This window comes from Pelophylax lessonae (assembly GCF_965119305.1).
Source record: "Pelophylax lessonae genome assembly, chromosome: 2".
Lineage (NCBI taxonomy): Eukaryota > Metazoa > Chordata > Amphibia > Anura > Ranidae > Pelophylax > Pelophylax lessonae.
In genome coordinates, this window is record NC_138769.1 from 722,921,392 (window position 1) to 722,993,480 (window position 72,089).

At 46.1% G+C, this 72,089-nt stretch overlaps 1 protein-coding gene across 1 annotated transcript; it reads right to left on the reverse strand.

Annotated features, from left to right (window-relative positions):
* Positions 1 to 10,928: 10,928 nt before the first annotated feature.
* Positions 10,929 to 40,450, reverse strand: PLEKHB1 (pleckstrin homology domain containing B1). The gene is made up of 6 exons (XM_082247242.1): positions 40,354 to 40,450; positions 26,930 to 27,082; positions 24,678 to 24,780; positions 18,804 to 18,843; positions 13,197 to 13,293; positions 10,929 to 11,137 (listed from the first exon to the last, which is right to left on the reverse strand). Exons 1-6 carry the CDS (start codon positions 40,388 to 40,390, stop codon positions 11,004 to 11,006), a joined length of 564 nt encoding a protein of 187 aa, XP_082103368.1. The 5' UTR covers positions 40,391 to 40,450; the 3' UTR covers positions 10,929 to 11,003.
* Between the last annotated feature and the right edge of the window lie 31,639 nt (positions 40,451 to 72,089).

Genomic DNA, 72,089 nt, shown 5'->3' on the forward strand with positions numbered 1-72,089 from the left:
GCTCAGATCCAGGCTATCTGGGGATGGGTTGAATGTAGGGGTTCTGTTCAGTAGACTGGGAGTTATGCATTTTTGTGTCCTTTTGTGTTTCTTTAAACATGTGGCTAATGGAGCCTTGCCTCTCCTGGAAGCTAAAACGTATTCCTGTAAACTGTAAGGAACAGGAAGCCAACTCCTAATATGGGCATTACAGGAAGTTCTGAGGAGACGGGCGGTCTATTGACACTCAGAGTGATGTGTATTGAGGGCTCGCTAGGGAACCATTGTTCTGTGTCTGACTGTTGTGTGCATTGATTGCCCCCTGGGGCTTCTGTCTCCTTGCATTGGTCAAAGCTATCTGACCAATCACTATTGACTCATTTTCAAGCCCTCATTTGCATGGGCTGGAGAGGACCTTGGTGAGGACTGCAAGTGCTTTGCAATTGACCAATGGGAAGGTGGTTGTTGGGGGAGGGATGTTCCAATTTCTGTATAAAAGTGTGCTCTGTTCTTCCAATAAATGTTGTTCCTGTTTTACCCTCATCTCGGAGCTTTGTCTCGTTATTGGGGGAATCTGCTCCAGGGATTGCTATGGTCTTCCATACTCCCTTAGAGAATCACTAAGCTCTTTTAAGAGCTTGTATAAGAGCTTGTTCCTGCTTCACTCTCTGGGGAAAGAGAGGTTCACCCACAGGAACCTGGGGCCTTGTCGTTGGTCCAGGGTGGGTAGGAGATGCCAAGACCCTAACCAAGCTGCGGCGGTTCGTGGAGTCTGAAGTGCTTACGGTGTCTGGTGGAGTCCTTGGAGCCCTCGGGAAGCACTAGGAGCATCTGTCAACGGAGGTACCTGCTCAGGGGTGCCCTGTTCCGTAACAATTGGTGGCAAGCGGCGTGATCGTTCCCACAGCCACAAGGACAGCTACAGGAGACACCATTCCGTGGATTTACAAGTTGGGGACAACGCATGTCTCAGTACAGCAACCCTTAAAGCAACAGGATGGAACCAGCAGTGGAGTACAGATATTCTCTGAAAGAATATGACCGTATGGTGTGGTTACGGCTGAACTTCTTCGGACCCAATCCACTGGAGAGATCCAAGCGGTTCGTGAAGAACTTAGTGTTCGGGACTCTGCTAGACAGGGCAGAGAGAGAGGGCCAGCTGGCACTTTGGGAGGAACTCCAGCGGCAGGTACAGTTAAGGGAAGAGGAGAACCCAGTCTCCATTCCCCAGCGGCAGCCTGATTTATTGGGAATTGGGAGCCCAGTCTCCATTCTCCAGCGGCAGGCTGAGTTACAGGGGGCAGAGGTAGTTGTTCCTGCCCCCCAGCAGCAGAGTTATATGCCGGGAAGGCAGTGTGAAGTACAGGGAGAGGAGAGCAGTGTCCTCCCTCCCCAGCGGCAGCGTGATTTTTTGGGAATTGGAGCCCAGTCTCCATTCCCCAGCGGCAGTGTGATGTGCCGGGAATTGGGAGCCCAGTCTCCATTCCCCAGCGGGAGATACAGCAGGGAATTGGGAGCCCAGTCTCCATTCCCCAGCGGCAGAGTATCCTACAGGGAATAGAGAGCCCAGTCTCCTTTCCCCAGCAACAGGACACTGTATTGGGAGCAGAGACAGTCGGTCTCCCTCCCCAGGGGCTGGAAGTATATTTGGGAGAGGAGCTTGTTACCCCCTCTCCCCATTGGCAGAGTGATATCCAGGGAATTGGGAGCGCAGTCTCCATCCCTCAGCGGCAGATTGAGTTACAGGGGGCAGACACAGTTGGTCCTGTCCCCCAGCGGCAGATTGAGCTATTGGGAATTGGGAGCCCAGTCTCCATCTCACAGCAGCAGCTTAACATACCAGGGGGAGACAGTAAGCCCCCCAACAGTGCAGATGGGACCGTGGTCTCTGCACTCACAGCACAGGGGGTAGGGACAGTCGGTCCTGACCCCCAGCAACAGGGCTGTTTAGCCAAAGGGGAGACAGTCGGTCTCCCCCTCCAACAACCCGTCTCCAACCAGGCTACTTCTGTGGTAGCGCTGGCACCAGGGCAGAGTACCGCTGGTCTCTGCCCACTCAGCAACCCACCAAGGCAGTCTGTCAGTCTCCCACACAGCCAAGGTGAGGCACCTGGACATAAACAAATTTCTCTTCTACCCAGGTGTAGTAGCCAGTTCTTTTGGGTGGGCTGTACTGCTGTTTCTGTTTTGTGGGTGGGCTGCTGGACTAACAAGGGCACTGACCGGCAGAAGGTCAGGCACCCTGTTAGTCTTTTTGGAAAGGGGGAGAGATGTGACGAGACCAGTCTCGCCACATTGCATTGGAGGAGCCTGGTTGCCCGCCTGCTGCCTTTGGACTATGGACCAGACTTTAAAAGACTTTGGCTCCATAGCGATTTGACTGTTTGTGGCATCTGAGCGCTGTTTGGATATGTTGAGCGCTCAGATCCAGGCTATCTGGGGATGGGTTGAATGTAGGGGTTCTGTTCAGTAGACTGGGAGTTATGCATTTTTGTGTCCTTTTGTGTTTCTTTAAACATGTGGCTAATGGAGCCTTGCCTCTCCTGGAAGCTAAAACGTATTCCTGTAAACTGTAAGGAACAGGAAGCCAACTCCTAATATGGGCATTACATGAAGTTCTGAGGAGACGGGCGGTCTATTGACACTCAGAGTGATGTGTATTGAGGGCTCGCTAGGGAACCATTGTTCTGTGTCTGACTGTTGTGTGCATTGATTGCCCCCTGGGGCTTCTGTCTCCTTGCATTGGTCAAAGCTATCTGACCAATCACTATTGACTCATTTTCAAGCCCTCATTTGCATGGGCTGGAGAGGACCTTGGTGAGGACTGCAAGTGCTTTGCAATTGACCAATGGGAAGGTGGTTGTTGGGGGAGGGATGTTCCAATTTCTGTATAAAAGTGTGCTCTGTTCTTCCAATAAATGTTGTTCCTGTTTTACCCTCATCTCGGAGCTTTGTCTCGTTATTGGGGGAATCTGCTGCAGGGATTGCTATGGTCTTCCATACTCCCTTAGAGAATCACTAAGCTCTTTTAAGAGCTTGTATAAGAGCTTGTTCCTGCTGCACTCTCTGGGGAAAGAGAGGTTCACCCACAGGAACCTGGGGCCTTGTCGTTGGTCCAGGGTGGGTAGGAGATGCCAAGACCCCAACCAAGCTGCGGCGGTTCGTGGAGTCTGAAGTGCTTACGGTGTCTGGTGGAGTCCTTGGAGCCCTCGGGAAGCACTAAGAGCATCTGTCAACGGAGGTACCTGCTCAGGGGTGCCCTGTTCCGTAACAATTTATAATATAATATGCATGCATAGCTGACCCATGTAATAAACGTCAAAGGAGAAATCTCACTTTAAACAGGTTTCAATATCTGTCTCGGTAACCAACGGCCATTGTCCCCCAGGTGCCCCTATGGTAAATCCAGGTTGGATTAAGATCACACAGGCATTGACTCTTCAGATACAATCTATAATATAATATGCATAGAGTAAACTAGCTGATCCATGTGATAAAAATCATTGGGGAATATCACTTTAGACAGGTGTCAATATTTGTCCTGGTAACAATGGCCATCGGCCCCCAGGTGTCTTATTGTAAATCAAGGTCTGGCTCAGATCACACAGGCAATGAGTCTTCATATACAATTTATAATTTCATATGCATGCATAGCTGACCCAAAAGTCAAAGGAGAAATCTCACTTTAAACAGGTTTCAATATCTGTCCCGGTAACAAAGGGCATTGGCCCCCAGGTGCCTTATAGTAAATCCAGGTTGGATTCAGATCACACAGGCATTGAGTCTTCATATACAATATATAATATGCATGCAGTAAACTGAGTGACCCATGTGATAAAAATCATTGGGGAATCTTACTTTAGACAAGTTTCAATATTTGTCCTGGTAACAATGGCCATCGGCCCCCAGGTGCCTTATTGTAAATCTAGGTCTGGCCCAGATTAGAAAGGCAACGAGTCTCCTTATAGTATATATAATATAATATGCATACATTAAAATATCTGACCCATGTGATAAAAATCAAAGGAGAAATCTCACTTTAGACAGGTGACGATATCTGTCCCTGTAACAACGGCCATTGGCCCCCAGGTGCCTTATGGTAAATCCAGATTGGATTCAGATCACACAAGGTCCAAGTCTCCATATGGATGCATTTCTAGATCAGATCACACAAATAGCAGGTACAGTAGATTTATTTTTAGCGGATTGCTGTTGCAGGACAGGATGGAGGAGCACAGTGAGAAATAATTGGAAGCCCCCTGGGGAAATGGCCGACATTTGGCACTTTGATTTATTACACATATACAGTGTTCTCCGATACTGACGTCATAGGCCAGCTGTCTTCTCTACCTGAACCGCCTGCTGGGAATTCTGGGAGCCCCCACAACGCAGCTGTCCGATGTCTCTGCAAACACATTCCTTTTATTTAAAATGATTTTGTTAAAGTGAACCTGTCATAAACCCTGATGAGTCAATCTTAACGCAGGACAAGAAAACACATACGTTAACTTCAGTGAAAAACCCACATCCATCCAATATATATGGAAACAAAGGGCACCTGAAGTTTTATGACAATCCTATCTTTTCCATTGTGAGTGCTACTCTTGGTCACAGCTCCACCCACGTCCCGAACCTCCCTGTTGGTGTTGCGTGACTTCTTTGACCAAAAGGAAGGCTCAGGAGGCAGGAAGTACAGGGCATATTTGGCTTTCATAGGAACAATATATAATCCAAAAGCACCCACGCCAAATACTGACACCTAATTTAAAACTAACTGGTGTGTCCAGGGGCTGACTGGCAACTTTCAGCCCAGGGGGCAAGTACAAACCAGAGGCCCATGGTGCAGCAACTCGCCCCCCCTCCCACTCTCCCTCTTCCTGGCCTCCTCCTGACCCCCATTCCAGGCTAAAGCTCCGCTCCAGGTACTCTCTACTCACCCGCCAAATCCGAGTTCCTGACCTGGCCAGCAGGAGGCAGTTGGGGCGAGCTGGGACAGCTCAGTCGGGGCTGCCTGGGGGAGGAGAGTCTCCACTGGGGCATGGAACCGGCCTCCGCTCAGACACAGTTTACACCATCCATGCTGGGAGGAGGCCTGTGCTCTGTTCTTGTCTTTATCCCGCACTCAGTAGGTCAGCGGCAGGGACTTTTTACTTCTCTTCACCAGGAATCCTTTAGCATGTTTGTGGCAGAAGTGGTGCAGCCTTTTTATGGGGCATCAGAGCGGCCCAGGGGGGCAAGTGCCCCTTGGCCCAGTCCTCCCCTGGGTGTGTCTTAAACAATAATCCAGTGTTCTAACAGTTTGTACATATATATTCATAGCGCTGTACTGTATTGACAGAAACAATCATGAATGTCAACTAAATATCAAATACATGTAAGCATGCCAAAATATTAAATAATGTCCGACATAAGTGCTACAGTATAGAAGAAAGAAAATGTCCAGTGCTTCAATCACAAAGTGCACAGTCCTATGTCTCTTCAATTCTCTTGTGCAAAATTCTCTTTTGAGAATTAATGAAATATATTCTCAGTGCTCCACACCACCCATGATCCTCCACCTTCACATCCGAGAACTCACCGGAATTCCATGACCCCTATTTTACCAGTGGGTCATTCAGGGTCATGTACCCCCCCCCCCCCCCATGGAAAGATTGTCCAGGACCACCTCCTCTATATTAATTCTCCAATCATCTCATACAGGGGTACTAAATTAAAATTTACAGAGGTCTGATCAGTCAAATTTTCTTCCAGCAGAGTTCTGAATCGCATTTTTGACTGATGACTCGGGTCTTTCACATCACAGCCCCCCTCTCCTCATATTATAATACTGTACTTACATCAATGTCCTCAGCCCCCCCCCCCCACACACACACACATCACAGTCCCCCACTTCACATCAGAGTTTCTCCTTCAGAGTAGTGTTCTCAGGCTCCCTTCATATCACCCCCCACCCTCTTCACAGTAGTGTACTGAACCCCCTTCATATCACACCCCACCCTTTATTCACATCAGTGTCCTCAACCCCCCTTTAAATCATACCCCCCCCCCACTGTACTGTCAACTGCCCCTTCACATCATCCCCCCCCCCTTACATCACCATCTACAGCACTGCCCCCCTTTCACATCACAGATCCCAGCATAGTAGTGTGCTCTGCCCTCTTTACATCACCCCCCCCCACTCCCACAGCACTGCCTTCCACCTTTATATCACCCCCCACAGCAATGCCCCCTTTACATAAATCCCCCACAGCGCTGCCCTCCGCCTTAATATCACCCCCCCCCCCACACAGCACTGCATTCCACCTTCCCCCCCCCCCACACAGCACTGCCTTCCCCCTTTACTTTACATCACCCCCCCCCCCCATCACACACACACAGCACTGCATTCCACCTTTATATCCCCCCCACAGCACTGCCTTCCCCCTTTACATCCACCCCCCACAGTACTGCCTTCCACCTTTACTTTACACCCCCCCCCCCCCCACACACACAAACAGCACTGCATTCCACCTTTATATCCCCCCCCCCCCCCACAGCACTGCCTTACCCCTTTACATCCACCCCCCACAGTACTGCCTTCCACCTTTACTTTACACCCCCCCCCCCCCCCACACACACACACACAGCACTGCCTCCTTCACATCCATCCCCTACAGCACTGCCTCCCACCTTTACATCACCCCCCCCCCCTTCCTGCACTACCACCTCACATCCCAAATCTCTCCCGCCAAAGTAGTGTGCTCTGCACTCTTCATATCACCCCCACCCCCCAAATCAGGAGTGACACAGAGTTCAGGAGTAAGTGAAGCAGGGTTCAGGGGTCAGGAATAAGCAAAGTAGAGTTCAGCGGTCAAGAGTGCCCCAGCGTTCAATGTTTAGGAGTAAAAGACAGAGGTAGAGTGTGGCAGAGGTCAGTAGTGAGGCAGAGTTCAGGGGTAAGGAGTGAATTTAGAGGTCAGTAGTAAGTGGCGCAGACTTACACTACAATACAATCACGCTGGATCCAAACACTCCAATGTTCAGCATGAGACCAAGGAATTGATTTTCCCTTAACTTAATGAATGAGGTGAAGCTCTGCTGACTTCCATCATCCAATCACATGCAGGCACAAATATATACATTTTTTTTTCCTAGCATGTGATTGGTTGTTCATTACAAATTTGATTTTCCCCACATTCATTAAGCCAAGGGAAAAATGTCCTTGCAAAGTGAACTGCCTTTAGCAAATCAACCTCAGAGCCGGCCAGGACTCCTGGCACCCATGGAGCTGACAGTATGGAATGGAATTGTAGCTGTACAAAAGATTTATGGAGACAAGGAGACTCTCAGACACTGGCAGTGCTTACATTTTATTTAGGAAGAAAGATCCATAAAAATGGCTTTAAAAATACATTTTATCACTGCCCTGTAAAACCAACTGTAAGCTTCTATAGAGTAAAACAAACACAAAAAAGGTACAAACTATCTAGAACGAAAACAACCAAAATATGAATGATTAGAAATAAATGAGATCAGAGACACTTTGTATAAAGTGAGATGACTTGTATTAGAGAGTAGAACAGATTATGGTGTACCTGGAATAAAAGGGATTGGACACCGACATATAAAAGTTGCATGCTCTCCAATTTTCCTTCATTGCACCCTGGAAGCTCAGAGACCGGGGGCACTTTAATATGCAAATTCTGACTTTATCTCCGAGACATGGATCTCTAGGCCACACCCCTCCCTCCGGGAAATGGATCTCTAGGCCACACCCCCTCCCACCCCTCTCCAGGACATGGATATCTAGGCCACGCCCCCTCCCTATTGGTCAGTGTGGCTGTTCTTTAGTCAATAGCATGAATTGATGATAGAGAGTAGTATGTGTATGGGGACGCATGCTGGACTGTGTACTACACAACACGATTTATTTGAGGTCTAATATCATGGAACATTAGAGTGTAAGCTCCTCTGGTGCAGAGACTGATGTGACTGGCTCAAAGTTCTCTGTACTGTAAAATGGAATGTCAGAGCTATATAAAAAAGGTATAATAATAATTATTTTTATTATTATGTGTGTGACAAGGTGGGGGGGGGGGGGGGAACGACATTAGAGTGCAAGTTCCTTCGGTGCAGAACCTGATGTGACTGTTTGTACAGCACTATGGTATATGTAACCACTATATAAATGCATAATAGTATATGACTGTGGGGTGACAGAGTGTAAGCTCCTTTGATGCAGAGACAGAAGTGACTGGCTGTACAGCACTGCAGTATATGTCACAGCTATATAAATATATAATAGTGTGTGACCTGGAGGGAAGGGGGGGGGGGGGAGATATGCGAGTGTAAGCTTCTGTGGTGGGAAAGCTGCGACTGGCTCAGTACTCTCTGTATAGCACTGTGGTATATGTCACAGCTATATAAATATATAATAGTGTGTGACTGTGGGGGGAATATTAGAGTGCAAGCTTCTCTGGTGGGAAAGATGCGACTGGCTCAGTATTCTCTGTACAGCACTGTGGTATGTTAGAGCTATACATCATCATAATAATAATAATAATAATAATAATAATAATAATAAATGGGACTATGGTATAACATTAGAGTGTAAGCTCTTCTGGTGCAGATACTGATGTGACTGAAGTGTTCTCTGTACTTTACTATGAAATATGCCAGAACTAAATGTAGAATGATACAAATAGTGTGTGACTGTGGGGGTGACAGAGTGTAAGCTCCTTTGATGCAGAGACTGGTGTGACTGGCTGTACTGCACTGTAGCATAGGTCACAGGTATATAAATATATAATGGTGTGTGTGTGTGTGTGTGTGTGTGTGTGTGTGTGTGTGTGTGGGGGGGGGGGGGGGGGTATTTGAAAGGAAGCTTCTCTGGTGGGAAAGATGTGATTGGCTCAGTATTCTCTGTACAGCACTGTGGTATATGTCAGATATACAAATAATAGTGTGACAGAGTGTAAGCTCCTCTGGTGCAGACACTGATGCAACTGAAGTGTTCTCTGTGATGCACCATGAAAATATGCCAGAGCTATATAAATGTATAATAATACAAATAGTGTGTGACTGTGGGGGTGACAGAGTGTAAGCTCCTTTGATGCAGAGACTGGTGTGACTGGCTGTACAACACTGCAGTATATGTCACAGCTATATAAATATATAAAATTGTGTGTGACTGTGTGCGTTATACAAATAATAGTGTGACTGTGATGTGACAGAGTGCAAGCTCTTCTGGTGCAGATACTGATGTGACTGGCTCAGTGATCTCTGTACTTCACTATGAAATATGCCAGAGCTATATAAATGTATAATAATAATAATAGAGATAGCGTGTGACTGTGGGGTGACAGAGTGTAAGCTCCTTTGATGCAGAGACTAATGTGACTGGCTGCACAGCACTGCAGTATAGGTCACTGCTATATAAATTTGTGTGTGAGTGAGATTAGGGTGGGGGTATTAGAGTGTAAGCTCCTCTGGTGGGAAAGATGCGAACAGCTCAGTGATCTCTGTACAGCACTGTGGTATATCTCAGAGCTATACACATAATAGTATGACTGGTGTAACAGAGTGTAAGCTCTTCTGGGGCGGATACTGATGCGACTGAGGTGTTCTCTGTACTTCACTATGAAATATGTCAGAGTGTAAGCTCCTCTGGTGCTGAGACTGGTGTGACTGTTTCTCTGTATAGCACTGATATATGTCATAGCTATATAAATATATAATAGTGTGTGACTGTGGGGGGGGGGGGGGGGGGGCAGAGTGTAAGCTCCTCTGGTGCTGAAACTGGTGTGACTGTTTGTCTAGCACGGTTATAGGTCATAGCTATATAAATATATAATAGTGTGAGATTGTGGTGTAAGCTCCTCTGGTACTGATGTGATCGGCTCAGTGATCTCTGAACAGCACTGCAGTATATGTCAGAGCTATATAAAACGTAAAATAGTGTGCAACAGTGGGGGGGGGGGGGGGGGTGACATTAAAGTGTAAGCTCATCTGGTGCAGAAATTGATGTGACCGGCTCCGTGTTCTCTGTACAGCACTGCAGTATATGTCATATATATATAAAAAGGATAATAGTGTGTGACTGTGGGGTGACATTAAAGTGTAAGCTCATCTGGTGCAAAAATTCATGTGACTGGCTCAGTGTTCTCTGTACAGCACTGTGGAATAAATCAGAGTTATACAAACCTACATTATGGATAATGATATTTTTTCTTTGTTTTAACTTTTATCGGATAGATTATTAGCAGATTATTGGTCTCCATCAACCGAGGTGACCCATAAACATTGCTATCTGAACCCTACTAGTATGGCCAGTTTGTTGGGCTTCCTGCTTTGGGCAAATGCTCTCGGGGCTCAGCTACATCTACTATTTGTGGTCAGTTGGTGACATTAGATTACCTACAAGTTGCTAGTCACCTCAACCACAATAAACCAAAATCAACATTCCAAGGCATTTGTCAAATGTATCACCAACTATATAGAACATCAGTATATCGGAGCTTCTCTCCTGTGTTTAGGAGGACACGGGTCTGGACCCAGGCATCCCTTTAGACATTTAGCCAAATACCTCCCCAGTGGTGACACTCCTAGTACATTAAACCCACCGCCATTGCCGGGGATGCCATATGCATAAAAATGGGCTCCTTGCACTTTGGCAGGAGAACAGCCAACACAAATAGACGTGGGAATCCAAATCACCATTTAAGTCATGTATAGGATGCATGGGAGAGAAATTGACAATTTACATTAAAATTACAGATAGACTCATGAAGCATGGACACGCACTGACTCTTAAAATGGAAGAGTTTTAAACATTTACATATATAAAAAGATATTTTAAAAAAGGAGACGGCTGCTGGTGCCGGATTTCAGAAGCTTGTTGAGTAATGTAAGAGAAGTGCAATAAATAACATTGGAAGGTCTAACCTAGTATTACGAAGGTTACAGCAGGTAGGTGGTCTGATTATTACACAAGACGTATGGGACGCTCCTTTGAAAGTTTGCCGTCACGTTCTGCTGGAGACTCCTCAGAACCAGCATGGCAGCCACATGAAGGAGCTGAGGGCCGAGGAGGTGAGAGCGCCGGCGAGCAGGCCCAGGGCCATCTGTTCCCCAAACGAGTCACGCTCATCTCTGATAACGACATGAGTCATACCGGGAGCTGGGGGAGAAAAAGCAACACGTGATTAAGAAAGCTAGATAACATTTTAAGTAAAGTGTATAAAAAGTTTTTTTTTTTTTTGGGGGGGTGGGGGTTGGATGGAGTGGGAAAGCGTTAGAACCCTCTGGTCAGGTTTTTATTGAGGTCTGTATCCCTGCTGGGGAGATTTACTCTATTGGTTAGATGACAACTTATCACTTCCTGTTGTACCTCCAGCAGAACAGGAAGTAAAAAGGGAAAATTTCAGAAAGAGAAAAAAAGAGAAAAAAGAGAAAAAAAGAGAAAAAAAGAGAAAAAAAGAGAGAAAAAGAGAAAAAGAGAAAAAGAGAAAAAGAGAAAAAGAGAAAAAAGAGAAAAAGAGAGAAAGAGAAAGAGAGAGAAAGAGAGAGAAGGAGAAAAGAGAGAGAAAGAGAGAGAAAAGAGAGAGAAAGAGAGAGAAAGAGAGAGAGAAAGAGAGAGAAAGAGAGAGAAAGAGAGAGAAAGAGAGAGAAAGAGAGAGAAAGAGAGAGAAAGAGAGAGAAAGAGAGAGAAAGAGAGAGAAAGAGAGAGAAAGAGAGAGAGAGAGAGAGAAAGAGAGAGAAAGAGAGAGAAAGAGAGAGAAAGAGAGAGAAAGAGAAAGAAAGAAAGAGAGAAAGAGAAAGAGAAAGAGAAAGAGAAAGAGAAAGAGAAAGAGAAAGAGAAAGAGAAAGAGAGAGAGAGAGAGAGAGAGAGAAAGAGAGAGAAAGAGAGAAAGAGAGAGAGAAAGAGAGAGAGAGAAAAAGAGAGGGAAAGAAAGTTTTGGGCACAGTGGGGAAAGGTTAGACCTCTAAAGATCTAGGACTTCCTTTGGGAAAATTTTTACCTTTAACCTTCTGCCCCATATCGAGGGGGGTCAAAGGGAATGATGAGACGGGACATCTCTCCAATGAAGCAGCAAAAGTGAGGAAGGGGTATAACACCTACAAGGTTTTAATTTGTTTGCGTCCCAACCCCATCACTCCTTTTCCCCATTTCTTTGTCCTTCATTTTTACAGGGAGAATTCTTGGAGGTTGGAATTATGGAGTCTGGAGAAGTTGGTAATAAAGTCTAAAGTTCAGGTTCCCCAGCTATACATTTTGCACCAAGCAGTTACAATTTTAGACTTTGACCAGTAGGTGGCAGTATACACCAACAACTAGGATACAATGTAACAAGTTAGTCTGCACATATTAGAGAGTATACTACCTATGAAAGAAAAATGTGTCTTTTAGGATCAATCCACACATTAGGAAATCAATTCTCTTAGAGCAAATTACAAGAAAGATGGTCCTAATTGGCTCATCTAAAAACAGGCCCAGTTTTTTTTTTTGTTTTTTTTTGTAAAGTGCTCAAAATTGGGAGTTTGCAGTCAAAACTGTGGAGACTGCTGCTGACACCAAGGGGTGCATTTAGGCTCGGTTGACACCTAATCAGTCCCTTGGGGCCACATTTGCCTGAGCACAGCAGTGTATTCATTTGAATGAGCTGCTGTACCTGCGGGAAATGTAGGGAAAAGGTCCTGGAACCTTTTTTAAAACCACAGGCATAGAGAAACCGCATGGTGCCATCCATTTCCGCACACAGGAAAATGGACCGTTTTCTCCACTGCATGGGGGTGCCACTAAAAATGAATGGCACCCTCACACGTCTGCTAAACAGCAGATGTGGGAACGAGTGCGATTTATATGCAGTCCCACACCTAGCCTTATAAAAAAATAATACGTATAGCTAGTCGCCCAGTGAAAGTGAATGCACACATTTGTTGTGTGTACATAGGGAAGGGGATGAAGGTTCTTTTTACTGTGCAGGTCAAATATTTTTCTTTGAGAAAAAAATAAAATACCTCTTTTTGCCACTACCTAGGGATTTCCAGTGATACTTAGCACCATCTAGTGGCCAAACTCAAACTTTTCCCATCTCAGATGAAAAAAAAAAAAAAAAAAAAAAAAAAAACCCCCACACATTCTTACAGTGCAGGCAGTCTACATATAAAACTATATTTTAGGGAGCCCCATGAAAGTCCGATGACCACAAAAAAAAAACAAAAAACACAGCACCTACCGTAACCGTGGCCACAGTATCCGTGGTTGACATAGACAGCATGGTGAGCATTCATGGGAACGGTCTGGTAATCATCATAAGGATTGTAGATGTACACCTAGAAGATAGGACAAAAAAAAAAAAAAATGACCATTATCACCAGCGTTTAAAATCATGTATGCCCATTAAAATACTCAAAGTGTCCATTAAATGCTAAAATAACTTTAAAAGTTATAAGAGCAGACCCTCAAAAAAAAGAGATCTCTTTATTTGTGGTGGTGTCAGCAGAGTTTATTGGGGTCCCTTCTTTTGCCAGAATCCCTGGTGGGGAGAGGACAGGCTGAACTTGGCTTCCTAGCGGACTTCAATGCTGACCCTAGTTACCCCTCTATACAATTCCTTTCTGAGTCCACTAGAGGGAGCCAAAATACCAAGTTACTGTATACATCTCCTGTATACTGTGAAGGCGCACAAGCCAGTGGTAACTATAGTTTTAAGTTGATGAAGAAGGTGTGGGATATGTACTGTCAGTTAAAAGGTTTAGCAGAAGCATGAACCGAGTCTTAATACACGTTTTTTTTTTTATGACCAGTTTATGCACCTTACATCCATAAAATATACCAATATTATATCTCATATTCATACATTTGCATTGTTTTACACACATGTAGCCCCCTCCTAGGTAGGTGCTAGTGAGAGAGTATAGTTTTGAGCTCTGTCTGCTTACCATAGGGGCTGCAGGTAAATCTATATTGTTCTCTGCCTACCAGAGAGCAGGATCTGTTAGTGAGGTCTGCTCATTGTGCTCAGTATGCAATTTATTCAGTCTAGAGAGTGTTTCACACTGGTCCAATACGGAGGCATGTTGGACTTTGGGAGGAAACCTGACGAATGGGTGCATAGGCTTTTGCTACAGTCCTGATGATTGGCAGAGAGCAGGTCGCCTTGGTGCATGCTGGGATACTGTATAAAAGCCAGGAGCACATTTGCTTGGGGTCTTTCATTGGAGAGCGGAGTCCCGGAGGGAGGGGGCGGCTGCCTCCTCCTCTGTAGAGGTGCCATGCGGTCGCAGGAGGTCGTCATGAGGGCCAGAGGAGCAGTTGAGAGGAGCTGAACCCAGAGGTCCAGGGAAGCTGACTGAGAGGGGAGACACTGGAGACCCTATTTCTGCAGTATCCCAAGTACAGGAACTTGTGTCAAGGGGCCTGACCTGAGGGGGCCACCCCTGTTACTAGGATAGGTCAGTGGACGGGTGTCAGCTGAAAGGGGATGCTAGCAAGAGTGTCCTGAAGATAAGATAAGGTTCACCAAGTCCTCTTTGGAAAAAAAAAAAAAAGAGAAGAAAGCCTCATCTACGTGAATAGTTCAATTGGAGTATCCCACTATTCCCTTCTCCTATCCCAATTACCAGAAAACAACAAAAACCCAACACCCCTAGACTGTTTTATTTCTGGGAGAAGCCAACAGGAGCAAGGAGGGAATCCAGGATCTGTATCTGCTTATAACCGTGTGTTGGTAACCAGGGGAGCCCATAGAGTTAATACCCAGCAGTCCCTGTGGAGGGGGGGGGGGGGGGGCAGTGCTACACAGTTATTATAAGAAGGTGCTTAGGCACTTTTTGATGTACAAGAATGGGATGTGGACTCTTGATCCATACTCTATGGGCCCTGGTGGATGGCTTTGAAAACCCATGCAGACACATCAACTAATGGCTCTTCTACCTCGGAGTGTGGTACCCATAAATGTGACATACAATGGAGTTCATCTGGCATCTCGGGTTTGCCCAATTTGTAACTTTGGTTTTTGGGGGTTCCACGCGGCCGTGGAGACCACGGTCCATACAGATTGTGATCTCATAGGATTAGATATGATGGTAACAATATATACAGTTCACATGTACTCCGGAGTGTTTAAAACAAGTTTTTTTCAGGTGGACCCTGCCATCTTATAACTACTATGTACAACTAATATATGAGCTATACCATTGGTACGTTGTATGGATGCAAGATGTTTAAACTGGTCATAATGCATGTTTTTTGTCTATATTTAATAAAAGATTTTTTTAACTGCACTTTTTTTTTAAACCACAATTTCTAACGTATGAGCCCTAAAAAGTCCTTGCGAGTCTGTCTAGTCTTTGGATTTTTGGTTGTGGGCACATTAAATAGAACTTTCTTCTATCATATGGAGTTTGACAACATTAAATGTCACAGATATATAAAAATGAAAAAGTATAAAATAGAACACACCTAATATAGGAGAGTCTTGTACTAAATACATCCAGCTATCAGTAAAACACAGGACATGCGTGCTACATCTGATGACCAGAAGGGGGCAGGTCAGTGTAACCGAACCGCCGACCCACACTGTACTTGTGGTCTTCCGTCAGTATACGGCTTCCTTCGAGTCCTGAACTCCGATATCAAATCCTAGCCGCCCCATACAAAACTAGCCCACAACTTAGCTTGTACTGGAAATCACTTATTGAACAGTCACAGAATTTTACATACAACATGGACCTCCTCCTCCTGATCAAATTACCACACACACACAGGTCAGGGGGGTACCTGATTACATTATCATAGGTAGATGAAATTGTATACAGAAATTAACCTGAATTAATTATCTAGCTGTCTGGACAGAATACACATCCCACCTCATTACAAACACATTAGGGAGAGCCTGTCTGACATTGAAGTACAATACACATTAGCATAAGTGTAAATACAGATCCCATTTGAAGTAATCCAAACCATTATGCGTCGGTCTTTCACTCCCAGTTACGGTGAGTACCGTCACAGTCAGTAACTTGGAATAGCCAGAATTCTGCAGATTTATTGAACTCCCATTGCACCCAGTGATATTCATTAACTTCATACAGGCATCTATACAACAATTTACACACTGTACATTGTTGTGTAGGCTCTTCTGATCTATAACCTCTCTCATACCCTATAAGACTGTAAGTTCCTCTACTTTTTGTATCCTTCATGAAACCCTAAATGGATTGTAAGAATTTCCAACTTTCCTTATATCCCAATAGGCGCTTAGCTCTTCCACCTTCTGTATCTTCCCTTATACCCTAATAGACGGGTTATATACTAATAGACGGGTAAGTTGTTTGAAATTCTGTACCCTCCCTTATACCATAATAGATTGGAACCCCTTTCACTTTACGTTTTCTTATCTACATCCTCCATTATACCCTAATAGACTGCAAGCTCTTTCACCTTCTGTAATCTATTTTATATCCTAATAAAGTATAAGCTCTTCTACCGTGTATATCCTCCCTTATACTGTAACATATTGTAAACTCTTCAACCCTCTATATCATCCTTTATACCATAATAGAGTGTAACCCCTTTCACCTTCTGTATTCTCTCCAGGGCCGTAGATAAGGGGGTACCACTAGCCCTCCTGTATGGGGCCCGGGTCAGCAGGGGGGCCCAGGGAGCAAGGTGAATTCAGTGTAGGTAGGGAGGTTGATCTGCGTGCCGGGGGGGGGGTAATTAGTGAAACTGATCCCTGTATGACTAGTTCCAGTAATTGCACCCCCCCGGCCACACTGATCAAACTCCCTGTGCACCATAAGTTTTAACCTGCCAGCCCCCCCACGTGCTTTCCCCTACCCCGGCAGTGCTGCCATGTTCCCTCCTCTCCTTACTGCCGGCAGGTGCAAGTACACAATAGGATTCTTCAGGATGGAGAGTGGGGGAGGAGTCCAGTAAATATGTCATTTACCAACCCCTTCCTTTCCTGAATGAACACAATGTGTGATGGTACCGATCACTCACTGGGCTCATTCCTAACTGAAGCATAGCAAACTGTATTTGGGTGGGGGCCCTTGTCAGGTTGGCTGTATGGGACCCTGTGGTTTCTTACAGCATCCCTGCCTACATCCTCATTGTACCCAAATAGATTGTAAGCGCTGGTTTTATCAGGTCCGGTGACTCCCAGTGATGTGATAGGCTCCAGTTTGGTTTAGTACAGGGACTCTTCCAGCAATGTGATCAGCTCCAGTTCAGTCTAGTTCAGGGGTCTCTAAACTTTCTAAACAAAAAAGGGCCAGTTTTTTGTCCTTCAGACTTTAGGGGGGCCGGACTGTGGCCAGCGGAAATTTTCCTAGCATCAGTGGGAGTAAACATTACATTTGGTATTAGGTGGAGGAATAGTGCCCCATTCTTGGCCTCATTGCGAGGAATAGTGCCTCATTCTTGGTCTCATTGCGAGGAATAGGGTCTTGTATCAGTGGGAGGAATAGTGCCCCATTGTTGGGGTCAGTTGGCAGAATAGGGTCTTGTATCAGTGGGAGGAATAGTGCCCCATTGTTGGGGTCAGTTGGCAGAATAGTGTCTTTATCAGTGGCAGGAATAGTGCCCCATTGTTGGGGTCAGTTGGCAGAATAGGTTCTTGCATCAGTGGGAGGAATAGTGCCCCATTGTTGGGGTCAGTTGGCAGAATAGGTTCTTGTATCAGTGGGAGGAATAGTGCCCCATTGTTGGGGTCAGTTGGCAGAATAGGGTCTTGTATCAGTGGGAGGAATAGTGCCCCATTGTTGGGGTCAGTTGGCAGAATAGTGTCTTTATCAGTGGCAGGAATAGTGCCCCATTGTTGGGGTCAGTTGGCAGAATAGGTTCTTGCATCAGTGGGAGGAATAGTGCCCCATTGTTGGGGTCAGTTGGCAGAATAGGTTCTTGTATCAGTGGGAGGAATAGTGCCCCATTGTTGGGGTCAGTTGGCAGAATAGGGTCTTGTATCAGTGGGAGGAATAGTGCCCCATTGTTGGGGTCAGTTGGCAGAATAGGGTCTTTATCAGTGGCAGGAATAGTGCCCCATTGTTGGGGTCAGTTGGCAGAATAGGTTCTTGCATCAGTGGGAGGAATAGTGCCCCATTGTTGGGGTCAGTTGGCAGAATAGTGTCTTGTATCAGTGGGAGGAATAGTGCCCCATTGTTGGGGTCAGTTGGCAGAATAGTGTCTTTATCAGTGGCAGGAATAGTGCCCCATTGTTGGGGTCAGTTGGCAGAATAGGTTCTTGCATCAGTGGGAGGAATAGTGCCCCATTGTTGGGGTCAGTTGGCAGAATAGGTTCTTGCATCAGTGGGAGGAATAGTGCCCCGTTGTTGGGGTCAGTTGGCAGAATAGTGTCTTGTATCAGTGGGAGGAATAGTGCCCCATTGTTGGTGGTCAGTTGGCAGAATAGGTTCTTGTATCAGTGGGAGGCCCCAAGGGCTGGATAAAGGCAAGCAAAAAGCCGCAGTTTGGAGACCACTGGTCTAGTTAAAGGACTATCTCCAGTTTGGTCTAGTTCAAGGACTACCAGCGATGCGATTGTCCCCAGTTTGGTCTGATCCTGCGAATATTAGAATCCTCTAAATCCAATGCTGCTAAAGTCTCTCCCTTATCTCATCACTTTTTCAGTAAAACAAACAATCACTATAGGGCTTGCTGTAGAGGTTCCTGTCCTACACTGAAGAGCTTAAAATCAGAACAGAACCCATTTGTATAAACTGTTTTTGGGTCGTACACAACATTCTCAGCAGTGTACAGGGATACAAATCAGAAGAAGCCTGATCAATCATAATCCTAGCACAGAAAAAAAAAAAAAAAACCACACACGTCAACTTACCGGATGGGATCTCATGTCCTCAAGAGCCATTTTCCAAGCTCTGTATGGAGGGAGTGCAAACAGTCAGAACAGATAATATAAAGGGTAGGGTGTAACTACACCTTTATCCTACTACAATTTCACTGTAAATAACCAATTTAATCAGATTAGTTTTTAAAAACTAAAGTTTTGTAACAATTGTCCTGTCGAAATTAAGTTTAGAATCTTCAGCAACAATTACAACCCTGGATGAGCACATGGTGACACTTTAAATATGTCAAAAGGATATAGGAAGGAAAAGAGAAAAAAAAAAAAAAAAAAAAGAGAAAGAAAGAGAGAAAGAGAAAAAGAGAAAGAGAAAAAAAGAGAGAAAGAGAAAAAAGAGAGAGGAGAGAGAAAAAAAAAAAGGAGAAAGAAAAAAAGAGAAAGAGATATAGTTTTATCTGCCAAAGGATTTGCAACTCTGTGCAGCTAGCTTTGTGATCCAAGTACCCCTGTCAGACAGCACAGCCAGGTCTCTAAACGCCACTGCAGGATCAGCAGCTCAGCTTGGTTAAGGACACATCCCTGGACAGGCGATTGGAAAGGGAAGGAATTCTACCACAATAAAAGGGATTGCCTTTGGTATGTATATTGGGAGGCAGGAAGGCCACCTGGTGATCTTGCCATCAAACAAAATTACAGCCATAGCGATGACCATCTAGCCTAAAAGGCTGAAGGTTAGGCATGGTTATTTTTGCATAGGTACATTGTTACAGCTTAAACCAAAGTAAAGCCACACGCACAGATTGTTGGCCAACCAATCGGCCGTCTTTTGTCCAGTGTTTGTTGGTTGAAATGTGCTCTAGACTTGCAATGGACTTTTGTTGGCCAACAAAAACCAACTTCAGAAGTGATGTCATGTGATGGTTGATTTTCCGTGTGTTTTTTCTTCTCTGAGCATGCCCAGTCTTGCTCATCTGATTTTTGTCTGCCGAAATCTGTACTGACTGAGGAACAAATCGGCCGTTCTGTTGTTGGCCAACAAAAATTTTATAGCATACACACCAGATTTTTTATCGGCCGAAAATTCGCAGTTGGTTGTCGGAAGCATCATACTAACAAGCCTACAATCGGCAGATCGGACGTTGGCCGACAATTTACGGCCAACAATCTGTGTGTGTGTGTGTGTGTGTGTGTGTGTGTGTGTACGGGGCTTTAGTGTCATACCTGGCCAATTCCCATGAAAGCTGGAAATCCCTGCAGTAGGCAATGCTTCTGGGCTGCCCTGCTGCATTGTGAACACAGAAGGTTCCTTGCTCGGGATGGTCACCATTCAAACAACATTTCTAGGTGAATGCAAGGCTTTCTCCAATTGGAGGTAGGGGGGGGGGGGGGTCATGACATCACCACCCTGCCTCTCCACCTTATCCAATCAAATATATTTTTGTGTTCATTGAGAAAGTGTGAAGAGTTTTATGAACAGTGCCCATGCCAAATGGCCAACTTCCTTTGTTCAAGTAGCAAGCAGCCACTCAGAAGGACCCGGAAGCAAGCAGAGACCACTGGAGTAGCGGTGCCTATTACAGTGATTGCACAAGGATCCCACAGGTATGGCACATATATAGTTAGATTGGTCCAATGTAACTATGCAAATATTTCCATACCCAAACTCCAGCTTTAAAATCAGACTTTGTAGTAAAATATGAGGTCTGCTTATAATGGCCAGGCCTTCTCCCCTGTGAAAATTTCTGGCTGATATAAATGTTCAAAGCTCACCTGGAAAAAAAAAAAATAAAAAAAAAAAAATTCAACTTTCAACAATTCCACACTTTCCAGATATTTATATGTAAAAATTTTTTTTAAACCATTTACTCATTTTCCTTCCACTTCACAATTATGTGCCACTTGGTGTCAGGCTATCACATAAAATCCCAATAAAATACATTTACGTTTTTGGTTGTTACATGACAAAATGTTGAAAATTTCAAGGGGTATGAATACTTTCAATGAACTGTATGCAGCTTCTTTACAAAAATGTTATGTGTAACACGTTTATTTCTTAGCAAAATGTATATTTTATATATCCAACCTGTATATTTCATATCAAATTTTATATGTACTCAATTCATATTTATTAGAAACATTTAGTTAAATGTAACTCACATATTTATTTAATGTATAACTTGTATATTTCTTATTGACTATCATATGCAACTCTCATATTGATCATCATTTATAGGTGCAAGGGTCTGTTTGGACTCACGTTGCTCTTTAAAGAGCGATCTGCATATACAAGCCCAGGGAGCCAGGGTCTTAAATAGACTCTGGTTTACCCAAGATGGCCGGAATCGCTCTTCAGAGCGGGCATAGAAGAGGTGGTGAGGAGGAGTTGCTCTGCATCCTCCCCACCTGCTTTAACCACTTGAAACCCGCACTAGTGTGCCACAACTGCGTGCATCATCGGCAGTTGCGCGGGGCGGGGGGGCACCCCCATACAGTTACATTCATTGGGTAGTACCACCAGCTGAAAGCGACTGTTGATAACTTTTGCTGCGCCGCAAATTATCGCGTATCTCGGCATATGTACTCTCCCCTCCATTGCCTTAGTTTCCAGGCAGTTAGGGGGGCAGTAAAACCAGTTTGTAAGCATGGTATTACCACTCCCCAACTACTAGTGTAAATTAGACTATATTCTTATTTTCAAATGTATTCTATATTTTTTTATCAAATTCATTAATATCTATCTATCTATCTATCTATCTATCTATCTATCTATCCCAAATGGAATGGTCATTTTTGGCCAAGATGAAACTCCCAACATACACAAGTTGTCAGTCCTGGGCAGCGGGTCCGCTTGGGTCAGGCGGCACAGGTCGAGGTGATGTTCTATCACAGTTTGTGCCAAGAACTGAGAGATTCTCCATAATCTCCACTACGGCCAACTGGCAGGATCTACCCATAATCCTCCTGTCCTAATTTACTGCATGCTGACTAAGACGAGCTGCGCCCGCAATAAAGCGCCACTATCCCATTGCAGAAAAACAAGATCTCTAAATTGGACTTATCATGGAAGCCTTGGAGATCAGGGATTTTTTTTTTATAGCAGCCCTTGTCAGAGGATTTTCAGGTCGTAAAAAAAAAAAAAAAAAGGGAGGAGGAAGAAGGAAAAATAAATGTTTGTGATCTTCTGATCGAATGCTGCCATTGGTTCAAGCGAGGGGGCAAGGTTTACATTTCTCCTGTATACTGGAGAAATTATCTTGTAAATAAAGTCAGCTCTATCTAGTGCCAATTGGGATATTGGCTTTAAAAGCAGAGTTCCACTCATTTTTAATACAGTAATTAGCCTCATTGTAATGTCCACCTTTAGTGCTGTAATGTTCGGATAGTTATGGGTCTTGAAATTTCTAAAGCGATATATAGATATACATACATACATACACACACACACTGTATCTCACAAAAGTGAGTACACCCCTCACATTTTTGTAAATCTTTTATTCTATCTTTTCATGTGACAACACTGAAGAAATGACACTTTGTTACAATGTAAAGTAGTGAGTGTACAGCTTGTATAACAGTGTAAATTTGCTGTCCCCTCAAAATAACACAAACACACAGCCATTAATGTCTAAACCCCTAAGAAAAATGTCCAAATTGGGTCCAATTAGCCATTTTCCCTCCCTGGTGTCATGCAAATCCTTAGTGTTACATGGTCTCAGGTGTGAATGGGGAGCAGGTGTGTTAAATTTGGTGTTATCGCTCTCACTCTTTCATACTGCTAATTGGAAGTTTAAAATGGCACCTCATGGCAAAGAGCTCTCTGAGGATCTGAAAAAAAGAATTGTTGCTCTACATAAAGATGGCCTAGGCTACAAGAAGATTGCCAAGACCCTGAAACTGAGCTGCAGCACAGTGGCCAAGACCATACAGCGGTTTAACAGGACAGGTTCTCGCCGTGGTCAACCAAACAGGTTGAATGCACATGCTCAGCGTCATATCCAAAGGTTGTCTTTGGGAAATAGACGTATGAGTGCTGCCAGCATTGCTGCAGAGGTTGAAGGGGTGGGGGGGTCAGCCTGTCAGTGCTCAGACCATACGCCGCACACTGCAACAATGTGGTCTGCATGGCTGTTGTCCCAGAAGGAAGCCTCTTCTAAAGATGATGCAAAAGAAAGTCCGCAAACATTTTGCTGAAAACAAGCAGACTAAGGACATGGATTACTGGAACCATGTCCTGTGGTCTGATGAGTCCAAGATAAACTTATTTGGTTCAGATGGTGTCAAGCGTGTGTGGCTGCAACCAGGTGAGGAGTACAAAGACAAGTGTGTATTGCCTACAGTCAAGCATGGTGGTGGGAGTGTCATGGTCTTGGGGCTGCATGAGTGCTGCCGGCACTGGGGAGCTACAGTTCATTGTGGGAAGGGAACCATGAATGCCAACATGTACTGTGACATACTGAAGCAGAAGGCGATCCCCCTCCCTTCAGAGACTGGGCCACAGGGCAATATTCCAACATGATAACGACCCCAAACACATCTCCAAGACGACCATTGCTGTGCTAATGAAGCTGAGAGTAAAGGTGATGGACTGACCAAGAATGTCTCCAGACCTAAACCCTATTGAGCATCTGTGGGACATCCTCAAATGGAAGGTGGAGGAGCGCAAGGTATTTAACATCCACCAGCTCTGTGATGTCGTCATGGAGGAGTGGAAGAGGACTCCAGTGGCAACCTGTGAAGCTCTGGTGAACTACATGCCCAAGAGGGTTAATGCAGTGCTGGAAAATAATGGTGGCCACACAAAATATTGACACTTTGGACATTTTCACTTAGGGGTGTACTCACTTTTGTTGCCAGCGGTTTAGACATTAATGGCTGTGTGTTGAGTTATTTTGAGGGGACAGCAAATTTACACCGTTATACAAGCTGTACACTCACTACTTTACATTGTAGCAAAGTGTCATTTCTTTAGGATTGTCACATGAAAAGATATAGATATCCCAGGAGTCAACGGGCCAGGCTGCTGACGTAGCCGCCTAGGCAGACGCGACCGGAAGTCAAGGCGAAGACTATAAAATATTTACAAAAATGTGAGGGGTGTACTCACTTTTGTGAGATACTGTGTGTGTGTGTGTGTGTGTGTGTGTGTGTGTGTGTGCACACAAATACATACACACAGTATCTCACAAAAGTGAGTACACCCCTCACATTTTTGTAAATATTTTATAGTCTTCCCCTTGACTCCCGGCCACATCCGCCTAGGCGGCTATGTCCGCAGCCTGGCCCGTTGACTCCGGGGATATCTATATCATCAATCCCTGAAGTCTTAGGGCATCTCAAATTATTTCCTGACCAGAACAGCATCTACGGGACTACTGTGCGGGCATATTCCTCATGACTGTGCAGATGTAAGGAAGGGAGAGGACAGCTGCACGAAAACCCCGGAAATTAAACCAGGGCGTCCTCAGCTGCCCACATCCTTCATGGCCGCAGCAGCTGAATCGAGGTTGAGAAAAGATAACAAATCGGATTGTAAGTAATTAGAATGTGCACATGGACATCACTTCCCGTTGTGGTTCTAGTGAATTACAGCGATCTCAATGATTTTGTTAGCATGATGTTGGCTAGGAGACTGGGACTCCGCTTTAAATACCTTAATCAGGTATTGAGGCCGCATTATGGACACTAGTTGGAGCTGACCATCATAGGAAATAAACAAAATTATACACAACATGGTGATTATTTGTGACAGCAGTGTGAATGTTTTGAGGACATCGCACAGTGAATGGTTTTATAAACAGGTCCCTAAATGTCCTCCAGTTGGGGTTTAAAACGTTATCAATATAAAATGCAGGTTGTAAACTCTGATATGGTTAAGGCGACGTTCTTCTGCCACCGGCGGCTACTTACACTGCGTCGTCCTCGCTCTCTGCGCAGAGCAGAAGTTTGGAGCGATCCCGGAATTCTATGGTGACTAAGGAGTTCTGGGTGCTTCCCTCTGGTGGTTGGAGCTCTGCAGAAGGTATGTGAAATATGACATTAAGCCCTATAAAGTGTGTTTTCCCCAGAGATATTACAGATATACCATTAAAATCTAACTGTTAAATAAAGATGCTCCCTTGCAGCGGGGCTGCCCCACTATCCAAGGGTTAAATGCTTGTTTAGCTCTGGGGGGGGGGGGGGGGGGGCACACAGAATGCACCTTTACTTACCTGATCCTCTGCCAGCCTGGCTCCCCTCTGCTCTTCCCTACACCTGACCCTCAGCATCCTAATGTCCAATGCAGGGCAATGGGTTCTCTGGAGGACACCAGCACTCAAGTAGATGGGTGCTGGTGATCAGTTTGCCTCCATTGACTTCTAATTCAAGCTACAGGATGCTGTGCTTACACATGGTGTGCCAAGTGCCGGGACAAGGTCATCCAGCACCCAGGGCAAAGATGCCAAACTGCACCCCACCCTTCCGTTAGGGTTAGGGTCAGGGTGCCCCCCTATCCCTGCAATAAACCATTGCACCCAGGGCAGCCATCCCTCCTGCCCACCCCTTGTCCCAGCCCCGGGTGTGCCTGTAGTTCCATGGTTGGTCAGGTTGATGTACCCTCACCCCCGATCTGGTTGATTGATAGGAGCTCCTAGCTGGAGCCTCACCAAGTTTGGAGGGAAAACCTATTTACACATTGCCCTTACATCAGCCACTGCTCACCCTCTATCAAGGCAGGAATGCCCCCACATCCAAAAAGATGGTGGGAAGAGCAGCTGCAGTCATTATGACCACTTAACCACTTGCCATCCAGCCAATTTCCTACATTTTTAAGCAGACACCCTATATAATAAAATGGTGGGTGTTGCAATCTTTTAGGTCACACGGTTGCGGAGCAGTTATTCAAACGCAATTTAAAAAAAAAAAATAAAAAAAAAAAAAAAAACACTAAAGTTAGCCCAATTTTTTTGTAGAATATGAAAGATGTTACACCGAGTAAATAGATACCCAACATGTCACGCTTTAAAATACATAGCGGCAAACTACAGTGTTTTAAAAGCTCTATAGGCGACTTTTAAACATCTTTACAGGCTACCTGTTTAGAGTGGCACAGGAGGTCTGGTGCTAGAATTATTGCTCTCACTCTGACGTTCGCTTCAATACCTCACATGTGTGGTGTGATCACCGTTTAATATGCGTGCGGGAGTAATTAATGTGTCACATTTGCGTATAAGCACAGTGGGACGGGGGCGCTTTAAACTTCTTTTTGTAATAACTTTATTGCTTTTACAAAGGATAAACAACATCCCTTGTGACAGCATGGGCCATGACAGGCCCTCTTCATGGAGAGATTTGGGGTCCATTTAGACTCCAACTCTCTACTCTGGCCCCCTATGCAGCCAATCAGACCGAGATCGGTTTGATCTGCTGCTTCTCTGGCAGCTGGTGGCCAGGTAAATAAAGAGGCGGAATCGGAATGGACTCGTCGCTCCTGGTTTCCAGAGAGAGGGGAACGACATCAATTTTCAATATGTAGGCACCATACCGGTATAATCAGGGCCGGTGCTAGACTATTTTGCACCCTATGCAAGACCAGCTACTTGCACCCCCCCCCCTCCAAATGTGGCCTGCACAGGAATGCTTTCTCCCCTCCTTGCCAACGGTAGCTCCGTGTGCACTGATTGGGAAGCTGGGAGGAAGTGATGTTGCACGCAGTACAGCTTTGCACGGCACCTCATTGGCTGGGTACCTCTTTTTCATGGATTGGCTTCATCTCCAATTTTGGGACCCCTTACACAGCTTTAGGCCTGAGCTCCCTGGGCCTGACCCCCTTTCACTCCATTAGGGTCCACAAAGTCCCCCCCCCCTATATCAGTTCCCAAGAGTCCCCTCTCCCTAAATCAGGGTCCTCAGAGTCCGTCCCCCCCCCCCTTACATCCGGGTCCCCAGAGTTCACCCTTACAACAGAGACCCCACTTTTATTAGGATCCCCAAAGTCCCCCCTTACATTGGGGTCCCCAGAGTCCCCCTGGCTGTGGCTGCGGCCTTGGCAACAGTTAGCCTCGTGGTAGCTCCGTCCATTTGGGGGGGGGGGTGGTTAAAACAGTAAAAAGAATACAAAGAGAATATTAAAATCGGTTTCTTTGGGCAACACCTACTAGAGTTAACGCCAAGAGCCTCACCTCCACACTCCTGCCCTGACCGAACATTCAAGCTGGTAAATCTTAGTGGTATCCTTTCTTCTATATTCTGTCGATTGTCATCAGGGTAATAGACCAGACCTCCGTCCATCCACAGATCAAACCAGTGCTTCTTCCAACGGCGCAAAACCGAACCTGTGGGGCGAGCAGTTGTAAAAGTTTAGTCTCCCGAAGATACCGGCCTAAAAATAAATTATTCAATAAAGTGGACATATCAGATATATTCTTCCACATAAATGCTAAGAAAAGTGTAAGTTAACACTCCAGGTATTTATACCTCTCACCGAGATCTTGCCTATGAAAACGGCCCTGCCAGAATGCGATAGGCAAGTGAAAGGGGACAATTTTACACAACATTTATATTTTTTGGTAAATGCGCTTGCATACCTCCCAACTTTTTAAAATGGGAATAAGGGACACCAATTGGCAAATGTATGTAGGCATAGGACACGCACCCTGCCATGTCCCTAAAGGAGAATTAAAAATAATATATTATAAAATGTATTATTATTATACCCATAAGTGTGTATTTTTTTTTTTATATAACCACTACTATTCCCTTATATTGGCTTTTGCAATTTACAAATGCAGCAGTTTAGAAATTAGATGAAAGGTTTAGCACTAGGAACACTTTTTTTTGAAAGATAGTTGTATATAAAATGCACTTTTTATTTAGATCAGACCAAAAATGAGGGACAAATAGGAGGTGTGACGGTGTTCACCATCACTGGAATTTAAGGACAGATGGGTGATGGTTTGGATTGCTTCATATTTGTCAGCAAGGTCTTCCTGTTTGAAGTTACATACAGCCTGCTTGGTGTTTGTTCTAATGGATTCCGAACGGCACATAGCTGTAGTTCAGATCCCGGATCCTTGGTTGACCGAACCATCAGACGTTGCGATCTGCAAGCTGACTTACTAGAAACAGAGGAGTGTCGGGAGAGCGGAAGCGAGCGAGCAAGGGTCTCGTCGTTACAGGAGGAAAGAGGAACTCTTGTTCCAAATCAGGGACAGTTGGGACCTGTGGCTCTTGCATTGTAAAAAGCTAATGCAAAATACCAGGATGAACCAACTACTGCATACAGTCCAACCACTGCCTAGTTTAAGTCTGCCACCAGTGAGGCCCTTCATGTCACATTGGTGCACTCACCCACAAAGACGAGTGTACTTGTCATCTATAAATAAGGGAAGGGTGATACGGTCCCCCAGAGCTCTGCTGAAGGCAACAGACAAGTTGGATATATAGAAGGGTCTCCATAGGTCTTGCACCACTCCAATGCTGCATGAATGTCCTGACAGCATAGTCTTGTGTGTTCCAGGCTGAGTGATGGCAGATGCAACACAGGCCGCTTCTCCCCTGAATGGTTCCATGTTGCTCACACATCTCTGGGCACCAAGCAAGAGGTAGCCTGCAATGCACTGGGCCTCCTCTTAACCACTTAAGCCCCGGAAGATTTTACCCCCTTCCTGACCAGGGCCTATTTTGAGATTTGGCACTGCGTTACTTTAACAAACAATTGCGCAGTCATGCGACGCTGTACCTAAGCAAATTTGACGTCCTTTTTTTTCCACAAGTAGAGCTTTCTTTTGATGGCATTTGATCGCCTGTGCGATTTTTTGATCATGCGCTATAAACAAAAAAAGAGCGACAATTTTGCAAAAAACAACAATATTTTTCACATTTTTTTTTTAGATGAAATTCCCCCAAAAAAAAATTTTTTTTTACATTTTAGGCCAATTTATTTTATGCTACATATTTTTGGTTAAAACAAAACAAAACAAAACAAAAAAAAAAAAAAAACGCAAAAAAGCGTATTTTTTGATTGGTTTGCGCAAAAGTTATAACTAAGGGAAAGATTGTCATTTTTGTTGTTTTTTTTTTTAAACGCGTAATGGCGGCGATCTGCGATTTTTTTTGAGGGACTGCGACATTGCGGCGGACAGAGCGGACCCTTGACTGACATTTTTGACACTTTTGGGGTTACCAGTGACATTTCTACAGTAATCAGTGCTATACATATGCACTGTTACTGTAAAATTACACTGGCAGTGAAGGGGTTAACTTTTTTTTTTTTTTTTTTTTTTTTAGAGGGTTTTGAGAGGGAGGGGTTGTGTGTCTAACCGTGATTGGCTGTGGCTTGATGTGTAGGAACAGTGATCAACGGTCCTACATAGTAGAACCGTATGATCACTGTTCATACACAGGGGAGAATGACAGGTGGCTTGTTTACATTAGCCGCCTGCCTTTCTCCCGCTCTAACGGACGATCGCAAGTGCCCGGCGGACATCGGGTCCGCCAAACACACGAGCGGGGGGAGGGGGCGCGCCTCCGGCGGCGCGCGCTCGCTCCCCAGAGCCTCACAGGCTAGTGACGTACCCATACATTTTGCCTGTGTGGGGCTGACCGCTGCAGTATATGTACTTACGGCGGATCGGCATGTGGTTAAATAAGTAGTAAATGCCGCTTTGATTTTTACCTACAGGTAAGCTTATAATAAATATATTGTATTCTAGTGAGCAGCAGCCGGTGACGTCACCGACACATGCCCGTGGCGTTCCTTCAGAGCTGTGTGCCGCGAACAATACTCCTGCTTGCATTCGTGTGTGTGAAGTCATCATGGCTGGGCCATTCAAGCGGCTGCAACCCACAACCCAGAGGGAAGACCGGGTGAAGATGGAAGCCTCAAGATGACTGTGCCAGCCACTATAGTGTCAGCCAAGGACAGGTTTGCTCAGGTTACGTTCCTGCACAGAGCCTACTTTACTCCTGCTCGTATGGCTAGCACATACTCTACGGTCAGCTTCCTATGCAATGGGTGGCAGTCAACTGCCGACACTTTCTTTCATATGGTGTGGACTTGCCCTAAAATCCAGGAGTTTTGGGCCACTGTGGGGAAGGTTATAAATCACACGTGCAACCTGTTACTTGGTCTGGACCCCAGGGTGTTTTTACTGGGGGTGATAGACGGTGCAGAGCTAGGTCGGTATGTCAAGTTATTTGGGTTTTTCTCCTCTTCTATGCCCAGAGGGAGATCTTCTTAAATGGAAAGGATTACCCCCTACTGTGACTTCCTGGCATGCAACCATTAATGCCGTGCTACCTCTATACAGGCTTAACTATGCAAGCCAAAACTGCCCCAGAAACTGCAATACAATTTGGTCGGCCTGGAAAGACTCCTGGGGTACCTGACTTTGTAGTTGACTTGAGACCCAACTGGTTGTTTATTTACCTCCAATAATGCCTAAAACTCCCATGCATTTTGGGTTGATCTTACCGTCCCCCCACCCTCCTTTCCTAGTCCCACTCACAAATATCCTTCCCAGATCCCAGAACTAATGTGGTTGCCTATTTATGACTATGTTGTATCACTGATATTATATTGAAATGAATTTGTGCCTTCTCCATTGGTTCTTGTGTATCCATGCTACGGCACTGGTCGCTCTGACCCAACATATTGTACTTGTATGATGCCTTCTTTTGTTATATACAAAGTGTATATTTTACCAGCTGCATTTGTTGTATTTGGTTCCCCCCCCCCCCCTTTTATTTTTTTAATCCAACTCTACTTGTTAAAAAGAAGATGGAAGCCTCTGCGGCGGCGATAGCGTGCCGCTGGAGGGCATAGTTTCAAGGGAAGTCTTTCATAATGTGCTAGTATGCAGTGAACATAGGCGTGCGCACAGGGTGTGCCGGGTGTGCCTGGGCACACCCTAATCACTGTGGGCACATTAGCATTATCGCTCTGTTTGCCAGTGAGGAGATGGGAAAAGATCTTCCTCTGACCTGCTCTGCCATAAGAGGAGTGCCACACACTTCTATTTCACTTTGCCAGCAGGGAGAGTAATGTACCGGGGCCATATACATGTAGGCAAACACATGCATGTGTATTTAAACTTTGGGGTGCACACCCTAATGCAATAGGCTGCGCACACCTATGGCAGTGAATACTACCACATTAGGATATGGCTTTGCAGGAGGAAAACCTTTTATTTTAAAGAGTTTTACCGCTTTAAGCCGATGTCTGGATCTACTGCCTACCCAGACCTTTTAGTGCCAGCCTCTCCTGCACAACACAACCCTCCCATCGGCTCCCAGAAATTCCCTCTTTTGTACTTTCCACACAACTGCTCTTTCCGGTCTCTCTCACAGCCAACTAAACTAGTACCACTGCCATTTGGGCGGGGCTTAAATCCAGGGCCAGTGAAGTGGCCAATCTCATTCCTCTCTCCGCCATGCTGTCCTATCATGGTGGGGAAGAGAAGCAAGCTGAATGTCCAGAATGTGTGTTTCCTGCAGCTCCAAGGACCGCCAGCCAGGACTTCATAAAAGGCAAAAATCTGAAGAGCATATGAAGAAGCTCTAGATAGCTGGTGCTCAATTCATAAAGCTTTAACACAAGAATAGGGATCTTTTTAGCTGAACGGAATTTATTCTCTCGAGAAAGATTTAATGGGGGGGGGGGGGGGGGTATGATCAACATGTATACATAAGGGATCCATTTAGTGACCTTGGCGTTGAGTTATTCACTTTAAAAATAGGTCATCACAGAGGACAAAAAGGGGCACTCTTAATGTCTGGAGGAATTCAGATTTAAATCTCCAAATACGGAAAGGCTTCTTCACAGTAAGAGCTGTAAAAAATGAGAAATAATAGACTTCCTCAAGAGCTGGTTCTGGTCAGCTCAGTAGATTGCTTTAAGAAAGGCCTGGATTATTTCCTAGATACACACAATATACCTGGATAATAATATTTATAGGTAAAGTTGATCCAGGGAATATTGGATTGCCTCTTGGGGGGGAATCAGGAAGGAATGCAAGTGTATCTTACATGGGTTTTCATCCAATTCCCTGTACTCTACACAGGGCTGCCATCATACATGTAGGGACTTGGGCCCCATTCAAAGTGGTCTTTAACGCAGGGCAAAAGGGGCAGCTGCCCCTTGCCCCAGTTACTTTTGTGGGGCCCAAAGCAGCGGTCCCTCAAGTATGCACCAGTGGCAAAAACTACCACCACGACCAGGTTAACTGGCTTCCTCCTGTATAGTTCCCAGTATCCCAGCTTAGTCCTGCCTGTAAAAACTATTGGTTACTAGGCCCACTTAGCACACCAATCAGTTGCATGGAGGCCCCGGTATTCATAGAAGGATGCAACTGCCTCCTCCATAGCTGCTCTGCCTCTAGTGCTATACTTCCTGCTGACAACAAAACAGGCCAGGAGTCTGAGAGGACCTGCTGTCTGGACCAGGACACTGCTGCTGAGCTGACTGGTCAGGAGTCTGAGGGGAGCTGGGTGCTGTCCAGAATGGGACACTGCTGCTGATGTAAGACAGGGTCCAGTGAGGGGAGATGGAGTAAGAAGAGTCCTGGTGCCGGTATCCTTGGAGCCGAGGAGAGGGAGGGGGACAGGGATTGCACAGGTGTATTCTAGTGGGAGGGAGACAGGCCATCTCTTTGCTGAATATATGGAGATGTCCCTTTGCTAAATATATGAAGATGTCCCTTTGCTAAATATATGGAGATGTCCCTTTGCTAAATATATGGAGATGTCCCTTTGCTAAATATATGGAGATGTCCCTTTGCTAAATATATGGAGATGTCCCTTTGCTAAATATATGGGGATGTCCCTTTGCTAAATATATGGAGATGTCCCTTTGCTAAATATATGGAGATGTCCCTTTGCTAAATATATGGAGATGTCCCTTTGCTAAATATATGGAGATGTCCCTTTGCTAAATATATGGAGATGTCCCTTTGCTAAATATATGGAGATGTCCCTTTGCTAAATATATGGAGATGTCCCTTTGCTAAATATATGGAGATGTCCCTTTGCTAAATATATGGAGATGTCCCTTTGCTAAATATATGGGGATGTCCCTTTGCTAAATATATGGGGATGTCCCTTTGCTAAATATATGGGGATGTCCCTTTGCTAAATATATGGGGATGTCCCTTTGCTAAATATATGGGGATGTCCCTTTGCTAAATATATGGAGATGTCCCTTTGCTAAATATATGGAGATGTCCCTTTGCTAAATATATGGAGATGTCCCTTTGCTAAATATATGGAGATGTCCCTTTGCTGAATATATGGGGATGTCCCTTTGCTAAATATATGGAGATGTCCCTTTGCTAAATATATAGAGATGTCCCTTTGCTAAATATATGGAGATGTCCCTTTGCTAAATATATGGAGATGTCCCTTTTTTTTTTTTAAAGGTATTTTATTGAACAAACAAAACAATACAAAACAGAGAAATAATCAGAACCATGTCAATTGAGGAGCCAAAAAAGACACACACAAGACTCCATTTCACAACAAAAGCCATGACAAAAATAACATACATAGTTGTCAGCCGTACCATTAGTATAGAACCCTAGTCAGAAACTGAAGAAGCAGTCCGGTCAGAGTCCACCCAAAAAGACCAAATTTTCCGGAACTTCCTGGGGCAGCCTCTGGCCTCATACGTCATTTTATACAGAGGCAATGCCTGATTAATGAGAGCAATCCATAATGGAACGTCAGGGGGAGCAGTAGACTTCCATCTAGTAGCTATAGTCTTCCTAGCATAAAAGAATGTCAAGCGGAGAAACAATTTAGTACGGGCAGGGACGTCCTCGTCATCCACATAACCCAGCAGACAACGAAGGGGGCTACAAATATTGGATAACAGAGATATCTGCAATAAAAGCTGTGACTTCCGACCAAAAGGCCCGGACAGGTGGACAGTCCCAGAACATATGAAAAAATGAACCATCAGCAGCATTACACTTGGAGCATAGCGGAGAAGGCAATGTACCCATTTTGTGCAGGAGTACTGGGGTATAGTACGCCCTGTAAAGAAGCTTCAATTGGATAACCCTATCCCTAGAGGAGATAACAACAGGTATTTGTTCCGGAAGGACGTCTTGCCACACCTCATCCGACAATTCCGGAATATCCTCCCGCCACTGAGACTCAACCACCGCGAGCCGTTTGGAGTGAGAATGTAAAAGTCGAGTATAATATGTAGAGACCAGCTTCTCATGTGAAGAGTCAGAAAGAAGGTTTTCCAAGGGGGTCGGTTCAAGCGAGACATCACGGAGGCCAAACTGTGCGGCCGCCGTGTGTCTCAATTGCAAGTATCGGTAGTAAGCCGTGGGGGGCAGACCAAAGGTAGATTGCATGTCCGCAAAGGACCTGAAGGTTCCCCGGACATACAAATGAGAAATAGATTTCACCCCTAGGCGGGACCAGAAAAGGCCATCATCCCGACTAAAGAACTCCTTCAGCCGCGGATTGCTCCAAAGGGGGGCATTGGGGGAATGCAGCTCCGGAGGGTCGGAACCATCCAAGGCCGCAGCCGCGAAAATCCGCAGGGTGACAGAAACAAGAGCAGTGTTCGGTCTGCCCATAACGGACCTTCGATGTACCAAGTTTTGCAGTGATTCATAGGAGGTGAAAATAGCCGCTTCCAATGAAGCCGCAGCATTAGCATCCTCCGGGTGGAACCACCAATGAGCATGGGCCAATTGAGACGCGAAGTAGTATAGACGCAAGTTAGGCGCAGCCAGCCCGCCCGCGAGAACCGGCAGCTGCAGAGCATCCCTGGCCACACGCGCCGCCCGACCCCCCCAAATAAAGGAAGTCAGGAGCGAGTCAATGGCCTGAAAGCGGCGCTTAGGGACATATACCGGGGAATGGCTGAGCACATACAAAAAACGGGGGAGAAAGATCATTTTAAAAATATTAATCCGGCCTAGCACCGTGAGGGGAAGCGTAGACCAAAGCCGCAGCGAGGACCTAAGACGGGCAACCAGGGGATCCAGGTTGTTGGAAAAGAATCGAGACAAGGGGAGCTGAATCTCAATCCCCAAATATCGAAACCGATCCACAACCTGGAGGGGACAAGAGGCAAGGGAAGGGGGCAGAGCCTGGGGATCCAGGGGGAACAGCGTGGACTTACTCCAATTCACCCTGAAACCAGAGAAGTGACCAAAGCGTTCGATAACATTCAACAGAATAGGGAGGGATTGATAGGGATCCGCCAGATATATCAACATATCGTCCGCGTACAGGGAGACCTTTTCTTCCAAGCCATTGATCACAAAGCCCGCAATACCCTCACAAAGGCGGATCTGCGCAGCCAAGGGCTCAATGGCCAGGGCAAACAACAGCGGAGATAGCGGACACCCCTGCCTGGTGCCCCGAAAAATGGGAAAGGGGTCCGACACAAAACCGTTCACCCGAAGACGAGCACGAGGTAGATAATACAGAAGGCGGACCCACTTTATAAATCCGGGCCCAAAGCCAAATTTCGCCAACACTTCCAATAAATAAGGCCATTCCACGGAGTCGAAAGCCTTATGAGTGTCCAGGGTCACAACGACCCTGGACCCCACAGAGGCATGAGTCGTCTGAAGGTTAGTAAAAAGTCTACGCAGGTTGATCGATGTAGAACGGCCAGGAATAAATCCCGACTGATCCGCACCCACCAAGTCCGTGACAACCGTATTCAGACGCCTCGCGAGGACTTTGGCGAGAATCTTGACATCAGTATTAATAAGCGAGATCGGGCGGTACGACTCACAGAGAAGGGGGTCTTTACGTGGCTTGGGGATGAGCACAATGAGAGCTTCTGTCATAGAGGGTGGCAGACGTCCCTCCTTGAGAGCACAATTGAACACAGTCAGTAAATGGGGGACCAGCAATTCTCTATAGTGCAAGTACCATTCGATAGGAAAACCATCCAGGCCAGGTGTCTTATTGTGTGCGAAAGTGGCTAGGGCCTTGTTTATCTCATCCGCAGTCAGGGGCGAATCCAGAAAACTAGATTGGCCGGCCGACAACTTAGGCAAAGTAATATCATATAAGAAATCATCAAGTTCAACAATGGTATAATGAGCTCTAGATTGGTACAAGGAGGAATAAAAAGCAACAAAACTGGCCAGAACATCGGGGGTTTGTTCCACAATGACACCGGCGTGGCTGGTAATCCGAGGGATGACACAGGGCTGGTATTCCGGCCTAGCCAAATAAGCCAAGAGGCGACTGTTCTTATCGCCCAGTTCAAAAATGCGCTGATTTTGATAAAGGAGTTTCTTCTGTGTACGCTCCACAACCACCAGATCCAAGTCCCGAGCCCTGGCCCGCCAAGAGGCATGGTGCTGGGGAGTAGGGTCATCAGTATATTGTCGTTCAGCCGCATGCAGCGCCAGTTCGGCGTCAACCAACTTAGTCTGGCGAGCCTTCCTGGCACCGCCCACGGCAGACGAAAAGGTACCTCTCATGGTCGCCTTAAAGGCCTCCCAGGTCAACAATTCAGATCCAGCTTGTTTATTGAGTGCCCAATATGAGTTCATCTCCGCCGACCCCTGGTCAGTCACTGCCTGGTCCGCCAGCCACAAGGGGCTGAGCCTCCAGAGTTTATAATTAGGGGGGGACCCCAAGGCGAGATCCACCAGTAAAGGGGAGTGATCCGATACTGCGCGGGGCAGATACCTGACACCCGAAAGAAGACTTAGCAGTTCCCGAGGGAGCAGGCAGAGATCAATGCGGGACAATGTATTATGGGAGCTGGAATAACAGGAATACTCAGTAATCCCCCCATGTTTCCATCTCCAGGCGTCCAGGAGATCCAATTTGTCCAAGTAGGAGCATAAAGGAGTTGGTGCGGAGGAGACAGCTCCAGACCTGTCCAGAGCAGCATCGAGGACCGTATTAAAGTCACCCGCCATAATAAGGGGACCCTCAGCCATTTCCAAGACCAGACCCAGCATACGGTCAAAAAACTGTCTAGTAAACGGCGGAGGGACATAAACGTTAACCAGGGTATAGGGCTTACCCAGAAATTCGAAGACAAGAATAATAAAACACCCCGAAGGGTCAGTCTTCAAATGCTTGATGGTGACAGGGGCTGATTTTGCAATTAGAATCGAAGTACCGCGAGCATACGAGGAATACGTAGAGTGTAGCGCGTACGCCACATGCGCCCTCTTTAGGGCCATCACCCTGGACCCCTGGAGATGGGTTTCCTGCAATAAAACAATGTGAGGGTTATGACGTTTTAAATATTCGAAAACCAGGGAACGCTTGACTTTAGAATTTAGCCCCCTGACGTTCCAAGAGACTAAACGGAGAGTAGACATAGTGATATGTTAAAAATCAGCGTTGGTGACCGGGGGGGTCCCAAAAAAGGGGGAGGCCCCCCCCCCGAGCACCAAGACCTCACAATATGGCAGGCAAAACCACTGGCAGGCAATATGCATAGGAGGAGAAGGCACAGACAAGAACCAAAATATTATCAAGTACAGCAAGGCAGAAATGAAAATCGTATCACCTAGGCGTAAAAAAAATCCCTGATAAGAGTCCAAGAAGACATGACGGAGTAAACGCAAATCAAAAAAAGGGGGGAGAGACCCCCACAATCCCAGATAAACACAAAAACAGTAGTAACCCAACACCCATCCCACCCTAACCCACCCGGCCCTCAGTCCCCAACAGTTGAGAGCTTGAAATCCCATAACCAGAAAACAGTGTAGTTCAGGGAAACGTGGATCTGCTCGTCCTGAAGCAGACAGGAATGGTAGCAAAAAAAGGAAAAAAGGGGGTGAAGGGGAGCAACCATCCCCAAAAATGCCCTTCCAGAGGAACAAGGGGGGGTCCCCCCATTCAGGAGGACACCCGACAATCACAAAAAAGAGTTGTAAGAAGGATCATAGAATATAAAGGTGCATCCCAACGACATCCAGGAGGAAGAAAGGGAAACCTAGCAGCAGTTGCAAGACACAGGCCAGCGATCACCGACGAGGAGACCTATGATCCTGGGAGGGAGGGGAGCGGCGTCCCAGGGAATCCACCCACTGCGCAGCGTCCTGAGGATCCTGAAAAAAGTGGGCTTTACCTTGATAGATGACCCTCAAACGAGCCGGGTACAGGATACTATACGGCAATTGTAAATCCCGCAGTCTCCTCTTAACTGCCATGAAGGAGGCCCGCTGTTTCTGGGTCGCAGCAGAGAAGTCCGGGAAGATAGATACAGCGTGGTTATTATACAGGATTCGGCCCTTGTCCCTAGAGGCCCGGAGCACAGCCTCCCTATCACGGAAGTGCAGGAGCTTGATGAGAAGAGGACGGGGTGGGGCCCCGGGCGGCAAGGGGCGCAATGGCACTCTGTGCGCCCTTTCAATGGCAAACAAGGGGGAGAAAACTTCCTTCCCAAAAGTATCGATAAGCCAATGTTCCATGAATGATTCAGGATTTTTACCCTCCGATCCCTCCGGAAAGCCCAAAAAACGCAAATTATTGCGCCTGAGGCGGTCCTCCATGTCCGTTAGCTTGTCTGTAGTAGCGACATGGCCCCTCTGTAACTCTGACACAGTGGACTGCATGGGGCGGTGGGCATCTTCCATGTCACTAATACGCTGCTCCGCGTTGCCCACCCTGTGGCGAAGGTTGTGCACATCCTGTTTGAGAAACGACATGTCCATCTGTACAGACTCAATCTGTGAGGCAAGCGAGGTCTGACAGTGCTGGCTAGCGTCCCATTATGGCAGACAGGGTAGGTTCGGGCCTATCCACAGACAGAGCAGGCTCCGAGGGTACGGGGGAGCCCAGGGAAGGAGAGAGGGCATCACTTACAGTCACCGCCAGCCGAGACGATCCAGGAGAGATCGCTTCCCCCTCCACAGAGGCCGATGCCATCCGCACAGCCGAGGAGCGAGCGATCTGGGAGGAAGGGCCCGCAGCACGCGCCGGGCCGGCGCCATCTTGGGATCGTGGCAGCGTGAGGTCCGGCGGGCGGATACCGAGTGCTTCTGGACCGGGAGGACCGATTTTGACCATCGCCGCGGGTGCACCGGGATATCAGGAGACAGGAGACGTCGGAATCAGGTGAGTAGGATGTCGGGTTCCAGCAGGATCACGGAAGGATCAGGGCAGATAGGACAGAGCTCCGGAGCCGCGCTGCTTTCACATCCGAGTTCCGGCCACGCCCCGGAGATGTCCCTTTGCTAAATATATGGAGATGTCCCTTTGCTAAATATATGGGGATGTCCCTTTGCTAAATATATGGGGATGTCTCTCTGCTGGATTGGGCCATCTCTCTGCTGAATATATGGGGACGTCTCTCTGCTGGATTGGGCCATCTCTTTGCTGAATATATGGGGATGTCTCTGCTGAATTGGGCCATCTCTTTTCTGAATATATGGGGATGTCTCTTTTCTGAATATATGGGGATGTCTCTTTTCTGAATATATGGGGATGTCTCTTTTCTGAATATATGGGGATGTCTCTTTTCTGAATATATGGGGATGTCTCTCTGCTGGATTGGGCCATCTCTCTGCTGAATATATGGGGATGTCTCTCTGCTGGATTGGGCCATCTCCTTGCTGAATATATGGGGATGTCTCGCTGCTGAATATATGGAGATTTCTCGCTGCTGAATATATGGGGATGTCTCGCTGCTGGATTGGGCCATCTCTTTGCTGAATATATGGGGCTGTCTCTTTGCTGGATTGGGCCATCCTTTTGCTGAATATATGGGGATGTCTCTTTGCTAAATATATGGGGATGTCTCTCAGCTCTATTGGGCCATCTCTTGGCTGAATATATGGGGATGTCTCTCTGCTGGATTGGGACATCTCTTTGCTGAATATATGGGGATGTCTCTGTGCTGGATTGAGCCATCTCCTTGCTGAATATACGAGGATCTCTCTCTGCTGAATATATGGGGATGTCTCTGTGCTGGATTGAGCCATCTCCTTGCTGAATATACGAGGATCTCTCTCTGCTGAATATATGCGGATGTCTCTGCTGGATTGGGCCATCTATTTGCTGAATATATGGGGAGGTCTATGCTGGATTGGGCCATCTCTCTGCTGAATATATGGGGATGTCTCTCTGCTCGATTGAGCCTTCTCCTTGCTGAATATACAAGGATCTCTCTCTGCTGAATATATGGGGATGTCTCTCTGCTGGATTGGGCCATCTAATTGCTGAATATATGGGGGATGTCTCTCTGCTGATTGGGCCATCTCTTTGCTGAATATATGGGGATGTCTCTCTGCTGAATATATGGGGATGTCTCTCTGCTGGATTGGGCCATCTCTTTGCTGAATATATGGGGGATGTCTCTCTGCTGGATTGGGCCATCTCTTTGCTGAATATATGGGGATGTCTCTTTGCTGAATACAGTATATGGGGTGATGACTTGGGATGTACTTTTCATTTTCATATATTAAGTTTTAAGAGTGCTAAAAATAAAAAAAAGTGGGTGCACTGAAGGTGGGATCCCAGGGGGGGGGGGGGGTAGCCCAAGCCTAAAGCTGTGTAAGGGGCCCAGGGACCATGCAAGGTCCGTACTGGGCTACTAGTCTTCCATGACTACAAGACGCAGTAAAAAATAAAAAGACATTTAGAGTTCACTTACTCTGCCTCCAGAGCCAGCCGCTCTTCACTAAAGCCATCTCCAACGGCGGGAACGTCTGCAAGAGGAACAGAGAACAAATCTACATGAAGCCAATCACACAATCAGCAGTCTTTTCATGCTGCTAGTATGTCACCTTAAAGAGAATCTGTTTGTCCATGCGATTTTCATTTTAAACCAATTATATTTCTGAATTAATTAAATTTAATAAAAGCCAGCCTGGAATAGAAGGGTTAATACGTCCGCCTTTTGCTGTATTGCAAGGCTAGAAAACGCAACAATTAAAAACACTCCTGGTAGTGTAAGGTATACATTGAGTGAAAAAAGTATTTGACCCCCTGCTGATTTTGTACATTTGCCCACTGACAAAGAAATTATCGGTCTATAATAATTTTAATGGTAGTAACAGAACAAAAAAAAAAAATCCAGAAAAAACGCATTTCAAAAAGTTATAAATGACTTTGCATTTTAATGAGTGAAATAAGTATTTGACCCTTTTGCAAAACATGACTTTGTACTTGGTGGAAAAACCCTTATTGGCAATCACAGAGGTCAGAAAAATCTTGAAGTTGGCCACCAGGTTTGCACACATCTCAGGGATTTGTCCCACTCCTCTCCAAGTCATGAAGGTTCAAGGCATTTGGCAACTCGAACCTTTAGCTCCCCCCACAGATTTTCCATGCGATTAAGGTCTGGAGACTGGCTAGGCCACTCCAGGACCTTAATGTACTCCTTCTTGAGCCACTCCTTTGTTGCCTTGGCCGTGTGTTTTGGGTCATGGTCATGCTGAAATACCCATCCACTACCCATTTTCAGTGCCCTGGCTGGGGGGGGGGGGGGGGGGGGGAGAGGAGGTCCTTGCCCAAGATTTGACGGTGCATGGCCCCGTCCATCGCCCCTTTGATGCGGTGAAGTTGTTCTGCCCCTTTAGCAGAAAAATACCCAAAAAGCATATGGTTTCTACCTCCATGTTCCACGGTAGGCATGGTGTTCTTGGGGGTCATAGGCAGCATTCCTCCTCCTCCAAACACGGCAAGTTTAGTTGATGCCAAAGAGCGTTTCATTTTGGTCTCATCTGACCACAACACTGTTACCCAGTTCTCCTCTGAATCATCCCTTCCCCGCTCCTTGTAATTGACAGCCGAGCGGCTTCTCAGCCACATCGGTTGTCATTACAAAACAGCCGACCGTCGGCTATGGACGCCGGTACCGGGGTGATGCCTCTAGCTGCAGGTATCAATCCGGTACAGCACTTTCCCGAAATATCAGCAATATCGGTAACCTCGGGGGGGCCGATTCTGATATATCGGGGAAAGTGCATATCGGCCCCCGATATATTGGGTTTGCCCATAAATCGGTCGATCCTATATATATTGTATATACACACACAATATATATATATATATATATATATATATATATATATATATATATATATATATATATATATATATATATATATATACACACACACGTATATGTATAAAAAAAAAAAAAAAAAAAAAAAAAAAAAAAAAAAAAAAAAAAGTTTCCCAGCTGTGTATTCGAAGATTAGGTGACTTTCACTAGATAGAAATATTTAAAGACACTCCATTCAGCTGTTAAAAAATGAATTCCCTTCTGGTAGTCCCACCCATAAGGACTGGGATGCCATTAACCACTTAAGCCCCGGAAGATTTTACCCCCTTCCTGACCAGGGCCTATTTTGCGATTCGGCACTGCGTGACTTTAACGGACAATTGCGCAGTCGTGTGACGATGTACCTAAACTAATTTGACGTCCTTTCTTTCCCACAAATAGAACTTTCTTTTGGTGGTATTTGATCACCTGTGCGATTTTTTGATCATGCGCTATAAACAAAAAAAAAAAAAAAAAAAAAAAGAGCGTAAATTTTGCAAAAACAACATTTCTCACTTTTTTTTTTTATATGAAATTACCAAAAAAAAAAAAAAAAAAGTAAATCAAAATTTAACATTTTAGGCCAATTTGTTTTATGCTACATAGGTTTGGTAAAAAAAAAAATTATCACAAAAAGCGTATTTTGATTGGTTTGCGCAAGAGTTATTGCGTTTACTAACTAAGGGAAAGCTTTGTCATTTTTGTTGTTTTTTTTTTTTTTTTTTTTACGAGTAATGGCGGCGATCTGCGTTTGTTGTGGGACTGCAACATTGCGGCGGACAGATCGGACCCTTGACACCTTTGGGGTTACCAGTGACATTTCTACAGTAATCAGTGCTATACATATGCACTGTTACTGTAAAAATAACACTGGCAGGGAAGGAGTTAACTTTATTTGAGAGGGAGGGGTTATGTGTGTCCTAGGGGCGTGCTTCTAACTGATTGGCTGTGGCTTGAGGTGTAAGAACAGAGATCAATGGTCCTACATAGTAGAACCGTATGATCTCCATTCTTACACAGGGGAGAATGACAGGCGGCTGTGTTTACATTAGACGCCTGCCTTTCTCCCGCTGTAACGGACAACCGCGAGTGCCCGGCGGACATCGGGTCTGCCGGGCACACACGCTAGGGGGGGGGGGGGGGGGGGGGGGAGACCGTGAGCGAGCGGGAGCACGCCTTCGGCGGCGCGTGCTCGCTCCCTAGAGCCCACAGGCTAGCGACGTAAACCTACGTCACTTTGCCTGTGAGGGGCTGACCGCCGACGTAAATCGGCAAGTGGTTTTAAAGTTTAAGTGCATGTGAAGGCAGGCGTCCCAACACTTTTGGTAATAGATTGCATACACAGTATTAGAATATAGAACTTTTTTTACTCAATGGATTTGTAAATTTTGTTCACCCAGTCCGATGATCCAGGCACTCCTTCCACACATTCCAGGCAGGTCCAGGACAATATAGCCTGGCCAGAACCCTTTGGTTAGACAATAGATGAGCACCAAACAGAATGCGAAGGTTGTCCCTTTGCTCTTCTCCCCTATATGCACATTCATAAGTTTGACGGTCCTCTTATCGCTGACAAAGCATAAAAAGAGAGGAAAAAAAAAAAAAATTCTCATCTAAAACTTCTTTCAGAACAGACTCAGCACTCTGCTAATTATTTAATTTGTAGAAAATTACATCTGATATTGTATCTGTAGGGAAGCTAATTCACTTTCACGGCCATGTGATCAGGGTCAGCGCTCATTGTCGCTCAGTGGTTTTTAGAATGACAAAAAATATAATTTGATCTAACAGCAAAGTTATTTAATATACCACAAGCAACCCTGTGCTGGTTTTTAACATAATAGGATTGGCGGTCTAGATACTGACAAACTACATATCCCAGCACTTTTGCAGCTGGTCAGCTCAGACATTGGCCATGGAGGCCATAGAGCAGCCCAGGAAACCCTGAACAATGAATGGGGGGGGGGGGGGGGGGCTGGAAAGGCTTTGACCTTGGAATGGGGGACAAGTTTGCAAGACCTTGCATTTCTTTAAATTATATATGGTATATATGGTGCCAATTAATTGAAAAAATTAGGAGGGACACTGGGAAATAAAACAAGAACCTACATGCCACGTCCGGCAACTGCTAGTGGGTGTGGGCAAAAAAGTGGTCTTGGCCAATAAAATGGGTGTCACTTCACGGCGTATGGAACCTTTTCCTCTATGCTAGATTTTACACAATTAGGGGCTGGGGGTACAGAGAACGTGTAAGTAATAGGAGACCAAACACTGGTGTCAACGGCAGGAATAGTCACTCCCAACATTGGCTTCGGTAAAATAAACACCAGAATTGGTGGTCAGTGGCAGTAATATTAAGCTCCCCTCCTTTCATTAGTGGTCAGTAGCAGTTATATTTACCTCCACCCCTTTTCATTGGTGGTCAGTGGAAGGAATGTTAAAGCCTCCCCGCTTTCATTGTTAGTGGCAGTAATAATCAAACCTCACCCCACCCTTCTTTAATGGTTAGTCAGTGGCAGTAATAATGAACCCCAAATATCCTTTTATTAGCAGCCAGTGGCAATAGTATTAAAGCTTCCCTTTCATTGGTGGTCAGTGGCTGTAATATTAAATCCCCACTTTCATTGGTGGTCAGTGGCTACAAAACTAAATCACCCTTTTCATTGGTGGTCAGTGGCAGTAATATTAAATCCCCCCCCCCCCCTTTCATTGGTGATCAGTGGCTGTAATATTAAATCCCCCCTTTTATTTGTGGTCAGTGGCTGGAATAATAAATCCCCCCTTTTATTTGTGGTCAGTGGCTGTAATATTAAATCCACCCTTTCATTGGTGGTCAGTGGCTGTAATATTAAATCCACCCTTTCATTGGTGGTCGGTGGCTGGAATATTAAATCCACCCTTTCATTGGTGGTCAATGGCTGTAATAATAAACCCCCCCTTTCATTGGTGGTCAGTGGCAGTAATATTAAATTCCCCCCTTTCATTGGTGATCAGTGGCTGTAATATTAAATCCCCCCCTGTCATTGGTGGTCAGTGGCTGCTATATTAAATCCCCCCCCTGTCATTGGTGGTCAGTGGCTGCAATATTAAAGCCCCCCCTTTTATTGGTGGTCAGTGGCTGTAATATTAAAGCCCCCCTTTTTTTGGTGGGCAGTGGCTGCAATATTAAAGCCCCCCTTTCATTGGTGGTCAGTGGCTGTAATATTAAATCCCCCCTTTCATTGGTGGTCAGTGGCTGTAATATTAAATCCCCCCCTTTCATTGGTTGTCAGTGGCTGTAATATTAAATCCCCCCTTTCATTGGTGGTCAGTGGCTGTAATATTAAATCCCCCCTTTCATTGGTGGTCAGTGGCTGTAATATTAAATCCCCCCTTTCATTGGTGGTCAGTGGCTGTAATATTAAATCCCCCCTTTCATTGGTGGTCAGTGGCAGTAATATTAAGTCCCTTTCACTAGAGGTCAGCAGCAGTAATATTAAATCCCCCCCCCCCCCATTGGTGATCAGTGGCTGCAATATTAAATCCCCCCTGTCATTGGTGGTCAGTGGCTGCAATATTAAAGCCCCCCTTTTAATGGTGGTCAGTGGCTGCAATAATAAATCCCCCTTTCATTGGTGGTCAGTGGCTCTAATATTAAATCCCCCCTTTTATTGGTGGTCAGTGGCTGTAATGTTAAATCCCCCCTTTCATTGGTCGTCAATGACAGTAAATAGATGTAGCACTGTCCCCCATAGGGCTTGCTGTGTGATGACGTCTTGGGTCTTCCTCCGATTACCCACAGACAGTCACCAGGGGACATTTCACACATCTATCCTTACTCCCAGTTGCTCTTTACTCAATAAACCAGTCCAGGGTATTTGGTTTTATATTTATTGTGGAGCTTGGATGGGAGAAGGGAATAGTAGGATACTCCAACTTGAACTATTCACAGTAGATAAGGACAACTCTCACTTGGCCTTACCGGGTTATTTGTGGAAGCAGTCACAATGCTTTAACCATACTGCCACTTGTATGGAAGAATTAAGTCATTTTGCTCTCCATAGCAATAGACTTTGTGCAACTACATTATCTTCAGGATACCCTCTAGCATCCCCCTGACTGACACCCGACCACCGACTCTTCTGGCAGAAGGGGTGGCCCTCCCAAGACACAGATCTGTACTCACCGTGGGCAGAATCAGATCCTCTCCAGTGTCTCTCTCCCAGTCAGCTCCTCTCCGATTCTCAGGCCCTCAGGTCAACAACCTGAGGCCTCATGGCAGATTCTAAAGAGGAGGGGCAGCCCCTCCCTCCCTCCGGCACCCCGCACACTTGTGTCCTTGGCATTTATACAGTATCCCAGCATGCACCAAGGCACTTTCCTCTGCCAATCAACAGGGCTGTAACGAATGCCTATGCAATCACTTCTCAGGTTTTCTCCGAAGGGCCAACATGCTTCTCTATTGGACCAGTGTGTCCTGGGTCATGTGGGACAGCCAGCAGAACAGGACAGTGACCCAAATTCTGGGACGCTTAACACTTTTGTTCTAAAAATTTGTTGCTGCTTAATAGATCTCTAGAACCCCCCCTCTATAATACATGGACATTTATTACCACCACTACAGAACTGTGCATAGATGGGTTCACACAATATCTTCAGCTTCTGCGTAACTAAAAAAATACTTCCTCTGGTTTTGTTATATACCTTTTTTGTTAAAATTCTTCATTGGTGTTGATGAATTTACTTTAGACTGTAAAAGTCTCAAGGGGGGGGGGGGGGACATCTTGTACCAATGGCTGAATGCCTGTCACATCCAGGATAATGCGTCCCCTGCAGTAAAGGTCTAAATTCACTGCCAGGTTCACTGATAAGATAGATGTACACACAGCATGATGAGTGAATTCATAAAGGTCACAGGACTCCAAGGGAATCTATATATTGGAATAGTTGAATGGGTCATTGCAGGGGGTGCGTTACTGCTTGCAATAAACAAAAAGGAATGCCAATGAACACAGACTGATGGGAACTGACAAAGATTGGGATGGATGGACGTGGACTGACAGGTGGACAGACTGGCAGACACTGTGCGTGTTCATGAGCGGTTAGCCCAATCGGCTTTTTGTTATATTGCAGTTTGACAAGTACAGGTATAACTGCACTGCCACCATAACATTGCACAAGACCCCAATCTCCACCATTACACCAACTCACAAGACCCTACTCTCCCACCACCACACCAATGCAATAGACACCACTCTTTGACCACACCAACCAGTAAGACCCCATTCTCAGCCTCTGCACCAGTGCAAAGGACTCCACTCTCCACCACTGCACATGAGACCCATATTCTGCCACTGCAACCCAGTCAAAAGACTCCTCTCTTTGCTACCAGTACATAAGACCCCACAAGGCATAAGACAACTCTCCACCACTGCACTGAGACGTGAGATCCCACTAAATTCTACTGGGCCAACCGATCATAAGACCCCTCGATTTTTCCACCAGTACATAAGACCCAACTCTCCCCTGCTGCACTAAGACATGAGACCCCCATTCTCTGCTACTGCACCAATCCAGGCAAAGACCCCTCTTTGCCACCAGTACATAAGACCCAACTCTCTACTACCACACCAATTCAGAAGACCCAACTCTTCACCACTGCACTAAGACATGAGACCGCACGTTATGCTACTGCACCAAACGAGTCGTAAGACCCCTCTCTTTGCCACCAGTACTGTACATAAAAGACGTCACCAAGGCATAAGACCCAACTCTCCACCACTGCACTTAGACCTGAAACCCCACTCACTATTACTGTGCCAACTAGATCATAAGACCCCCCCCCCGTTCTTTGCCACCAGTACGTACGACCCAACTGTCTACCACCACACCAATTCATAGAACCCAACTCTCCTCCACCACTGCACTGAGACATGAGACCCCACTCACTGGTACTGTGCCACCTGGTCATAAGAGTCCTCTCTTTGCCACCAGTACAGAAGACCCCACTCATTACCCCAACACCAATGCATAAGACCCAACTCTCCACCACTGAACTGAGACTCCACTCACTGCTACTGTGCCAACTCGGTCATGAAACCCTTCGCTTTGCTACCAGTACAGAAGACCCAAACAAGGAAAATGAACCACACTCTACCACCACACACATGCATAAGACCAAGTTTGTATATGAATTGATTATATATGCAGCTAAAAATTTGATTTTAATATTGTATGTCTTTCTATTTTTTTGTCTGTTTTTGCATTTTTAATACAATTTGTACATTTTAAATGATTTACCTCTTTATTGGCACCTAAAAAATCCCCAGTCCCAATTTTTCTCCCCCCCCCCCCTTTGGGTGGTTGAGTTTTCCTATAGGTACCATAGATGTTCAGACATCCTCCAGGGTTGTCAGCATCTATGATACTCATGGGAGGCCCTCAAGGAGACCCGTAAGATTCCACGGCAGGAACACTTCAATTATTTGCAATTGCGGCACTGGATTTTATCTCTTCGTCGTACTTCCACCTTGCCTTTTCGCAAGATGTCTTTTGAACGAACTTGCCTACACTCCCTGGGGTCCCCTGGTCCGATTTCATCATTTTACACCTCTCTTAATGGTAGGTCATCTTTGTCGACCCTTTCCTATGTGAGGCAATAGGAGCAATATCTTGGATTTAGTACTAGAGGTTACTTACAAAGTGCTCCTGACGTTGTACTGGGTCCTGGCTAGGCTTGCCCTTGCTTATCCTGGCAGCAGTGACAGATGTTTTCGGAATTGTGGTCAGCGTTGGTTTGCCCTACATCCATGGTGGTCATGCCCACATGTGATCAGCTTCTGGTCCAGGGTCTTTGGCCTACTGCAGACAACATTTCATGTGACGATTCGTAAAGATGCCTGGCTGGCTCTTTTACATTGCCCTATACCGGGCCTTTGTGCACCCTGGCAGAAAATTTTCAGTGGGTGAAAACCAGAATGACCACTCAGATGATTATTGAACAGATGTCCAGCATATTGAGGGATTAACATGCAAAATTTTTGAAAGTCTAGGAAACGTGGACAAGTTACTCCTTCCTGTCCCTGCCCCAGACTAGCTATGGTCAGGGCCGGTGCTAGACTATTTTACGCCCTAGGCAAGACCAGCTTCTTGCGCCCCCCCCTCCCCCAAAAAAAGGGAAGGGGTTAAAAACACCTCTATGTCATACCCAGTAACCCTGATCTGATGGTTCCTCCATGTTATGCTGTCATACCCAGTGACCCCCATATTCCTCCATGTCACACCCGGGGACCCTAATGTCCCTCCATGTCACACCCAGGGACTTTGATGTTTTTCCATGTCACACCCTGGGACCCCGATATTCCTCAATGTCATGCTGTCATACCCACTGACCCTGATGTTTCTCTATGTCAGACCCTGATGTTTTTCCATGTCATACTTAGGGAACCTGATGTTCCTCCATGTCACACCTGGAAACCCTGATGTTACTCCGTGTCAAACTTGCGGACCCCAGTCCCCCATGGCACACCCAGGGACCCCAATTCCTCATGGCACACCTGGTGACCCCGAACCCCTGTTACACCCGGTGACCCCTATCCCCCATGTCACACCTGGTGACCCTGATTCCTTTTCATACCAGGGATGCTCCATGTAACACCCAGGGGCCCCGATCCCCTGTTCTGGGGACACTCACTGGACGGTATGAAGAGAGTGGGCCGCACTCTGCCCTCCCTCACAGTTATCCTGCTGATTCCTTCTCCCAAGACGCTCCTCTCCTGGACCAAAGTGCTCACCACAGCTCCAACCGGCTCCTGGTGGAGGGAAAAGCAGCAGTCAGAGAGCTCCGCATGTCCTTCATCCTCAGACCATTCCGGTACCTCGTCACTTCTGCCCCAGTAAAGGTTCCGCTCTACAGTGCCGAGCTCTGGCTAAGGTTCAGCTTTCCTCTGCTCCCTGCTTAATACCGACCCAGGGAAATGAACGGCTGCCTACCCCCTCAGTGCAGAGAGTCTCTTCCTGCCTGGGGTTAAGGCCGCTCAGCTCCAGCCAAAGAGGATCATCATGCAGGCAGCACTCTAGTGGGCTCCCTTCCTGCCTCTTGGGGCCCCTCCAACAGTGGTGGAAAGCCAGGACCTGGTAGTTCCGCCACTGCCCAAGACACCTGGCATCTTCCTCTGTCCCTTCTTCCTCCCCCACCACCACCCCTCCCCTCTGCTCACAATAATCATTCATGATGGAAAGAGAGTGCCGACTCGTGGCTGCGCCCCTACGTGGCAATGCGCCCTAGGCGGCTGCCTAGTTTGCCTAGTGGAAGCACCGGCCCTGGCTATGGTGAACTATAATCCTCGTTTGTACAGGTCCAGCATCCATGGTACTCGCCCTCTCTTCTTCCTTTGTTTCCTCACTCTCATCTCTGACATGAAGGCTAATATTGAAGACTGCTGTCCTCTAGGGAAAAGCGCAGTATAGCCTGTAATTCCTACCCAATTTTTAACCTGGTCCTCTATGGTCCTGGTAACTTACTGTTACATGCCTGTTCGATGTTGCCCCTGCGTGGGGAAACCATGGCTTGTTAGGATTTCTTGAAATTCCAATAAGAATAGTGAATCAGAAAAATCCACTGCGATACAAAAAGTTAACCAAAATTTATATTCATTTTAGATTAGGCCTTTTCTTTATTGATAAGGAGGAGTGTTATAAAGGTTATGTTTAGCTTAGTATGGAGCATGCTGCATCTGTTCCCATGCCTGCACTAACACTGAGAACTGAGCGATCAAACACTGGCGATCACTTGGTTCCCAGAGCTCCCTGAGAAGAGAGCTGGTGACTGACAGTCACCGCTGTCAGCTCTGCCCCTGCAGAGCTGAGCTGTGGTGGGAGTGGCCGGCTCAGGCTCTCAGCAGCTCACCGAGAGGCTGAGCCAGGTAGCGGCTCAGGCATGTGGGCAGATCCCGACCATATGGTCGCAATCTTTCCTGAGCCTGGACCGGCTTTGTGACGTCAGCTAACAGCGGGCTTCAGCTTGACCTCTGGAAGATTTACCCCCTTCATGACCAGGTATTTTTTTTTGCTTTTTAGCATTGTATTACTTACAACTGACAATTGCGTGGTCATGCAGCGCTATACACAAACAAAATTTATATATATTTTTTTTTCCACACAAATAGCACTTTCTTTTGGTGGTATAAAAAAAAAAAAAAAAAAAAAAAATACTTTATGCTATAAAAACATAAAAATACAGTGGGTACGGAAAGTATTCAGACCCCCTTAAATTTTTCACTCTTTGTTATATTGCAGCCATTTGCTAAAATCATTTAAGTTAATTCTTCTTCCTCATGAATGTACACATAGCTCCCCATACTGACAGAAAAACACAGAATTGTTGACATTGTTGCAGATTTATTAAAAAAGAAAAAACTGAAATATCACATGGTCCTAAGTATTCAGACCCTTTGCTGTGACACTCATATATTTAACTCAGGTGCTTTCCATTTCTTCTGATCATCCTTGAGATGGTTCTACACCTTCATTTGAGTCCAGCTGTGTTTGATTATACTGATTGGACTTGATTAGGAAAGCCACACACCTGTCTATATAAGACCTTCCAGATCACAATGCATGTCAGAGCAAATGAGAATCATGAGGTCAAAGGAACTGCCTGAAGAGCTCAGAGACAGAATTGTGGCAAGGCACAGATCTGGCCAAGGTTACAAAAAGATTTCTGCTGCACTTAAGGTTCCCAAGAGCACAGTGGCCTCCATAATCCTCAAATGGAAGACGTTTGGGACGACCAGAACCCTTCCTAGAGCTGGCCGTCCGGCCAAACTGAGCTATCGGGGGAGAAGAGCCTTGGTGAGAGAGGTAAAGAAGAACCCAAAGATCACTGTGGCTGAGCTCCAGAGATGCAGTCAGGAGATGGGAGAAAGTTGTAGAAAGTCAACCATCACTGCAGCCCTCCACCAGTCGGGGCTTTATGGCAGAGTGGCCCGACGGAAGTCTCTCCTCAGTGTAAGACACATGAAAGCCCGCATGGAGTTTGCTAAAAAACACCTGAAGGACTCCAAGATGGTAAGAAATAAGATTCTCTGGTCTGATGAGACCAAAATAGAACTTTTTGGCCTTAATTCTAAGCGGTATGTGTGGAGAAAACCAGGCACTGCTCATCACCTGTCCAATACAGTCCCAACAGTGAAGCATGGTGGTGGCAGCATCATGCTGTGGGGGTGTTTTTCAGCTGCAGGGACAGGACGACTGTTTGCAATCAAGGGAAAGATGAATGCGGCCAAGTACAGGGATATCCTGGACAAAAACCTTCTCCAGAGTGCTCTGGACCTCAGACTGGGCCGAAGGTTTACCTTCCAACAAGACAATGACCCTAAGCACACAGCTAAAATAACGAAGGAGTGGCTTCACAACAACTCCGTGACTGTTCTTGAATGGCCCAGCCAGAGCCCTGACTTAAACCCAATTGAGCATCTCTGGAGAGACCTAAAAATGGCTGTCCACCAACGTTTACCATCCAACCTGACAGAACTGGAGAGGATCTGCAAGGAGGAATGGCAGAGGATCCCCAAATCCAGGTGTGAAAGACTTGTTGCATCTTTCCCAAAAAGACTCCTGGCTGTATTAGATCAAAAGGGGGCTTCTACTAAATACTGAGCAAAGGGTCTGAATACTTAGGACCATGTGATATTTCAGTTTTTCTTTTTTAATAAATCTGCAACAATGTCAACAATTCTGTGTTTTTCTGTCAGTATGGGGTGCTATGTGTACATTCATGAGGAAGAAGAATGAACCTAAATGATTTTAGCAAATGGCTGCAATATAACAAAGAGTGAAAAATTTAAGGGGGTCTGAATACTTTCCGTACCCACTGTAAATAAAATAATCAAAAAATGTATTCTGCTACATATTTTAAATTTAAAAAATCCCAATAAGCACACTGAACGTTATGGCGCCTACAAACAGGAATTTTTAAAAAAAAATATAATATATACATACATACACACACTAGTAATGGCAGCGATCAGCAACTTATAGCAGGACTGTGATCATATGGCGGACAATCTGACACTAAAGCCTCGTACACACGCAACGAATTTCCTCCGACCGGTCGTTCGTCTTTTGTCCAGAGTGGTGTTTTGTTGGTTGGAATGTGCCTAGACTGCACACGAATTTTGTCATCCGACAGAATTCTACTTCAGAAGTGATGTCATGTGTTGGATTGCTTTCTTTGTGTTCTTTCTTCTCTGAGCATGCCCAGACTTGCTCATAAGATTTTTCCCTGTCGAAATCTGTACTGACTTCACGAAAATCGGCCGCGTTTTGACGGTGGACAAAAATTTATAGCCTGCACACCAGAATTTTTTCGGCCGAAAAGTCGGAGTCGGTTGTCGAGCGCACCATACTAACAAGCTGAAAATCGGCAGATTGGTCGTCGGACGGAAATTCCCGGCTGAATTTCGACGCGTGTGTACGGGCCTTAACCACCGGAGGATTTTGCTGTCTTACGTCCAGGCCACTTTTTGCGATTCGGCACTGTGCGACTTTAACTGACAATTGCGCGGTAGTGCGACGCCGTACCCAACCGAAATTTATGTCCTTTTTTTCCCACAAACAGAGCTTTCTTTTGGTGGTATTTGATCACCTGTGCGATTTTTACTTTTTGCGCTATAAACAAAAAAAAAAAAAAAAAGCCTAAATTTTGAAAAAATAACAATATTTTTCAAGTTTTTTTATATGAAATCCCCCCCCCCAAAAAAAAAAAAATGTAAAAATCTAAATTTTTCTAAATTTTTGGCCAATTTGTTTTACCTATTTTTGGTAAAAATTGCAATAAGTGTATTTTGATTGGTTTGCGCAAAAGTTATTGCGTTTACTAAGGGAAAGATTTGTCATTTTTGGTGTTTTTTTTTTTTTTTTAACAAGTAATGGCGGCGATCTGCGATTTTTTTTGCGGGACTGCAACATTGCGGCAGACAGATCGAACCCTTGACTGACATTTTTGGGGGTACCAGTGACATTACTGCAGTAATCAGTGCTATACATATGCACTGTTACTGTAAAAATGACACTGGCAGGGAAGGGGTTAACTTTATTGGAGAGGGAGGGGTTAATGTATGCCTGGTGCTTACTGACATGTGTGGGGGGAGGGGACTGAGTGACACAGGGACAGATCGCATGTTCAGCTATGCTGAACCCTGCAATCTGTCACTTAGGAGATCCGCCTGCTCTGTTTACACAAGTGGGCGGATCTGCACACTTGATTCCCCGACGATCGGGGAAGAGCAGCGGCGATCGATGCCGCTCCTCCCCTGGCCCAACTCCCACTGTGACTGAATACAGCGGGAGCGCGCCTCTGGCGGTGCGCGCACTGCCCACAGGGGGAGGAGTCCAGCGACGTAGGTCTACGTCGCTGGACGATAACGAGCCACTGTGCCGCAGTAGCAGCAATGTGAGCAGACGGCAAGTGGTTAACTGACACTTAGTGGGAACCAGTGACACGAATACAGTGAACAGTGCTAAAAATATGTACAATCGCTTTAACAATGACACTGGTTGGGAAGGGGGTTAACATTGGGGGTGATCAAAGGGTTAAATGTGTGCCTAACCAGTGTTTGTGTGGGTGCCGTTTTTACTAAGGGATGCAACGGTTTTTATTCCCTGCTTTGCAGGGAAGCAAAAACCGCCACAACCCTGCTGACAGAGCAGAGCTCTGTATTGTTTACACACACAGAGCTCTGTCCGGTCTTCCTCCCCGCTGATCAGCGGGTGTCATCACCGGCGCATTCACTCTAAGGCTGCATTCACACATCTGTGTTTTGAATCGCAGGCAGGATTTGCCCAGATTCTGCCCGCAATTTCAAAGCGCCGGAGGTGTGGATGACAAAAATTGCAGAACGCACATTTGAGATGCCATTCATTTGAATAGCACCTAAAATCGTGGCGTGGTTCTGCCATGATTCTCATACTGCAACCCACATGGCGTGAAGGGTGTCGCCCAAAAAAAGTTCAGGAGCTACTTTTGAGTGACATGCTTCACGTAATGCGGGTTGCCGCGATTTATTGTGCGACAATCGAAGCAGAACCACGCCACGATTTTAGGTGCCATTCAAATTATTAGCATCTAAAATGCGCGTTCTGCGATTTGTCATTCGCACCTCGGTGCTTGGAAATTGTAGGAAGAATTGCGGCAAATCTGTCTGTGATTCAAAACACTGAGGTATGAATGCAGTCGAGCAGCGAACCTGTGCCGTTCCTATAGAGCCGTGTGCCGCAGGTAAGACTCCCACACACAGGAGTGATGTCATCGTGACACAGCCAATCAAGCAGCCACAGCCTGATAACCTGGAAGGAAGACCGGGTGAAGATGGAAGCCTCCACAGCGGTGAGAGCACCGCTGGAGGGTTTTGTTTCAAGGCAAGTCTTCATAATGTGCTAGTATGCAATGCATACTAGCACATTATGGCTTTACCTTGCAGGGGGAAAAGTATTTTTTTTTCCCCTCTTTAGTAAGTTTACTACCGCATCTAATTGCACATTGTATTTATTTGTGGCCTAAATACTGAAATTTGCACTTAAAACTGTAATTTTGTAACTTTTGGAAATGCCAGTAAAAACTTGGCCGAGGCACTACATTTTGGGTGTCGCGTCAGTAAATTTCAATCTGGTAGGTTGTCAACACTGCCCCAGAGTCACTCAACCCATATCCTTTAAAAAAAAAAAAAGGAAGGGCATACGGCCCCTTTCATTCACACGGGCGCCTCCGTCTTGCGGATTCTTTTTGCTCAGCAGGGGAATCGCTCCGCTGATCCCCACTGAGCAGGTGGGTGACAGGTCCATGTCTGCTCACTGCAGAGCAGACACGGACACAGCCCCATACTCCTGTATGGGGAAATCAGAACGCCTATCTGTTTTCATCCGATCTGCCTGATGGATGGAAAATAGGATCACCGGCCATCTGGTTTTTGTGGGCAGGATCGGATAGGATCGGATGGCGGCCGGTGTCAGCAGACATCCGTGCTTTATAGAGTAGACTGCAAGGTCCAATCAGGTCCATCTGAAAAACTGACAAGTGGACCTGGTCGGAAAGCCGTGTGAAAGGACCCTTTACATACAAGGGCCCTAAGCAGGCCATGGGGGTCCTTTGGTAGGGGAATCTTAGCCCAGATTTCTCTTTTCCATTCTTATATCTGCTGCACCAAAGACCAACCATTCCCCAACAATACCAGTAACTGCCCCCCCCATTTCCAAATCTGCTGCTTCACATTATGGTGTCTTAAGCATGGCTAAGTGGACCCCTGGGCAACCACGGCTATGTGGACCCCTGGGCAACCACGGCTATGTGGACCCCTGGGCAACCACGGCTATGTGGACCCCTGGGCAACCACGGCTATGTGGACCCCTGGTGACTACTTAACCTAAGAGAAATTGGGGGGGGGGGGCTTCTGAGGTCCCCTAAATATTGAATACATAACCAACATATGTTAACATTGAATTACAAATCCATCCCAAATCCCTGAGTATTACCTCCAATGTTATCATCCAAATGTTACAAGAGTAACAATAGCAGGATATCAAACCTGCCCCTCTCCAGCTATTGTAGAACTAAAAGTCCCAGCATGCCTGTCCAGCCTGGGCATGCTGGCTCTTGTAGTCCACATTACAGAAATTTTCAGGACCAGCTAGGAGAGCGCTCAAAGCGTTGTGTCCTTACCTGAGCCTCCTGTGTGTGTCTGCACTCCTCTCTCCTGCCTGGATATTTAAAGCTCAGGTAGGATTAGGAGGGGGATGATGGGATTTGTAGTCCCCACCCTCCCCTGAGATCAGGGTGCTCTGGCAGCTCACAGACTACACCTCCCATCATGCAGTGCACACTTCTGTTGTGTAAATTGGCTGATCCTCTTATGGTGAGTGTGTCACCCAGGTGTGATCAGACACATCAGCCAGGGATGCTTCTGTTAAAGGTCCAGTCCACCTCAACTTCATATCCCAGTTTTTGGCGGAGGCTGAAAAGTTAGGCTGACCATATGCTATACAACTTGATTGCACAATCTCCTTTAGATCTACCAACAACTATGCAATGGATAGAAATTGATTGGATTGTATAGGTTTGTCCGCATATTACATAGTATTGGTAAATGAGAATGTACAATCAGATTGTAGTGTGTATGGCCACCATTAAACCATCTGACAATATTTTATAGTCATTTATTGAGCAAGATCTTTGCCTACAGCCAGGGATGGGCTGTCCGGTTCACACCAGAACTCCCGAGGAGGGGAAATGTTATAACCTGAACGACGAACCCCACTGAAGTCTATAGGAGCCGAACAGGAAAAATCAAAAGTGCCCATTTTGAAGGCTGCTATGCAAGTAATTGGCTATAAAAGGGGTATGGGGATCTGGGTACTGCCCTGGGAGACATTTATCAATAAAAAAAATGGATTTTAAACGGAACCCCATGCCAAAATTAAAAATAAAATGGCATGGGGTCCCCCCTAAAATCCATACTGGACCCTTACCTGGGCAAGCGCCCCTTCTCCCGAACCATAAAAGGCCACATGCCCTCAACATGAGGTGGGTGGGTGCTTTGGGGCAGGTGAGGGCTCTGCCCCCCACCCCAAAGCACCTTGTCCCTATGTTGATGGAGACAAGGGCCTCTTCCCAACAACCCTGGGGGGTGGTTGTAGGGGTCTATGGGAGTGGGGGCTTATCAGGATCTGGAAGCCACCTTTAACCATTTACCGACTGCCCGCTGTCGATTTATATCGGTCCTTTGATGCTAAATACCGGGGTTATGGCAGCAGATAGCTGCCATAACCCCGGTATTTTTGAAAATGGCGGGCGATCGGCTTTCAGATAAGGGTGGTCTCAATGGCGGATTGCAGGATCACCCTTACGGTGCGGCGGAAGAGGTGCACACCCCCCCCCCCCGCCACGTCCCAGCCGTTTTCCCCGCTAACGGACCCGCCGGCAGCAGGAAAAATGATCTGGTCCCGGATCCTCAGAGACAGGAAGTCGAGTGTGGGCAAGATTGCCCTCACTCGACTCTATGGTCTTGAAGGACCAGAGCGACGTCAAACATCGTTGCCTTAAGGACCGATTTTTTTTCAACATTTTTTCTTTTTTAGTGTTGTTGTGGGGTCTTTTGGACCCCAGATCTCACAATAAAGAGGTCCTGTCATGCCTATTTCTATTACAAGGGATGTTTATTCCTTGAAATAGGAATACAAATGATCAAAATGTTTTTTTTTTTTTTAAACTGTGTAAAAATAATAAATAAAATAAATAGGGGAAAAAAAATTAAAGCGCCCTGTCCCCGTTAGCTCGTGCACAGAAGCGAACGCATATGGAAGTCCCGCCCACATATGTAAATGGTGGTCAAATCTCATATGTGAGATACTGCCGCGATCGTTAGGGCGAGAGCAATATCATAAGCGCTAGACCTCCTCTGTAACTCTAAGCTGGAAACCTGTCGAAATTTTTAAAATGTCGCCTATGGGGATTTTTAAGTACCAAAGTTTGTCGCCATTCCGCAAGCGTGCGCAATTTTGAAGCATGACATGTTGGGTATCTATTTACTCGGCGTAACATTATCTTTCACATTATGGAAAAAAATTGGGCTAACTTTACTGTTTTTTTTTTTTATTCAAAAAAGTGAATTTTTTCCCAAAAAATTGCATTTGGAAGACCACTGCGTAAATACGGTGTGATAAAAAATATTGCAACAATCTCCATTTTATTCTCTAGGGTCTTTGCTAAAAAAAAAAAAAAAAAAATCTATAATGTTGGGGGGTTCTAAGTAGTTTTCTAGCAAAAAAAAGAAAATGATTTTAGCTTGTAAACACTTAACCACTTACCGCATACTAACGTAGGCCTACGTCGGTAAACTTTGCGGTAGTGTACCGGGATGATGCCTCTAGCTAGAGGCATCATCCCGGTACCGTGGTTTGAAGCCGACGGTTGGCTTTCCGTCGGTACCGACCGATGCGGCTCGGGAGCCGCTCGATCGGTACCCGGGGGGGCGGGAGGGGACGTCCCCCCCCCTCCCGCCGCCTTCCGTGGCTTTGCTCGGGGCTCCCGTCCCACCGGGAGCCCCGAGCACCCAGCCGGCGCGTCCGCCGGCTGGATGGAGTCCCGATTAATGCCCGAAATGGCATCGATCGGGGCTCCGATGACGTAACCCGGAGGCGGCGTCCATGACGTCACATCCGGGTTACTGTGCTGCAAAAGGCGGCAAATTTGAAAATCGGCTGTATGCAAAAACGCCGTTTTTGGCGTTTTGCATACAGGGAAGTGTAGTGGAGGGGTTGGGGTCTTTTAGACCCTCGATCCCTCCATAAAGTGTACCTGTCACACATATTGCTGTCACAAGGGATGTTTACATTGCTTGTGACAGCAATAAAAGTGATCAGATTTTTTTTTTTTTTTAAAAACTGTAATAAAATTAAAAAAATAAATAAAATAAATGGGAAAAAAAAAAAAAATGTAACCGCCCCCGTCACCGTTAGCTCACGCACAAAAAAAAACGTATACGCAAGTCGAGCCGCGAATGAAATCGCTGTTCAAACCACACATGTGAGGTATCGCCGCGATCGCCAGAGCGTGAGCAAAAATTATAAAAAAAGAGCTACACTAACTCTAAACTGGTAACCGTTAAATAAATTTAAAGCGTCGCAGATTGAGATCTCTATTGACTGTAGTTTGTCGCCATCCCACGGGGGGGCGCAATTTTAAACCGTAACATGTTGGGTATCTATTTACTCGGCGTGACATCATCTTTCACAATATACAAAAAAAATGGGCTAACTTTACTGTTTAGTATTTTTTAAATGCAGTGAAATGTGATTTTTCAAAATTTTTCCAAAAAAATGGCGCTTTAAAGACCGCTGCGCAAATACCGCGTGACAAAAATTATTGCAATGACCGACATTTTATTCTCCAGAGTCTTTGCTAAAATAATATATATAATGTTTGGGGGTTCTAAGTAGTTTTCTAGGAAAAAATACTAGTTTTAACTTGTAAACAAAAAGTGTCCGAAATAGGGCTGGGGCTTAAGTGGTTAAAGTCAAAAATAGGCCCGGTCTTAAAGTGGTTAACAAGGGAACCCCCAGATCCCAACCCCTGCCAATGTGAATGGGTGTCGGGTACATCCTTCCCCATACCCATTCACCAAAAAAGTGTAAAAGCGTAATAACCACATGAGATAGTTTTTGACAAATCCTTTACTAAAAATTTAAAAAAAAATAGTGTCCCTCGATGTAAATCCATTTTTTTTTTTTTTTTTACTCAGCTGTCAGCGGGGAAACTCATTGACAGCTGATGACTCATCGGCTTCCCGGCCCGGCTCATTAACAACCAGCTTACACTGCTCCCTGATTGGGCAAAGCTTTGCCTGGCTCGCAGGCCTGGACATGACAAATCGCAAATAATAGAAATGTAAAAATTTCTCTGGTCCATAAGGGGTATAGAGGAGGGGGGGGGGGGCTGTTCTGGGTAATGCATGGGATGGTTTTTACCAGCAGTGTAGTGGGATTAGTATACAGAGTCCTGTATGAGTGACATTATAAATACCACATCCTGGAACTCCCAGGAATCCACTTTGCTCCGTTCTGTAACAGGTACCTATTTATAGTCAGGCTGGAGATCAGAGGAGATTTATTGTGTTATCATCCGCTACTTAACTCCATGCAAGATCTGTTTACATGGACAACGTCCAACCGTCACCCAGCATAGTTTATGTAAAATGACATTATAGCCCGACCCAGAGGTGTAGTATGGGGGAAAGAGACATACCAAATTTCTGCTGCTCAAAACTACATGGTACTGAAAGGGAGATGAGATTCTTGGTCCAGTACCTGCTGCCCCCTTCTTAGATTGTAAAGTCAACCTGGACTAAGCCCATGGAGAGAAAATAAACATGTTCACTTTAAATCTGACCTCCGGCCTTCCCTTCAGTCTTGCACAGTTGTACATGCTCCTCTCCTGGACTGAAATGGCTTCCTCTGCTATTACTGCACACTGTGACCTTCTCACAGTGTGTATTAGAAGCTGCAGTATCAGATATACAGTAGTCCATATAGTCCTGGATGCAGGACATCTTCATACCTCCTCTTCTTTTATTGTACTGTATGCTCTAATACAGCCTTTTTCAACCAGGGTGTCCAAGCTTCTTCAGGGGTGCCTTGAGGCTTCTTCAGGGGCGCCTTGGCAAAATGCCGAAAAATGTCCCCAAAATTGTATACAAGCCAGTGGTTGGATTAAACCTGCCTTTTAGTTTAGTTTTCATTGTACACCATTACAACCTTCTAGCTGCCATCCTCCTAAAGACCAATGGCATCATCAGTTGAAAAGTAGGCTGTCAGTAGCCTGCATATCCTCCTTGTTTGACCCTCCCTTGCCTCTCTCCATCAGCTTTGGGGTCCCATTGGCTTGTGGGGTCTCAAAACTGAGGAAGAAGAGAAACATTGGAATAAAAGTCAGTAACAGTTTGCAAAAGTGTATTTTCACTCTAACGTTGGGTTAGAGGTGAAAATACCTGTAACCCCCCCCCCCCCCCATCATTTATGATGTGCAAGCTTAGGGGATCTTACGCCCAGCAGTCAATCGGTTGTCAAAATTATTGTGCAGAATAAATCACCTCTAACGTTGGGTGTCCTACGTATATTAACCACTTTACCACCGGAGGATTTTGCTGTCTTACGTCTGGGCCACTTTTTGCGATTCGGCACTGTGCGACTTTAACTGACAATTGCGCGGTCGTGCGACGCCGTACTCAAACGAAATTTACATCCTCTTTTTCCCACAAACAGAACTTTCTTTTGGTGGTATTTGATCACCTGTGCGATTTTTACTTTTTGCGCTATAAACAAAAAAAGAGCGTTTATTTTGAAAAAATAACAATATTTTTAACATTTTTTTATATGAAATTCCCCCCCAAAAAAATGTAAAAATCAAATTTTTTTAAAATTTTTGGCCAATTTGTTTTCTGCTACCTATGTTTGGTAAAAAAAAATCACAAAAAGCGTATTTTGATTGGTTTGCGCAAAAGTTATTGCGTTTACTAACAAAGGGAAAGATTTCTGTCATTTTTGGTGTTTTTTTTTTTTTAACGAGTAATGGCGGCGATCTGCGATTTTTTTTTGCGGGACTGCGACATTGCGGCGGACAGATCGGACCCTTGACTGACATTTTTGACACTTTTGGGGGTACCAGTGACATTACTGCAGTAATCAGTGCTATAAATATGCACTGTTACTGTAAAAATGACACTGGCAGGGAAGGGGTTAATTTTATTGGAGAGGGAGGGGTTAATGTATGCCTGGTGCTTACTAATGTGTGTGGGGGAGGTGACGGAGTGACACAGGGACAGATCGCAGGTTCAGCTATGCTGAATCCTGCAATCTGACCCTGCCTGTCACTTAGGAGATCCGCCCGCTTGTGTTTACACAAGCGGGCGGATCTCCACACTCGATTCCCCGACGATCGGGGAAGAGCAGCGGCGATCGCCGCTGCTCCTCCCCTGGCCCGACTCCCGCTGTGACTGAATACAGTGGGAGCGAGCCTCCGGCGGCGCGCGCGCGCCGCCGAGGAAGGGGAGTGTCTGGCGACGTAGGTCTACGTCGCCAGACGATAACTAGTGATGTCGCGAACCTAAAATTCGCCGTTCGCTAACGGCGAACGCGAACATCGGTAAATGTTTGCGAACCGGCGAACCGGGCGAACCGCCATAGAGTTTAATAGGCAGGTGAATTTTAAAACACACAGGGACTCTTTCTGGCCACAATAGTGATGGAAAAGTTGTTTCAAGGGGACTAACACCTGGACTGTGGCATGCCGGAGGGGGATCCATGGCAAAACTCCCATGGAAAATTGCGTAGTTGACGCAGAGTCGGGTTTTGATCCATAAAGGGCATAAATCACCTAACATTCCTAAATTGTTTGGAATAACGTGCTTTAAAACATCCAGTGTGTGAATACGATCAGGTATGATGTTTTATCGGTCAAGTAGTGTAACGGTTACGCCCGCTTCACAGTGACAGACCAAACTCCCCGTTTAACAACAGTCAGTCAGTCCATTTGCACAACCGCAAACTCCCCATTTGCACAAGGTTGGATACCAAGCTAGCCATGTCCCGTTCCTTGTCCTCACTGACATCATTGAAGGTCTCTTCCTCCACCCAGCCACGTACAACACCAAGGGTCCCCGAAAGGTGAGAACAAGCCCCCTGGGACGCCTGCTGTGGCTGGTATTCCACCTCCTCAAAGCCACCTTCCTCCTCTGACTTCTCTTCTTCAGACTCCTCTCTCTGCGTTTCCACAGGTCCAGCAATTGACAACGACAAGGCTGCTTCTGGTGGTGATGGGGACCACAATTCTTCCTCTTCATGCTCATCTACAGCCTGATCCAGTACTCTTCGCAGGGCACGCTCCAGAAAAAACGCATATGGGATGAGGTCGATGATGTTGCCTTGGGTTCGACTGACCACCAGGGTTGTCACCTCCGCAAAAGGACGCATGAGCCTACAGCCATTGTTCATGAGCATTCAGTAACGCGGCCAAAAGATACCCAGCTCCGCAGAAAGAATGAAAGAAAATGAATGTTTTTTCTATGAAAAATTATCCTGCGGATGATCGCTTTTGGTCTGTACACAATGAAGCAACGACCTTATCATCTGGGGTGTGCCAACACACTCCTAGAGGTGATCGCTTCATTGTGATACGCAAGCCCCTTCACCACGACAAGGTAACGATCATGAAGGGGAATTGACACATGTATGTGCCTTTTTTTTTGTTTTTTGTTTTTTTGCAGCCACAGTGTAGCACCAGAGGCCAGAAAAATTAGGCATGTACACATGCATGAAAAAGTAGGTATTGTTGCAGCCATTGCTGTAGCAGCGGCCTGAAAAATTGAGGTTTTCAAGGCAGAAAGTGCACTAAAACATTGCGGCTTGAACCGTAGTTGGTGGCGGAGACGTCACGTAAGTCATCCGGCATGCATAGAATGATTATATACAGCAGCGTGTGGACCATTTTTAGGCCAAGGCATCTCAGTCATCACCAGGCCTTTTTTAGTCAAATGCATCCCCCACTGTCAGTCCCTTCGGGATCCATGCCTCATTCATCTTAATAAACGTGAGGTAATCAAGACTTTTTTGACCTAGGCGACTTCTCTTCTCAGTGACAATACCTCCTGCTGCGCTGAAGGTCCTTTCTGACAGCACACTTGAAGCGGGGCAGGCCAGAAGTTCAATGGCAAATTGGGATAGCTCAGGCCACAGGTCAAGCCTGCACACCCAGTAGTCAAGGGGTTCATCGCTCCTCAGAGTGTCGATATCTGCAGTTAAGGCAAGGTAGTCTGCTACCTGTCGGTCGAGTCGTTCTCTGAGGGTGGACCCCGAAGGGCTGTGGCGATGCGTAGGACTAAAAAAGCTCCGCATGTCCTCCATCAACAAGACGTCTGTAAAGCGTCCTGTCCTTGCCGGCGTGGTTGTGGTGGTAGGAGGAGGATTATTTTCACCTCTTCCCCTGTTGGATTCCCGTTGTGCTGTGACATCACCCTTATATGCTGTGTAAAGCATACTTTTCAACTTATTTTGTAGTTGCTGCATCCTTTGCGACTGCCGGTAATTGGGTAACATATCAGAGACTTTCTGCTTATACCGGGGGTCTAGTAGCGTGGCCACCCAGTACAGGTCGTTCTCCTTCAGCCTTTTTATACGAGGGTCCCTCAACAGGCATGACAGCATGAAAGACCCCATTTGCACAAGGTTGGATGCCGAGCTACTCATGTCCAATTCCTCATCCTCACTGATGTCATTGAAGGTGTGTTCTTCCCCCCAGCCACGTACAACACCACGGGTACCAGATAGGTGACAACGAGCACCCTGGGATGCCTGCTGTGGTTGGTGTTCCTCCTCCTCAAAGCCACATTCCTCCACTGACTCCTCTTCCTCACACTCCTCTTCCAGTGTTGCCGCAGGTCCAGCAAGCGATTGTAAGGCTGTTTCTGGTGGTGGTGATGGTGACCACAACTCTTCCTCTTCCTCTTCACGCTCATCTACGGCCTGATCCAGCACTCTTCGCAGGGCACGCTCCAGGAAAAAAACATATGGGATGATGTCGCTGATGGTGCCTTCGGTGCGACTCACTAGGTTTGTCACCTCCTCAAAAGGACACATGAGCCTACAGGCATTGCGCATGAGCGTCCAGTAACGTGGCAAAAAAATACCCAGCTCCGCAGAGGCTGTCCTAGCACCCCGGTCATACAAATACTCGTTGACCGCTTTTTCTTGTTGGAGCAAGCGGTCGAACATTAGCAGTGTTGAATTCCAACGTGTCGGGCTGTCGCAAATCAAGCGCCTCACTGGCATGTTGTTTCACCGCTGAATATCTGCAAAGTGCGCCATGGCCGTGTAGGAACGCCTGAAATGGCCACACACCTTCCTGGCCTGCTTGAGGACGTCCTGTAAGCCTGGGTACTTCTACACAAAGCGTTGCACAATCAGATTCAACACATGTGCCATGCACGGCACATGTGTCAACTTGCCCAAATTCAATGCCGCCAACAAATTGCTTCCGTTGTCACACACCACTTTGCCGATCTCCAGTTGGTGCGGGGTCAGCCACTGATCCACCTGTGCGTTCAGGGCGGACAGTAGTGCTGGTCCGGTGTGACTCTCTGCTTTCAGGCAAGTCAACCCCAAGACAGCGTGACACTGACGTATCCGGCATGTGGAATAGCCCCTGGGGAGCTGGGGGGGTGCAGTTGGTGTGGAGCAAGACGCAACAGCAGAAGAGGACTCAGCCGAGGAGGTTAGCAAAGAGGATGGAGTAGGAGGAGTAGAGGAGGTGGCAGCAGGCCTGCCTGCAAGTCGTGGTGGTGTCACCAACTCCTCTGCAGCAGAGCCACGCATTCCATGCTTGGCAGCCGCCAGCAGGTTTACCCAATGTAAGTGATATACCTGCCCTGACCGTGCTTTGCAGACCAGCTATCGGTGGTCAGATGGACCCTTGCCCCAACACTGTGTGCCAGACGTGACATGATTTCCTTTTCCACAATAGAGTACAGGTTGGGGATTGCCTTTTGTGAAAAATAATTTCGGCCGGGTACCTTCCACTGCGGTGTCCCAATAGCGACAAATTTTTTGAAGGCCTCAGACTCCACCAGCTTGTATGGTAAAAGCTGGCGGGCTAAGAGTTCCGACAAGCCAGCTGTCAGACGCCGGGCAAGGGGGTGACTCTGTGAGATTGGCTTCTTACGCTCAAACATTTCCTTGACAGACACCTGACTGTGGGCAGGTGAGCAGGAACTGCTGAAGGTGAGAGGCGGAGGGGCGGGTTGTTGATAGGGGGCATGGAGGACAGCAGTGGTTGACGTGGCTGAAGATGCTGGACCAGGAGGAGGATGGTGGCTTTCAGTTTGTGTGCTGCTTTTACTCATGTGTTGATCCCATAGGCGTTTGTGATGTGAGATCATGTGCCTTCGCAAAGCAGTTGTACCTAGGTGGGTGTTGGACTTCCCACGACTCAGTTTCTTTTGGCACAGGTTACAAATGGCATCACTATTATCAGAGGCAGACACACAAAAAAAATGCCACACTGCTGAGCTTTGCAAGGACGGCATTCTGGTGGTGGCAACAGCTTGCGTTGATTGGCGTGCTGTCTGGCTGACCCCGGGTGCCGAATCTACATGCTGTCTGACTGCGCCACTAGCTCCTTGCGATGACCTCCTCCCCCTGCTTCCAACTCGTCTCCTCCTCCTCCTCTCTGTCTCCCCATCTGAACTTTCCCCCTCTTCTTCTGCTCTTCGAGCAGGCACCCAGGTGACATCCACAGACACATCGTCATCATCAGCCGCTTCACTTGACAACTCAGCAAAGGCAGCAGCAGCAGGTACAACATCATCATCATCATCATCACAATGTACGTCCATGTGTATAATGCTGCCTGACTGAGACATATCCCCGTTATCTACATCCTCTGGCACTAATAGTTGCGCATCACTTATTTCTTCCAACTGATGTGAAAATAACTCCTCTGACGGATCAAGTGAAGCGGCTGTGGTGCTAGTGTTGGTGGTGGTGCCGGCGGGCTGGCGAGTGGTAAATTGAGAGGTGCCCGAAGCTGAGCTGGAGGAGGATGGTACATTAAGGTTCCGAGCGGAAGCTGTAGACGATTGGGTGTCTTGTGTAAGCCAGTCAACTATGGCCTCAGAATTTTTTGAGTTCAGGGTCTGTGGTGGCCTCTGAACACTGGGCATTATTCTAGGGCCTAAGGAAATCACAGCACCACGACGGCCCTTGCGGGGTGGCCTGCCTCTGCCTGTCATTTTTTTTTTTAATGTGTTGTACTATGAGTGCAAGGTGCTGTGCCACCCTATAGGAGTGTTGGGCAGTGGGTACAGTACACTCTGTGGACCTGACAGTCACTGGCACCCAGGCAACTGCAATTAAAAAAAATATATATTTTTTTTTACTTTGCAAGCTGCTGTGCGACCTTATATATCAGTGGTGGGTGGGCAGTGGCACAGTACACTCTCTGTGGACCTGACAGTCACTGGCACCCAGGCAACTGCAATTATAAAAAAATATATATATTTTTTTACTTTGCAAGCTGCTGTGCCACCTTATATATCAGTGGTGGGTGGGCACACAGTGGCACTGCAGTGGGCACAGTACACTCTGTGGACCTGACAGCCACTGGCAGCCCAGGCAACTGCAATAATAAAAAATATTTTTTTTTTTCAATTTGCAACAAGATGCTGTGCCACCGTATATATATCAGTGGTGGGCAGTGCACTGCAGTGGGTACAGTGCACTCTGTGGACCTGACACAGCACTCACTGCAATTATGACAGAGGAAAAAAAAAAATATTTTTTAAAATGCAAGATACTGTGCCTGTGCCACCCGAAATGAGTGTGGTGTGCACTCAGTACAGTCTGTGGGGGGTCTGTGGCCTCTCACACACAGCGGGCAGGCAACTGCAGTGTACAATAGATATATATATATATATATATATATATATATATATATATAGATATATATATATAAAGAAAAAACTCTATTACCAGCCCTTAAAAGGGCTTTTGGGGACACTAGATATATATATATATATATATATATATATATAAGAAGAAAAAACTCAATTACCAGCCCTTAAAATGGCTTTTGGGGACAGCAGTAGTGGACCAAGAACACTGCAAGACCAGGAACACTGACTAACTGTCCCTAGCTTAACAGCAACAGCAGCAGCAGCAGCAGCAGCTCTCTCCCTACTCTCACTACACACACTGCTTCAGAATGATCTAAGATGGATGCTGCTCTTGCTTATTTATAGGAGGTGGGAGGGTGTGGGAGGGAGGTATGCTGATTGGCTGGAAATGTGTCTGCTGACTGTAAAGTTCAGGGTCAAAGTTTGCCTCAATGATGTATTATGGGGGGGCGGACCGAACATCGCATATGTTCGCCCGCAGCGGCGAACGCGAACATGCTAAGTTCGCCGGGAACTGTCCGCCGGCGAACAGTTCGGTACACCTCTAACGATAACTAACCACTTTGCCGCAGTAGGCTCAACGTGAGCAGATGGCAAGTGGTTAAAGTTGCACATTATGTAAGACTATTAGAATGGGGCACCTTGAGACTGTCCATAATTTTTGAGAGTTCCTCCTGATTCTTTATCATTTTAAAGGGTGCCTGGACTGAAAAAAGGTTGAGAAACACTGCTGTAACACACAGGGTCCTCATACTTTTTGTTAGGCTGTGAAGTTGCACAGGCTCCCCTCGCCTTTGGTCCATCATAAGGCAAACTGATCTGGCAGCTGGAAGCCAGGAATATCATAAATACGAAGTGCGTTCACCTGGGAAGAGTTGGGTTGTAGAGTATGTGGCTATCTTAGCAGACAGTGACCGGAGTATTTCTTCTTGTGGAATCTGAACACATTTGCAGAATACAGATCACAATCTAATCTCTCTAATAACTCAGCTGAGTGCGATGCAATTATTCAGATAAGAGGTAAGTCCGTTCCCTAATGACCATATCCTGTATGTTATCCACCGGTCCCTCCTTCCTATGGAAAGCCTAATAGCTTCTCATCCTCTAATTACTCAAACTGATGTCACCACTGAGAACATTTAAGGGCAATCTATCGTTTTCCAAACTATTTAAATGAATTGGATCAGATTGATGTGAATAATCTTATTAATGTCCCCAAAACTCTATTTTTCTGCATTTTTATAATACATTTTTACCCATTATATATACAGACTCTGCTTTACTGATGCTCAAAGCAAGAGATTGACTATAAAGATTCTTTTGATCGACGTATGAGGAGTGAGGGCCTTGTCTATTCGATTTTTCAGTCCAATAGAATACAACATTTAAAGGTGGAATGAACACCCAGCTTATAAAATCTTACACTCTAACAAGGGGCAAGCGATATGAGGTAATTAGTCATTAGAAGTTATAATCTAATAGGGGACAGGAGGTATGAGGGCCTTGGTCATTAGAAGTTATAATCTAATAGGGGACAGGAGGTATGAGGGCCTTGGTCATTAGAAGATAACATTTAATAGGGGACAGGAGGCATGAGGGCCTATGTCATCAGCATTTATGCTCCAATAGGGGACAGGAGGTGTCAGGTCTTTGGTCCTTAGTAGTTATAATCCAACAGAGGACATGAGGTATGAGGGCCTTGGTCATTAGAAGTTATAATTGAATAGGGGACAGGAGGTATGAGGGCCTTGGTCATTAGAAGTTATAATCTAATAGGGGACAGGAGGTATGAGGGCCTTGGTCATTAGAAGTTATAATCAAATAGGGGACAGGAGGTATGACAGCCTTGGTCATTAGAAGGTATAATCTAATAGGGGACAAGAGGTATGAGGCCTTGGTCATTAGAAGATAAAATTTAATAGGGGACAGGATGTATGAGGGCCTTGGTCATTAGAAGTTATAATCTAATAGGGGACAAGAGGTATGAGGCCTTGGTCATTAGAAGATAAAATTGAATAGGGGACAGGAGGCATGAGGGACTATGTCATCAGAAGTTATGCTCCAATAGGGGACAGGAGGTGTCAGGGCTTTGGTCCTTATAAGTTATAATCCAATAGAGCAGTGGTCCTCAAACCTGGCCTACAGGGCCCACTAACAGGCCAGGTTTGCAAGATAACTGAAATACATCCCAGGTGATATCATTTGCTGCTCAGTGATTGCAGTACTCTAGTCTGCATCTCCCCAAGGTAATACCTAAAATCTGGCCTGTTAGTGGGCCCTGAGGACCGGAGTTGAGGACCACTGCAATAGAGGACAGGAGGTATGAGGGTCTTGGTCATTAGAAGTTATAATCTAATAGGGGACAGGAGGTATGAGTGCCTATGTTATCAGAAGTTATAATCAAATAGGGGACAGGAGGTATGAGGGCCTTGGTCATTAGACGTTATAATCTAATAAGGGACAGGAGGTATGAGGGCCTTGGTCATTAGTAGTTATAATCGAATAGGGGACAGGAGGCATGAGGGCCTATGTCATCAGACGTTATGATCCAATATGGGACAGGAGGTGTCAGGGCTTTGGTTCTTAGAAGTTATAACCTAACAGAGGACAGGAGGTATGAGGGCCTTTGTCATCAGAAGTTATAATCTTATAGGGAACAGGAGGCATGAGGGCCTATGTCATCAGAAGTTATGCTCCAATAGGGGACAGGAGGTGTCAGGGCTTTGGTCCTTAGAAGTTATAATCCAACAGAGGACAGGAGGTGTCAGGGCTTTGGTCCTTAGAAGTTATAATCTAATAGAGGACAGGAGGTATGAGGGCCTTGGTCATTAGAAGTTATAATCTAATAAGGGACAGGAGGTATGAGGGCCTTGGTCATTAGAAGTTATAATCTAGTAGGGGACAGGAGGCATGTGGCCTATGTCTTCAGACGTTATGAACCAATATGGTACAGGAGGTGTCAGGGCTTTGGTTCTTACAAGTTATAATCTAACAGAGGACAGGAGGTATGACAGCTTTGGTCATTAGAAGTTATAATCAAATAGGGGACAGGAGGTATGACAGCCTTGGTCATTATAAGTTATAATCGAATAGGGGACAGGAGGTATGACAGCCTTGGTCATTAGAAGTTATAATCGAATAGGGGACAGGAGGTATGCCAGCCTTGGTCATTAGAAGGTATAATCTATTAGGGGACAGAAGGTATGATGGCCTACGTCATCAGAAGTTATGATCCAATAGGGGACAGGAGGTGTCAGGGCTTTGGTTCTTAGAAGTTATAACCTAACAGAGGACAGGAGGTATGAGAGCCTTGGTCATTCGAAGATAAAATTTAATAGGGGACAGGAGGCATGAGGGCCTATGTCATCAGAAGTTATGCTCCAATAGAGGACAGGAGGCATGAGGGCCTTGGTCATTAGAAGTTATAATCTAATAGGGGACATGAGGTATGAGGGCCTTTGTCATTAGAAGTTATAATCTAATAGGGGACAGGAGGCATCAGGGCTTTGGTCCTTAGAAGTTATAATCGAAAAGAGAACAGGAGGTATGAGGGCCTTGGTCATCAGAATCAAATCGGGGACAGGAGGTATGAGGGCCTATGTCATCAGAAGTTATAATCTAATTGGCGACAGGAGGTATGAGGGCCTATGTCATCAGAAGTTATGATCCAACATGGGATGCCGGGAGGTGTCAGGGCTTTGGTCCTTAGAAGTTATAATCTAACAGAGGACAGGAGGTATGAGGGCCTTGGTCATTAGAAGTTATAATCTAATAGGTGACAGGAGGTATGACAGCCTTGGTCATTAGAAGTTATAATCTAATCGGGGACAGGAGGCATGAGGGCCTATGTCATCAGAAGTTATAATCTAATAAGGGACAGGAGGCATGAGGGCCTATGTCATCAGAAGTTATGCTCCAACAGGGGACAGGAGGTGTCAGGGCCTTGGTCCTTAGAAGTTATAATCTAAAAGGGGCAGGAGATATGAGGGCCTATGTCATCAGAAGTTATGCTCCAATAGGGGACAGGAGGTGTCAGGACCTTGGTCCTTATGAGTTATAATCTAACAGAGGACAGGAGGTGTCAGGACCTTGGTCATTAGAAGTTATAATCTAATATAATCTAATAGGGGCAGGAGATATGAGGGCCTTGGTCGTTATTAGCTGTAATCTAATAGGGGACAGGAGATATGAGGACCTTGGTCGTTAGAAGTTATAATCTAATAGGGAAGACAGAGGCGTAACTAGAACCTTCATGGCCCAGTTGCAAGAACCCATTAGGGCCCCCTGACCCCCTCCATCCGAGCCCTAGGCCTCCAGTTCTGGGAGGGTGTCCATGGACATCCTCCCAGAACCCTGCCTCCCGCGTAC

Excerpts from the sequence above, each read along its gene's own strand:
- PLEKHB1 (XM_082247242.1), bottom strand. The coding sequence starts at position 40,390 with ATGGCTTTAGTGAAGAGCGGCTGGCTCTGGAGGCAGA. Across the intron at positions 24,781-26,929 it reads GTCAGGGCAGGAGTGTGGAG|AGCTCCAACCACCAGAGGGA; the intron begins GTGAGGCTCTTG and ends TACCTTCTGCAG. Across the intron at positions 11,138-13,196 it reads ATACTGTGGCCACGGTTACG|CTCCCGGTATGACTCATGTC; the intron begins GTAGGTGCTGTG and ends TTTCTCCCCCAG.